The 71,657-nt window shown below is 46.3% G+C and overlaps 1 protein-coding gene across 1 annotated transcript; it reads left to right on the top strand.

Annotated features, from left to right (window-relative positions):
- The first annotated feature begins 19,233 nt into the window (after positions 1–19,233).
- Stn1 (STN1 subunit of CST complex) lies at positions 19,234–56,960 on the top strand. The gene is made up of 10 exons (XM_031390615.1): positions 19,234–19,514; positions 19,976–20,151; positions 28,952–29,047; positions 33,487–33,555; positions 40,341–40,508; positions 41,338–41,461; positions 43,937–44,108; positions 47,480–47,602; positions 50,480–50,552; positions 56,261–56,960. Exons 2-10 carry the CDS (start codon positions 19,998–20,000, stop codon positions 56,416–56,418), a joined length of 1,137 nt encoding a protein of 378 aa, XP_031246475.1. The 5' UTR covers positions 19,234–19,514; positions 19,976–19,997; the 3' UTR covers positions 56,419–56,960.
- The last annotated feature ends 14,697 nt before the right edge of the window (positions 56,961–71,657 follow it).

Here is a 71,657-nt window from a genome sequence, read left to right as displayed (position 1 = left end):
GTGTTAGCTCAGTTGTTGTTTTGTTTTGTTTTGTTTTGTTTTGTTTTTTGTGGAACATACCAAGCACAACATCAAGTTCTGTTGAAGTACAAAGAGTCAATGCTGATACATGAGAGCCATGACTATCAAGGTGAGAAATACATCCAGATATCAAGACTTGGAGCAAAGAAGACAGGGCAACTAACCCGATGCAACAGAGGAGAGAGAACGGAAAGCAGCGGTCCTCAACCCATTGGCCACAAGGGTCACAACCCCCTCGAGGGGTCAAACAACCCTTTCACAGGGGTCGCATAGCGGATTTTCTGCATTACAAATGTTTACATTAGAATTAATAACTAGCAAAATAACAGGTATGAAGTAGCAACAAAAAATAATTTTATTGTTGAGGGTCACTCCAACATTAGGAATTGTACTAAAGGGTCTCGGCTGTAGGAAGGTTGGGGACCACTGCTGTAAAGAAACCCCAACACCAATGAATCATTGGTATTGGCAAAGTTGTTTTATTATCAATAGAACAGATAAACTAGTAACAAGTTTATCTTGGGTAATTGGCTAGTTCGTGAGGTGGTCTTTTTACACATTCCCATGCTAGTACAGTTGAAGTAAAGAGAGAAAAAGATCTTTAGAACATTCAAAAGATAATACGAGAACCTTTATGGCCTGGAAATAAGAAAGAATTCTTACCCAGAAGCTAAGAACAAAACTGGTCAGTTTAAACTTCAGTTAAACAGAAACAATTAAACAAAGCAGAAACAATAGCCAGCATTTGAAGAAAGTATATACAGCAAATATATCTAATAAAAAAAATTGGTTTCCAAAGAATAAAAATTATTCCCTCAAAACACCAGGATGAGGCTGGGAATGTAGCTCAGTGTTTAGCAAGTATCGTTGCCTTTCTTCATCCTTTGGGGGTGAGGCTCTCATGTAGCCTAGGCTGGCCTTGAATTTACTTATTCATATAGCTGTAAATGGTCTTACACTCCCATCTCCCTGCCTCCACCTCTTAAGGCTGGATTTACAGATGTGTGCACTATGCCTGGCTCATCATTGTCTTTCTGCTGTTGATACTGTAATAAGAAATAAACATGAAAATAAAACCTAGAATGGGAAACTTTTCCCAAGGCCACAGTGAGCAATGAACACAAACCAGCTGTGTTGGCCAATTGTGTTTCCATAACTGTGACAAAAGACTTGAGTTAAATATTCTCTTTTAAAAAAAAAAAAAAAAGAACCATTTTATATTGGTTAAGTCACAAATCAAAACACCACACAGCTTGTTTAAGGAAACCACTCAAACACTTGCCCAATCCCAAACTCTATACATCTCAGTGGACATCTGAGCAGGGTGGCCATACTGAAGCAATGGAGTGTCATTTAGGGGTTCCCACTTCCAATACCAATTATATTTTTATTCACTTGACCCATCAGGAAAAAAGAAAACAGATGACAGAGTTGAAACTGGGAAAAAACAATAGCTTTCTAACCTCTGTGACCCATGTGTCCTTCTGCCTGCCTCCCTTGATCTTCTTTGTAAATCTTATACTCACAATTGTAGCTCTTTACATACATGCATGCATACATTATAGGCTAGTGTCCACATATGAAGGAGAATGTGGGAGTTCATTATGAGTTTAGTTAATATTGCACTTACTTAATATCATACTTTCTATCTCCATTTATTTTCCTGCAAATTTCAAGGTTTTATTTTTATTTATAGCTGAATAGTATTCCCTTTGGGACACGTACTGCATATTCAATCCTCCACTGGTTGAGGAATGCTCATGTTTCTCCTGTGTTGGTTCCTGCTTTAGAAAGTGTTCAGTGCCTTTAGTTATCAGGGAAATGAAAATTTAAGCTTCACTGAGACAACATCTCACCCTGCCAGACAGAGGCTAGCAGCAAGAAATCTGCCAACCTTCCTACCAATTCCCTGAAGATCTATGTTGGTACCATTTCCTTGCTATGATACATCGCACAATAGCAACAAAAATGGATGGCAAATAAAATCGCTCTGGGATTGCATATGGAGTTGGGGGGCGTGCCCAGGAGTGGAATAGCTGGATTATATGGTACTATTTTTAACTTTTTGATGAACTTCCAAACTGATATCCATAATAACATTATTAAATTACTCCCTCATCAACAATAAATAAGCATTCCTCTTTCCTCACATCTGTTGTCAGATTTCTTGGTGCTAGCCTCTGACAGGGTGAGATGTTGTCTCAAGGTAGCTTTAATTTTCATTTCCCTGATAACTAAGGACACTGGACACTTTCTAGAGCAGTTAATTGGCTATTTGTGTTCTTTTTGAACATTTTTCCCCCTGTCCACTTCAGCAAGATAAAATGGTTTAGAGGTTTTAATCCACAGTCTTAGATGCCATTGGTTTTGAACCTGATGAGACAAGCCACACGGTGGCCCGGAATGCCTGGTGGCCGGGAACACGTGGCAGGATGTAGCTACTTTCTTCATAGTTAAGGGGAAGAAGAGAGAAACTAGGCTCTTGCTTTTACAGTGAAGCTCCTCCAGGAAAAAACAAAACTATGACTCCCTGAATGGATCGGTCCGCTCACTGGGTCAGAACCCTGAAAGCCGTTCATCTTCCAAAGGGCCCACTTGTAAATATTGCTCTAAGCCTGCAACCCCGCAGCTGGGGGGCACATTTCAGATGAAACCAAGACTTGGACACTGGCAGATAAAACACACAAATCACAAACAAGCATTCGAAAAGCTGCTGCTTCGCAATGCTGGGGGTCAACCACACACAAGCTCAGTGGTTTATACAGACCATAACACTCACTGAGAAATGTTCAAAGAAGGCAAAACCCAATGCTTGTAAAGATAAACAGAAGGGAGATTCCCAAACACTAACCCATAAAACCATCAGTCACTCAAGGGTATAGGCTGCTAATGGGGGATCTTTGGGCTTTGCTATTTCAAAACACGGTTACCAGGATCTAGGCATCAGGGAAGGGTAATAAAAAATGGTCCAGCCATTCTTCTAGGCTTATCCTGCAAATAACACACATCACACTGTTTACGGCCCGTTGGTAGAGCTTGTGCCATGGGAGCAGCATCACCACAGCGGGCTGGGAAGCCCAGTCTTTTAGTGTTCCCAGGAAAGGAGACAGAAGTAGGATTTAATGAACACGGCACCTTTACTGCCATACTTGGTAAAATTTTAAAATAGCATAAATATGGGTGGGAGATGGGCACTCATTTTGTTAATTTTTATATTAGTTTGTATGTTCAAATTTCTCATACTTTTTTTTTTTTGAGACAGGATCTCATGCAGCTAAGGAAAGCCTTGAACTGATTATACGGCAGAGGGTGACCTTGGACTCCTGATCTTCCAGCCTCCACCTGCCAAGGACTGAAACCACAAACCTGCACCACCATACATGTCTGAATGCCTTACACTTTCCAAAAGGGAAGGAAATGAAAAGAGATTAAATGCCCTATCCTAGGTCATGATCTGAGAAATCAAACTGTTCCTTAAATCCACCACAAAGGAATTAGTTAGATGGTAAAATAACCCTTGTAAGGAAAACCCTTCACTTAAGCTTATCAATCCTGATAATATACAATTTTGATTTACATCATCAAAACATGATCATTCTTGAGATTCTCTCTCTTCCTTCCTCCCTTCCTCCCCCTCTGAGTTGGGAGGAATGGGATGAGGAACTGTGGGAGGGCAGACCAGGAACGGGGTAATGACTGGACTGTAAAAAATAAAAGTAATAAAAAAATTCTGAGTTGAGGATACAGTGATCATCAAAGCAGACTTGTTCTCTGACCTCAGGAGCTGATAGTCCTGTGTGGAACGCGAGCATTAATGAAGCGAGACTATCAATGCATATCTGACAAATGTGTAAACATCAGAGAATGAAATGTGCTGGGAAAGCAAATAGAAGCTTTTACAGATTCTAATTCAGAATTGAGTGGATTAGGGAATACCAATCTGGACTGGTGAGAGCAGACAAGGAGACCGGGAGAAAGGGAACTCTATTAGTGGCTAAAGCAAGAGGACTCGGGCTGGGAATGAAGCTCAGTGGTAGAGGGTTTGCCTAGCAAGATTCTGGGATTGGTCCCTAGCACTAGAATAAAAAGAAAGGGGAGAGGAGGGGAAGTGAGGAGAGGGAGGAGGAGAGGGGAAGGGAGGGAAGAACACAAAGAATCAGGAAAGTATGTGCATGTAAGTTAGTCATACATACATACATTACGCATGCACGCATATCATTCATGCATGCATGCATACATGCCTCATGCACTTCTTAGCCCTGTCCACTAAGAGCCCCAGAAGCTTCAGCACCCCAATAGCAGCAAATACACCTGTGCCCAAATCTCGATTCCCACGATCATTTTTCCAATGAAAGAAACCAAGGACTTCATGAAGAACTGGCTGACAAACTTGAAGATTTCTTGCAGTGTCAGAAGGTAAAGGCAAGGTATGAAAATCAAAACAAGGAGTTTAACAAAGGAACCCAGGGAAAATGCTTCCAGGGAAGAGTGGGGGAGCATAGCTCTGGTGGAGCATTTGCCTAGAGTGTGCAAGGTCCTAGGTCCAATAACCAGCAATACACATGCAAACAGCTCACGACACTCAGAGCTGGAAAAACTGAATATCCATGAGTCTGTGCTGATACAAATAACAATACAGCCAATAAATTAGTGGTGGAGGAGAGATGACCTCACATAGAGAAGAACGCGTAGGAGGGACAACTGCGTGGGATGATGCATGCTTGGAATCTCCGAGCACACTCCAAAGGTGAAGTCAGAGGATCAGGAGTTCAAGGCCAGCCTCGGCTACATGAAATTGTGCCTGCAGATAAGGCAAAACAGTAACAAAAAGGGTTATTTTTTTAATAACCCAAAGATGATGAAAGATAATACAAGATTTAGGTATCAGGCATCTGAATATTTACCATAATATTCTCCATTATTGCTGTGCTTGAAAATATACATAATTAAAGGGAAAAGTACATTGGTGTAATTAAAAGAATCCATCTCACTTTTTCCCTTTTGTGCTGTGGTTTTTCTTTTTTACTATTTACTTATGGGGTCTGACTATATAAGCAAAGTTAAAGAAAAAAAAGTAAACTCCCACTGAGACATTTCTCTTCTGGTCATTATTGCTATTTTTTTTTTCTTTTATCTCTTCACGATCACAACTGGAAAGTATTTTGCCAAGTGGGAAGGTGTCTTACTATATGGAAGGATGTTTAAAATTTATATTCTTTGGGCTAGAGGGATAGCTCAGAGGTTAAGAGCACACACTGAGCTGAGCTCCATTCCCAGCACCCACACAGCAACTCACAACCTCCTGTAACTTCGGTTCCAGGGGATCTGATGCCCTCTTCTGGCCGCCACAGGCACCTGCACTCACATGCGTATACACCCCTGAGTTAGACATAATTAAAAGTAAAATAAAAGGTATGTTTCCTGTGCTCCGATCACTAGATACACTTCCACTAACTCTAACTCTGAGTATGCATACCCCAGGTTATCTCCCATGTAATCCCTTTGCAAGGGACAGGTCGAGACCACCATTCATTCATTCCTCTGGGCTCTTTAGGGGTCCTGGGAGACCAAAGACCAGCAGTTATAATGGCTGCACAGGGACTAACAGGCTGGGCAGTGGCTTCACCCCTCTTAAGTCAGGAGGAGCATGCTCTCAGCATGGGCATAGGAATCTGTAGAAGAATCAGGCCCTTTGGGTCCAAGCCTTGGGAGGTATGGCTGCAGATAGACTCCCAGGATGCTGAAGCAGGGCAGAGGAGCCCAGGGTGATGGTGGGAGATTTCATGTGATTTCACAGGAGCTGCCCGGCTGTGTCCCCACTGAGCTAGAGGGAAACCATGCAGTCACTTGACTTTGTTCAAGTTTATTGAGGACAACCGCCTGGAGCTTAGCATTATGTTGCCTTTTAAATGATGCGATTTCCATTTTTAACGACTCATTTGTATAACGATCAGTTAGGCGTGCACACAGTTATCAGCTGAGGCCTCTGCTCTTTTCATCCTTGGCTCATTTTCCCTGATTTTCTTGAACATTTCCTGAGGTACTCAAATTTTCCATAGCTTCTCAGTTTATATCCCCACATTAAAGTCACAGCATGTGGATCTGGAGGGAAACTCTCAAATCTTTCCACAGGAGGACCTTGGGGAGCGGTAGACAAATTTATGTGGCAAGGCAGATGGCTTCCAGGGCTTGGACTGCTGGTTAGAAAAGCTGTTCTTTTTAAACCCTGGACTTTCTGTGAAGTACCAATCACGGCTGTAATATCTCTGTTACCAGGAAGAAAGCCAGGGGGTAAATGTGGCTTCCAGCACCTACCAAGCATCTCGCTTCTCACCAAGTAGTGGAAGAATTAAGAACTCCAATCATTTGTCCTTTACTTTGAAGGGAATGTCCCAGGAGAGCCAGGTCTTTATCCTGACATAGCATGTGTGACTGGAAGTTTACGCTGAGGGAGAGCAGAGACCCACAATGGTCTTACCAATGCCCACTAAACCTTTTGTATCTTATGTAGCTCAGGTGCTTATTGATCAGTGTTATTGCTGATATGATGGGCTGCTTCTGGTGATGTTTGGTCGAGGTTCTAAGAACTCTTCTGGCTGTGTGATGGCACCATGTCCTGGGATCCTTGCCAAGCTGAACATCTCATATTGGAAGAATGGTCTTTGTCACTAAATTATTACCTAGTCAATTTTATATTCTTCTTCCCTCAGTGTACTCATTTTTTAGTACTCATAGGTAGAAACGCTCCTCAATTTCCTGTAGGGTTATTCCAGATAAATCCATTTGTGGTGGTCTGAACAAAAATGGCCCTCAAAGGCTCATAGAAAGTGGTGCTATTAGGAGGTATGGCCTTGTTGGGGTAGACATGGCCTTGTTGGAGAAGTGTGTCACTGGGGGTGGGCTCAAGCCAGGCCTGGTGTCACACTCTATATCTGCTGCCTGCAGACCCAGATGTAGAACTCTCAGCTCCCTCTCCAGCTCCTTGTCTGCCTGCATGCCACCATGATGACGATAATGGACTCACCTCTTTAGTGTAAGCTGGCCCCAGTGAAATGTTTTCCTTTATAAGAGTTAGGATGGTCATGGTTTCTCTTCACAGCAATACAATCCTAAAACACCACTTGAACTAACCTAAGTTGAAAAGTATGCACTGCACTTAACTTACAGAGCACCACCGCTTAGCAGCACAGAACACTGACTGTATGGTTGCTCATCATAACGACCGCATGGCTACCTGGGGACTGCAGCTCCTTGCAGCTGCTGCCCACATGTGAGTCACTAACATGCCACCTACCATTAGCCTGGAAAAAAAAAAGATCAAAATTCAAAGTATAGACCAAGAGTAAACTTCTGTAATCCTAGCTTTGGGAGGTAAAATCAAGGCAACTGGAGATCAAGGCCAGCCCCTGCTACTTAGTGAGTTTGAGGCCAGCCTTGGTTACATAAGACCTTATCTCAAGAAGAGAAAATAGTTTCTGCTGAATCATATCATTTTTGCACCATCATAAAGGTTTTTTTTTTTAAATCATTAAATCATCCTAAGTGAAGGATCATATTTCCCCTTCTAGCTTCTGCGAGCACACATTGTCCAGGCCCTGCCCCTTCCTTTTCCGGTTAGCAAGCCCTCATCTTTCAGGGCAAAAGTCTCCATGTGTTGACTCTCAAAGTAAAGAACACTAACCTTGAATGCATTGGTAGAGTGGGCCCCTTTTCCAGGTCTAGAGGACTTGGAGGAAACCTGGGGAGTCAAGATTCATAAGGGGCTTTTCTTGTGTCCCAGGATCTCATTCCTTCTCTGAGACAGTAGATAAGGATCCTGTCTCCCCTGCCTTCTGGTACTTTGCCACTCCAGTTCAGGGTGTCTTCCTTGGAAATCTGGACTTTGCAGAAGAATCTCTTTGGTGAGCGAAGGGAACTTTGATTCTATGTTGAGCCACCACCCTGAACCTCTCGGTCTCTTGCCTACGAGCGTCCAATTCACTGTCCTAGAGTCGATGCTCACCTACACTTCAGCATGCCCAAGGGGCGGCCTTCATCCCCACCACACCCACTTCCTCCAGCATCCTGTCTGCCAGCTTTAGGCAGTTGCTTCAGATTCTCAGACGCTGAGGCTTGCCCAGAAGGAAGCACTGAGGTGCACTTTCAGGAGCTCCTCTGCAAGGGAGTAGAGGAAGCCCAGAGAGGCAGAAGAAGCTAAATTGAAGAGCCACCAAAATAAAGTCGAGTACAGGGTGCTCTGGTGATGTCATGAATTGGGGCTATGGCAACCGATTACTGCCATCAAACAACTCAGGACAAAGCTATGGGTGATGCGATTTCCTGAAGAAGGTCTCAGATATTATCTATGGCTCTGAATGGAGATATGGATAACATACCAGAGCGTCTGCCACAGCTAAGGCGGCTAGGGGCATCCCGAATTGAGAATGGGCTTTGGACACAGAAATACCAAATGAACACTGATGTCCTTAGTACAGAGGGCTGTTCAGTCACTCTAGGAGTCCAGCCTTCAAATACTGATATGTGCTACGAGTTTCCCAATCATTAAGTCCCTGGTGACAGTGAATATATATACTAGTAGATTCTATATTAGTAGCTATAATACTGGGGCATCGGGTGAAGTAAGGAATAATTTCACTACAAAAGGCCATTAGTTATCTGAGCATATCTGGCACATCACCTTCAGTGAGTCATCCAACAGAAATATTAACATCTCTTAAGTCAGGTCCACGGCATAAAAACAGTAGACACTGTTCAAATAAAACTAGGGTATGCACATAAAAGACCAAGTTAGAGAAACTTGGTGTGTGTGTGGGGGGGGAGGAGAAAGCCTTTAATCCCAGCACTTTGGGAAGAAACAAGTGGATCTCTATGAGTCCCAGGCCATCCCCAACTACATAGTGAGCTCCAGGTCAGCTAGGGCAACACAGCGAGACTCTGTCTCAAGAAAGAAAGGAAGGAAAAAGAAGAAAGGATGGGAAAAGGACAAAAGAGTTTATCACCCAATGACGTCCTAGCCATCTGCCAAACAAGGGAATTCTCAAAACCCTGAAAAGCAGCAAGGACAGTAGATTAGACTGCCGTGTAATTCCACTGCTCTTTGAACAATTATTAAAACACATATTTGTTATCTTATGTCTATTGTGTCCTTGCTCAGGTTTATGTGTACCTGCACGTGCAGACACTCGTGGAGGCCAGAGTGCATTGGATCCCCTAGAACTGGAATCACAGGAGGTTGTGAGCCACCTGATGTGGATTCTGGGATCCAAACCTGGGTCCTTTACAAGAGCAGGAAGCACACTTGGCCACTGAACCATCTCTCCAGCCCCTGAACAATTTTTTTTAATTAAAATTCATCTGTCATCCCTCATGCTGTCAGAATATAGAAAAAAATGTTATTAAATAGCTTGTGATGGAGTTAGGGGCCCAGCTCCACGTCCACAGTGTAACTAGCAAAGCACTGGAGTGTGTGAAGCTGGCAGCCATAGGGATGCTTGGGATGAGTGTCAGCCAGCATAGGTGAGTCTCACTGGGAGCCAGGCTTGGTTTGGACCTGGTAAAATCTGCATATAGAGAAATACAGACAAGAGAGTGTGGTCCCTAGGTAGGGGCCTGTGGGGAGCCGCAGCTGCCACCCTATACATATATATTGAACACCTGGTCTCCGGTCAGAGCAGAGAGCATTGATAATTAAGCCCTTAGTTGGAGAAGCTGAGTGCCTCCAGTTTGTGATGCAAGCTGGCATGATTTCCCGCAGCCTATTGTGCTTTGCCATGTAGCTGATGCTGATAGTGACCAGGGAAAAGTATTTAACCCACAAGGGCTGGGGGCTGGATATAAGATAGATATAGAATTAGAGGTAAGTATGTAGAATTAGGGCTGGTGATGGGTTAGAAGAGTATGTAGAGATAGTAAGTAAGTATGTAGAATTAGGGCTGGTGATGGGATAGATAGTAAGTATGTAGAGAATAAGAAGTAGTGAGTAAGTATGTAGAATTAGGGCTGGTGATGGGTTATATAAGATTTAGGAGTAAGTATTTAGAATTGGGGCTGGTAATGGGATAGGAGAGAAGATGTAGATATAGAAGTAAGATGTAAAGATAGATGTAAGATATAGAATTAGGAATAAGTATGTAACTAATAAGATGTAACTAATAAGATGTAAGTAGTAATAAGTAAGATGTAAGAAGAAGACATAGAAGAATATAAAAGAAGCTAGCTAGAGAAGAAGTAAAAATGAATGTTCCTGATTAAACTGCATGGAGAAGGGCTCGGTGTTTGCCTCCTTATTTCCGCTGGACGGGTAAGGTGGCCGACAGGGGCCAGCCTGACTAGGTCTGTTCCCTCAGTTCTGTAAAGTCTCCTGCTTTTATCAGTTCTGTCTCTGTCTCTGTCTCTATGTCTGTGTCTGTGTCTGTGTCTCTCTCTGTGTCTCTCTGTCTCTGTCTCTCTCTGTATCTCTGTGTCTCTGTCTCTCTCTGTGTGTCTCTCTCTCTGCCTCTCTGTCTCTCTCTCTCTCTCTCTTTCACACACACACACACACACACACACACACTTCCTAGTTTAATCATCAGAGGCAGAACAGCTGTTCCCCATCTGGCTAATAGAACACTACTGCAAACAGTATCACCCCAGTCAATCTGTTCTTAAAGGTGTCAGCTAACAGCAGTTCAATCTTCCCCGAGTGCTTTGTTAATTAAGCTCTGGAATGTGCTGTCTTTAGCACCATTGGGGAGTTAAATTTTCCTTTGATTGAAAGCGTCCTTGGACTGGGCAGCAGTGGCGCAGGCCTTTAATCTCAGCACTTAGGAGGCAGAGGCAGGCGGATTTCTGAGTCTGAGGCCAGCCTGGTCTACAGAGTGAGTTCCAGGACAGCCAGGGCTATACAGAGAAACCCTGTCTTGAAAAAAAATACAAAACAAAACAAAACCAAAACCAAAAAAAAAACAAAACAAAACAAAAAAAAGCATCCCTGGGAGGAGCAAAATTTTATTCTGTTACCCAACTTGATGTTAAGGATTGTGACATCACAGCTATTGGAGCCCATGGGCACCTGCGGATCAGGAAGGAGAGATACTGGGCAGGACTGCAAAGATACTGAATGGTGCTGCAGCTCTTCTCTTGAATAAGCTACTCGGGAAACTACTCCTCTAAGGGACAGTAACACAAAATTCGGGGCCTTACACATTGAACAAGTTCACTTTTCATTTTCTCTCAACTTAAAATGCAACGTCAGGGCCTGGAGAGATAGCTCAGCAGCTAAGAAGCAGAGTTACTCTTCCAGAGGACCAGAGTTCATGTCAACATCCAGTGGCTATCAACTGCCCAGCTCCAAGGGGATCCTGTACTTCTGACCTCTCCCTAAACTGCACCCCCTAAGCTGTGCATCCCTACACATGGGCAAACACATCTATACATCATTTAAAAAATGAAGATACATTAAGACTCAACTTCAGATACTGAGGATATAAATTGAAAACATACTTTATTGAAACACAACATCTTACTGGGGAATGGCTTAGCAGGGAAACCTTGCTGCTAAACCTGACTGCGGACGTTTGACTCCCTGGATTCATATGGTAAAAGGAGACAACTGAATCCTAAACGTCATTCTCTGATGTCCACATGTGCACTGTGGCATGAGTGTCAAACACACATGCACACTCACCACACTATGCACACACAAGAAACAAACTAAGAAATAAACGCAATTTTAGAAAATTAGGGAGACATAATACAGGTTGAGACAAGAAATAGTAAACAGCCATGGCCCCTTGCCATTTCCACTGCAGTTCACCTTGTGAAGAGTAGCCATTCGCTTGACTTCCAGCAGCATGGGATACTTCTGTGCGGCTTTGTACTTTGTATGAATAGAACCATGGGCTGTGTGTGCCTTCTGTTACTTACCACTGCTTTTGTGAGATCTGGGAAATGATCATTTTAAAAACGCTTAGTATTAAGCAATTTGTATTCAGTATCAAAAAGTCCCATCAGTTAGGATTACCTTAGAATAGCACATGTGTCCGTGAACAATTCATGTGCCCGACATTATGAGCTTTTTGTCAATGCCTTACCTAAAAAGAGAAATTCTGATTTCTTTTTTTGACATTTTTCCTGATCTCTTTATTCTGGCCTGCTGACGATTATTAATCTAAGTTCTGCAGTGCTTAGTGTTTATCCAGCCCCAAATTCTTTCCAATGTGTACAGCAACATTATCCTAAGATAAATAAGAGTCAGGTGTTTCTCACCTGGTGACTTCATCATAGCTGGTCACCTTTAGTGACATGGGGGTGTGGCCCGCTCTGGCCCCGTCTGACTTCATCAGAAAAGGGTGTGTACACATAACCCGTCTCGTAAGCTGCTGGAACAATGGGAACCTCCGACGCTGGTGAGATGCAGCCAGAGTCCGGCTTTAAATGCTCAGGCACAGTGTAACACTCAGGTGACTGTCATGTAAGCTTACCTGCTACCATAGCCAAGCCACGCTCAGCATTGCTGTGTGATAACTGATTAAGAATCTCTTTTTGTTAAAATTGTACAGGTTTTTAGTCCTCACCTTGGGAATTTGAATGGTCACCACCGGTCAGGTCGATGCAGAATCTTCACTCCCTCGGCCATAACAGGTCACTTCTGTCAGCTACACCCTGGGCCTTCACACACATCCCATCCCCCATTCACCTCCCACCACTCATCCCCCATCCCCCACCTCCACCTCCTACCTCTCACCCCCTCACCCCCGCAGCCCACCCCAACCCATCCCCATCTCCCACCCCTGCAGCCTAACTCCCACCCCTTTACCCCCTCCCCTCCCCTCTCCTCACCCTCCATCCCCACCCCTCACTGACCCCCGCCTTTCTTCATCCTGCTCCTGCCTCCTCTGCACAAGTTTCTAAACTCTCTCTTTTTATAGAGCTGTGTCTTGCAAGTCTGTGTTTCGGCTTCTTTTTCTTGGCATAATTCAAGGAATCCTAAACCCTGCCAAAGCCACCGATCCTGCCACCACCCAAGTGGGTTCTAAATCCACACACAGAGATGACAGACAGTGTGATCTGGACAGTATGGCTAGTTTTACTTTTCTAGGTTTCTGTCTCAGGGACTTTTGCTGCCCCGGGGTCAAAGGTCATCATTAACTACTTGTTTCTCTGACAGAGGCATCAGGCATATACCATTGCGGGCACATGCAGCGGTGCCCAGCTTTTATGTACGTGCCAGGGACTCGAACCCCAGTCCTCATGCTCATACATCTAACATTCTTATCCACTAAAGCCATAGCTCCATCCCCCCAAATGGACTCTAAGACAAGTCTCCTCATTTGAGGCTAAGCAGGGGACATTTTATAACATGAAGAGTTAATATATTAGGAAGATATAACACGTGACTATGCACTGAAGAACTAAGCTCAAGATATGAGAGGTGAAACTGAGGCCAGGTAAAGAAGCGAGAGCGAGTTACTGTCCTCTGGTCCAGTAACTCAAGTCCCCACGCTGTGCTGCCCGCTTCATTCTTCATATTGTGATCATGTGTTTCTGTGTTTGGCCCACCGCCCACCAGAGTCTTTATTCCTGCTATATGCCAAGCGTTTAACACTTTTTTTTCTGTATCTCCTGCACATACAGAACAGTTATTTTTGTAGCTCCTAAGTGATTGGCATCCCAGGCAGGAGGGGAGGAGGAAAGGGAAGCTTCTTACATTCCAGAAATCAGGTGCTCCAGATGTCTGCAGCGGGTTTCCCTACAGAATTCACTGAAGTGCTGCTTTGAGGGTCAGGCTCTACCCACGCAGCTCTTCGGTGGCCCTGAGTTTGAGCCTCCTTACTGGATTTAAATCCAAACTTATTTAGTCAAACTTCCCTCAATACTGTGAGCAAAGTCTCCTCAGATCAGCATTCGGAGAAGCCAGCTGCAGTGTGGCTCAGCCATGGACACTGTGGGAGATGAGCCTAGAGGAGTCATGGCCAGGCTGGGATGGACTGACATTATATGCAGATGAGAAAGCCAGACTTTATTCTGTCATCCATAAAGCCACTGGGAGATTTTAGACAACGGACTAAGCTGTCTAGTTTGCATTTTATGAAGAGCATCTGTGTTTGTCATGTAGAGGATGAGGAGGAAGAAGGCAGGATGGGCTGGAGGCACAGGAGCTGGTTAGAAGGTAATGTCAGCAATCCGGGCAATCATTATAAAAGCCTGGATGAAGGCCATGACAATAAGAACAGGGAGAGAGCTAAGTTAGAGAACATACCTTAAAAGCGGGAAGCAGGATTGATGGGTTCGTGACTGATTGCATCTCAAAGTGATAGAGGGTGAGGTGCCTTTGAAGTCTCCCAACCTTCTCACTTAGAAAATAGGCAGATGAGGTTGGCATTCACCTTGGTAGAGGGGAGAGAGACTGAATTAGGGTGATGAGCAGTCACCGGGAAAGATGGTGGTACCAGGAGAGTACATCAGGAGTTGGCATCTGAGGCTCAGGCAGAGCTCTTGGCTGGATGTAAGGCATTGAGAGTCACTGGAATATTGACTTGGTTGAGTCCTAGGCTTGAATGAGGTTTCCCAGTGTGCCTAGGGTGAGACAGGCTGGATCCTGTAAGAGATAAATGTAGACAAAAATAATGCAGAGACAAGGAGGTCTGAGGGAACCCAGAAAGGATGAATTCAGGAGTCACAGGTCGGGAGAGAACTCGATGTCCAATACTAGAAAAAAAGACAGTGGGGTCATGCTGACAGGGAGAGCAGCTTTCGTCCTTGAGAATTTGAATATAATTGTGGACATTAGGAGAGCAATTGCAGTGCAGTGGGAGGCTTGGGTGGGGCTGTTTGAAGCTTAAAGTAAGTCCCATTGTGGTGGGATGAACTGGACAGCCACCACCAAGAAGTGTGCACGGAGAGTGTCCAGGACTCGTTCAAGGAGCTCAGCTCTGAAAGAGGCTGTGAGCCACAGGGCAGAAATGAAAGGGCGGAGGTCTTCAGAGAAGCCATTTTTCCAAAAAGGATAAATGCTGGAAAGAGGGGTAAGGGAGGGAGGGAGAGGGAGAGAAAGGGAAGGAAGGAGAGAGAGAGGACAGAGAAAGAGTCATGGAGGAAGGGAGACAGAAAAGAAGAAGAGGAAGAAGGATGGAGAAGGAAGGAAGAAGAGAGAGAAGGAGGAGGAGGAGGGAGAGAAGGAGAACTCAGAGCTCACAGGACAGAATTATTTATAGGTAGAACAGGTGACATAGATGAGAACCACTGAAATAGGTTAAAATAAGTTAAAATATCTTATTTTAACTCCTTGACCATCAATTGGTTAATATCCCTAAAATACAGTTTTCAGAATTGATGCAGTTCGTTGCGTAGAGAACACCTTTTTACACATTTCTATAGTACGACAGATATGGCAGGTAGACCTACGATTCATCTATTATTGTTGTTTTACATTTATTTATTTATTTAGGGAAGGGTGGGGTAAATATCTACAAGTGAAAGGTCAACTTCCATTTGGATCCTGAAGCTTGAACTCAGGTTGTCAGGCTTGGTGGCCAGGACCCTCAACGGCTCAGTTCTCAATTGCCCCACTATTTTGATTTGTTAAGTCACTGCCCTGATCACAAGCAGCTCCTTCGCTTCGTCTCTGGGGAGAAAAGCTGGACATGTATACAAGCTTTCAGAACCTTGCTCAAATCCTGATCTCACTGCCTTCTGCAGCAAGGCTATAGGGTGGGCTTGCCCACAAACCCATCTTGTTCATGACCTACCAGCTTGTTTGGACTTGCTTTCTGCCTACCTCCTATTGCACAGTAGCCACACTCTCCCACTCTTTACTGTTCCTAGAACACTGAACTTCTTTGAGGCTGTGCCCCCAGAAGCCCATGCTTGTCTCAAGGACCACCCCAAGTGATCTTTTCTGTTTTCCTTTTCTTTTTCAAGAGAGGGCTTGGCTGTCCCGAAACTTGCTTTATAGACCAGGCTGGCCCCTGCCTCCTGAGTGTTAGGATGAAAGGCCTGCACCACCATACCTGGCTCATGATCTCTCCAGTACTTGGTGCCACTGACTCCTTAGCCACAGGTCTCGGCGCCAGATCTCTGTCATAATCTCATCTGTTGAGAGCAGATCCTGTACTTGAGACACACACATAGCGCTTCTTACGTCCTCCTAAGCAGTGACAGTTGTCTTTATTTCATTCACTTTCCTTTGTCCATTGTTCCTCTGTCCTCTCACGGAACAGAATCTCCATGAGGACCCATCTCATCCCCCACACATCTCATCTCCCCTTCCCTGTATCCAGCATACTGCCTGACGGGAACTTTGGAAATATGTTTCAGCAACAAAGGAATGGTCAACTCCTCCATTTTTTTTTTTCTATTTTTAAAACCCAGTTTGATTCCACACCCTCAGTGAATACAAATAATAGTTCATCTGTGCTGTGCTTACTTTGTTCTGGCTGTTACTATACCACATTAATTCATTTAATGGTAGCTGTTACTATACTGCATTATCTCATTTAGTGAGCCTCCTCCATTAGTCTCCCATGACTCATAGAGTAGCTATAACCCAGGCCACACACTGTCAGCTCCTTGTTTGTTTTTATTTTTGTGGGTTTTTTGGTTTTGGTTTTGTTTTTTTTTCAGTGCTGGGTATTGAACCCAGAACTGTGCACACGCTAGATGCAACAGCTAGAGAAATGTTCTACCATTGAGCACAGCCTAGCCCTTGCTTTATTATTTAATTGATCATGAGCATTCGGCCCAGTGACATCTTAGTTTTCCTACACACACACACACACACACACACACACACACACACAGAACTCAGAGGATACTAAGGAGATGAAGATGCCCTCTGGGCAAGTTGTCTTTGTTATATCAAAGCTAAACACAGCTTGACATTAGCTAAAACAGTGAAAACAGATTAGATTCAGTAACCACTGAGAAGAAGAAAAAGTGGGGTTCATTCAGTGGAGTTTTTTAAAAGAGAGAAAATGAGGGAGTAGGGACCGTGGAATGGAGCCAGGGCTTGGGCAGTCAGGAAGTGAGAAACTGAGGAAATGTGAAGGGAGTTTAGCCCTGTGAAACTAATTTAAGTGTGTTAAATGTTGCCTATGGTATTCAGGCTCCGCAGCCGCTCCTCCCCCTCCCCGGGCTGGGGGATGGCTCCCTGTGGTTGGGTATCAGCTAGAGCAAACAATTCTCCTGTAGCCTGGAGTTCTCTTGGGCATTTCAAGGGGAACTAGGTACAAGAATGCGCCTAGCTGCTGCTATAAACTTTGTCAGTGTTTGCTCAGATCTTTATAGACCAAGCTTGCTTAGTTGAGGATCAAGGAGCCTGATTAAGGTCTGATCAGGAAGAAAATCTTGAATAATTATAAACTTCAGGGCTGGTGAAATGGCTTAGCGGGTAAGAGCACTGACTGCTCTTCTGAAGGTCCTGAGTTCAAATCCCAGTAACCAGGAACTGAGCAAGCGGGGTCTACCAGAGTGAGCGTGGCCAACCTGAGCGAGCAGAAGTCCTAAAAAGTCAATTCCCAACAACCAGATAAAGGCTCACAACTATCTGTACAGTGTGTACTCATATACGTAAAATAATAAATAAATCTCTAAAAAAATTTATAAACTTCAAAAAGAAAATCATTGGCAGGTAGAGGAAACCCTGTTCTATTTGTAAAGATGGAAATCACAAAGCATACTCATTTGAGCTTTGAGGTATCTGAGACATACAGTTCAAATTTGCTGTTTTCCAAAGAAATTGCTAGACTCTTAGCTTTCAGGAAAGAATGATATGATCTGTCAAAAAAAAGAAAGTCTATAAAACTTGTTATTTTGCACCAAGTTGCCAAAAGAAAGGGTTCCTAGCATTGACTTTTAAAATATCGGCCTTGAATGCTGTAGGGTTTTGTGTTGGTCCTGCAGGGTTGAGAATCTCAGGATCATCCAGGAAGGCCTGGGAGTCTGGGAGTTCTACAGGAGGGAGGCTGAGATCTTTACAAAGCTCCCCCAAAACCCATGAATCTGGAATTCCACGGCTCACCCTCAGCTTCCTTACCACCTACTCCTCAGGTCTGGCGCTCAGATCCAGAGGCACACCCCCTCTAAAGAGTCCTCCATCACTGTAAAACATGACATCAGGGGAGTCTGCTCCTATTTATAACACAAGGTGTGGCCCTCCCCCAGGTTGGCAGTAAACCCAGAGTCCCAGCGCTCTTGCCTAGCATTCCATCCCTGAGAGCCCTGAGAGTCATTTCTGAAAATGCCTCAACTTCTGAGGACAGCGGAGACTAGTTTCCTTGGACTCCACCCTAGAGCAGACGTGGGCACTCCTGAGAATGTCACCCAACCTGTCTGTCTCTACCTGACAGGTGAACTGGAAACGTCAGTCCTACTATGCTTCCTTGGGGGGAACCTCTTCTTTTAGAGAGGGGTTGGGCTCCACAGATCTTAAACTCCACAGGCCCAGCGGCTTCATGCCCTAGAGTCTGGGAGACACTGTTTTTCAGCTCCTTCTGTGGCCAGGGAGGTAACTGGAAGCCATGGTTCTAATGACACCCAGTTTCCATTCCAGCCCTTCTCTGATAGTTTAGCAATGATCTCTTTGGCCTCCTGCCCCTTTTGCCGTTGGAGTGACTGACCTGCCCTCTCCTAGGCGTGTGAGTCTCTGAGAGTAGGGAAGAACTTCTTTGTTTATATGGGTGGAAACGCTGGAGAGAGGGCTCAACAAGGTGGCCATGGTTTACAAAATGTCAGTCTCTCAAGAGTTAAAGGTTCAACATCCCGGGCTATACCTTAAGGAAGGGGAAAGGAGACAAAGTGCATTCTGGTCTCGTATGGGTGGCTTCCGTTAGAGAAAGACCTATTATTCACTCGGGGCCTCAGGTTCAGGGAGACTACAGCATCCCTGTGCCAGTGGATCACTGCCAGCTGTGAAGAAACCGTAAAATACTCCGTTGCCTAATTTTGTTGGTTTAACAAGTCAAGGCAACCCCCTGCCCTAATGTTAAAAAAGAAAATTAAGTTTGATCTCGTCCCCATTTCCTGGAACCGTCTGAGGGCATCGGAGTGACAAATGTGACGTGGAAGGCGGGATTTGAGCAGCAGGAATTCCGGAGCTGGCTCGGGAATCTCCGGACACTCGTCGAGGCCCCGAAGAGCCTGCGCAGGGAGTAGACCCGGAAGACTGAGTGGGCGGAGCCGTTGCGTGTGATGGGCGTGACCTGCGAGGCGGGCGTCGGGGGCGTGGCCTCGGTGGGAGTGGCTGGCCGTAGCTCGGCGCGGGTGGCGGGAAGGAAATACGCCGGCGGGAGTGTGCTCGCTTCCTTCTCGCAACCGGAACTGTTTGGGCAATCTTGGCTAACTGTTCCTGCTCCGGGAGAGGCTGTAAACCTCTCTCATTCTGCCTCCTTTTCCTTTCCTCCGCTCTTCCCAGAAGGTGAAAGATCGAAGCGTGGATAGACACACCTCCAGGGCCCAAAATCCACGGCCACAGGGCGCCATTCCTCTCCGGATTTATTCGTTAAAACTCCTTTAGGGTACGCCTGTGTGGATGGTTATCCTCAAAGTGGGGAGTTCGTATTTAGGGGATGTAGCTCAGTTGTTGGAGAGCACTTGCCTAGCTTGCGTGAAGCGCCCTTGCAAGAAGCCCTGCGTTCGATCCCCAGCACTGTATAAACCAGGCCTGATGGAACATGCTCCTAATCCCAGTACTGGAGGAGGAGGCTGGAGAATCAGTAGTTCAAAGTCATCCTCAACTACATAGCTAGACTAAGATCAGCCTGGGCTATCTGAGACCATGTCTGAAAAGAAAATTTGGTGTTTAACTGATTCTCAGTTGGTTATTTCGCGGGAAGGAGCCTCACGCAAGGAGCATTTTGCCATCTGCTAGGCATGAAGCCTGACAGGGTCCTGAACCCCTGTTTTACCCTCCTAAGACTTCGGGATGACCCTTACCCACATTAAACACCTTGAAACCTTATTTTTGTGTCTTTTATAGAGCCTTGGCTCAGGGTTAGCAGATGCCACAACCTTGCCTTTCGATGGAGTGTGAATCCAGTCCAAGGGAAGAGGAGGTTCCGCCCCTCTTTTGGGGTCTGGATCCTGTGTTTCAAGCCTTTGCAAAACTCTACATCAAGGATATCCTGGAGATGAAGGAGTCCCAACAAATGCCAGGTATGTGGCCGGCTAGCCTAATGGATGCCCTGTGCTGCACCCTGACCACTCAGTTTTCCTCAAAGATACAAAAAGCCACAGGCTTAGCCCATCTGAAGAGCCCTGTCTGAAAGTTATCTAGCCTCAACTTGGGAAAGAGTTCATTTCCATGATTTTTGTGTAAATTAAAGACAGTCTAAAAATTTTAAGATAATAGAAGTTTGAGGGCATAACCTTTGCACTGAGCCCTTTCTCCCAACCTTTATATAACCAGATATAATTCCAACACTTGGAAGATGGAAGTAGGGATGATCAGGAGTTCAAAGCCAGCCTGGGCTACATAAGACCTTTTCTCAATAGAATACCTAACTAAAACCACATATGCTTGAGGTCTTCCATACTTTAGAATACCGCCATTCCTTTTGGGAACTGGCTGGCTTTTGAGTGGACGAGGCAGGCATAAGTCTTAATGTGGTACTTAACCTTCCTGGTTATGTGACTCACTTTCTGCAAAGTTTTGGTGTCCTCTTAGTAAACGCGTGGGGGTTGGTTTTGGTTTGAGTTAATCACAATCAAAGTAATAGAAACTCCTGGGAGGACAGATGACATCTGGCTTATCTGTGAGTTATGACAACATCTGCTTGGAGTAGGTGGACCCTTGAGAAACTCCAGTGGAAACTGTAAAGCATTGTATAGCACAATGTTCGTGGGAGTCATATGTATGCACCTTTCAGTATCTTCCTGGATTTTTCACTTTCTAAATTTTGTTTTTTTATACATTTTATTTTTATTTTGTGGGTGTGGATGTTTTATGTGTACCATGTACATGCAGGTATTCTCAGAGGAACTGGGGTTGCAGATGATTGTAAGCCACCAAATGGGTTCTGGGAATTGAACCCTAGTCCTCTGGAAGAGCAGCCAGTGCTCTTAACCACTGAGCCACCTCTCCAGCCCTTCACCTTATGGGGCAGGCAAGGAGGGGCGAACAAGTTGAGATAAAGTTTCACAGTGTAACCCTGGCCATTCTTTTTTTGTTTTTGTTTTTGTTTTTCCCAGACAGGGTTTCTCTGTGTAGCCCTGGCTGTCCTGGAACTCACTCTGTAGACCAGGCTGGCCTCGAACTCAGAAATCCACCTGCCTCTGCCTCCCAAGTGCTGGGATTAAAGGCGTGCACCACCACCGCCTGGCAACCCTGGCTATTCTAATACTCACTCTAGCCCAAACTGGCCTTGAACACAGAGATCCACTTGCCTCTGCTTCCCCAAGTGGTGGGATTAAAGGTGCACCTCACCACACTTGGCTCACCTTTATTTTTTTGTTTTTGGGGGTTTTATTTTTTTGTTGTTGTTTTTCGAGACAGGGTTTCTCTGTATAGCCCTGGCTGTCCTGGAACTCACTCTGTAGACTAGGCTGGCTTTGAACTCAGAAATCCACCTGCCTCTGCCTCCCAAGTGCTGGGATTAAAGGCGTGCACTACCACTGCCCGGCCTCACTTTTATTTTTCAAGGCAAGGTGTTTTGCTAACCTTGGAGGCTGTCCGTTCAGGTAGGCTGGCTGGCCAATGAACTTGAAAGACTTTTTTCATGTCTGCTTGATCCCATACAGGGTTACTGGTATATACAGACAAGCTGGGCTTTTCTGTGGGTGCCGGTGGTCACAATTTAGGCCACTCTGCTTGTGCCTTGGGTGTATTACTAACTGAACCATCTCCTCAGCCACAATTTTTAAAATTAAAGTATTGGTTACTAGAGATATGATTATCATACCTAAAAGTTTAACAAATATATAGATTGGAATAATTTAGGTGGCTGTGGGTAGTCCTCTGGGAGTTCAATACTGTGTTTTGTGAGAAGTTTGGTTAAATCCCTTGCAATTTTGTGAAGTTTCTATTCAGGGACCTTCTGAATAACAATCTTTGAGTCAAAAAAAAAAAGTCAGGATCTCAAATAGTCACAGTTTGAATGAAAAGAAAAGAGGTTTATGCAGTCCATTTTATGTGCTTGGATGACCTTTTCCTAAAGCTGTTTGTACAGAATTTTTTTGGGGGGAGGGGGTTGAGACAGGGTTTCTCTGTGTAGCCCTGGCTGTCCTGGAACTCGCTCTGTAGACCAGGCTGGCCTCGAACTCAGAAATCTGCCTGCCTCTGCCTCCCAAGTGCTGGGATTAAAGGCATGCGCCACCACTGCCCGGCTTGGACAGAATTCTTTTCCTGCACCTTTACTCCCTACCTACTGTTGAACTTAGTCTGGATTTTTTTTTTCCCTCCACTTAGAAGGCAGCCAGCCTGCTCCAGAGTTTCCCAGAATTATCTGGTGTTCTTTATAGCTCATCTCCTTGGGAAGAAATTAATTCACACCAAATGCCAGTCTTCCTTAAAAGATCTGTGAGTAAGGAAGCCAGCTAGTACCAGGGACATCCCTGTGAGCAAAAGGATGTGATGATGTGTTAAAACCAGTGAGAACCAGCCCTGGGACCCTTTGCCTCTTAGGCGAGACTGTCTCTTGCTCATCTGTAAGAGGAAATCTCATGGATGAAGCAAACGTCATCGTCTTACCATGTTGAATTCCAAGAGGGTAGGAAACCCCACTACCCCCGGATTTTGGCTTGGTCTTGTGTCTTAGGTCACCATCAGGAGAATTCTTGTGAGCCAGATGTGGATTATCCAGCTGTAATCCCAGCACTCTGGAGGTGGAAGCAGATGAGGAACACAGGGTCATCCATTCTCAGCTACATCCAGGGCCAGCCTGGTCTACATGACAGAATGGCTCTAAAAACAAGACAAGAGAGATGTGGTGATGCTTCCCTGTAGTCCCAGGGTTTGACAGCTCAAGGACAGAAAACAACACAACAAAAACCAACCAACCAAATGGGATGCTTGCAACTTCATAAAACTTAGAAATATTTAAACACCAGAGAGTATCTGAAGCAAACAAACCAACCAACAAAAAATAGAGGTTAACAACTACAGAAGACAGAACCGGGAACAAACGAGCTGTAATGAACTTGTTTGTCCTTTGTCCTTGGTCCTGGGCAATAATCTCTCAGTCTTTGGAATTTCCTGAGAAAGGAGTGTCTTTGGAAGCGGAGGTGGGGGCCCCACCTTAGTTTATGCCGATGGAGCATGTTATCAGAATGGACCTATCTATACCCAAGTAATTGAGGGTTGGGAATCTTAGCTTGAGTGATCAGCCTGACCTTGGGTGAGGTCATAGGACCAGTGAATCGATCAGGCCTACACTATGAAACCCACTAAAAGCCCGGGGGGGGGGGTGTGTGTGTGTGTGTGTTAAGGCTTACATGAGCTTACCTGGTTAGTTAAGTATGCTGTGTCCGAGGGCGATGTGTCCCAGAGTCTCACTTGGAGCCCTCCACACCTTCCTCTGCACTTTATTTAGGGGACACTGATTTGTGCCCTTTCTTTTAAATTGTAGTCATTAAATATGGCCCCTTCCTGAGTTTTGGCTAGGTATCAAAGCTGCAGGAGTCACATAAACAGCATTGTAACGGGCTAGACAGAGGATCCCTGCAACGCTGGACGCTGGTAGCTGGAGTGGGGCCATTGTATTGGAGAGTGTGCCTTAAGCTGGTGAGATTTTACCTGGCTGGGTACTGCTTGGCTTGCCCTGTAAAACACTGTCTCCATACACTTCAACTAAGGGTTTCACTGGTAGAAATGTGAAGTCTGTAGTATTTAGTTGTGCGGTTTATTTTTTTGCTTGTTCGTTGTCTTATGTGTTAAAAGCTTTGCTTCTATGTACAGGATATGTGCAGGACACCCTCTCTGACGACAGGATTCCTCATGTAACCCTGGCAGGACACCTTCCCTGGCGACAGAATTCCCCATGTAGCCCTAGCAGGACACCTTCCCTGATGACAGGATTCCTCATGTAGCCCTAGCAGGACACCCTCCCTGATGACAGGATTCCTCATGTAGCCCTGGCAGGACATCTTCCCTGACTATAGGATTCCTCATGTAGCCCTGGCAGGACACCTTCCCTGATGACAGGATTCCTCATGAAGCCCTGGCTGGCCAGATACTCACCATGTAGACCAGCCTGGATTTAAGTTTTTGAACTTGTTTCTTGAGGTGGATCTCTTTAAAAGTACTATTTTTAATGATTTTATTTTGTTTTTATGCATATAGGAGTTTTGCCTGCATGTATGCCTGCACATCCTAAGCATGCAATGCCCTCAGAGGCCAGAGGGGGCGCTGGAGTCCCCTGGAACTGGAGCTACCATGTTGGTGTTAGGAATTGAACTCTGGTCTTCTGGAAGAATAGCTAGTGCTCTTAACCCCTGAGCTATCTCTCCTGTACCATTTAAGGAAAGGAAACAGAAATATCTTCCTGGGGTTGTGGATATTCATCGACAGTGGCTTAAAATCTAAGTCAAATTTACCAATGACTTTGGCTCTATTTTTTTTTTTAATTCTTAATTTTACTTTATTTAATGTGTTTGGATTTTTTAAAATTAATTTTTTTGCAAAGATAAAACTTTATTTTAATTGGATATTTTCTTTATTGACATTTTAAATGTTATTCCCTTTCCTGGTCCACCCCACACACACACACACACACCAGAAATCCCCCTATCCCATCCCCCCTCCCCTGCTTCTATGAAATCACCCACCCACTCCTGCCTTACCTCCCTGGCATTCCCCTATTCTGGGGCATCAAGCCTTCATAGGACCAAGGGCCTCTCCTCCTGTTGATGTCTGTCAAGGCCATCCTCTGCTACATATGCGGCTGGAGCCATGGGCCCCTCCATATGTATTATATGTATTCTTTGGTTGGTGGTTTAGTCGCTGGGAGCTCTGGGGGATCTGGTTGGTTGATGATGTTGTTGTAAACCTCTTCAGCTCCTTCAGTCCTTTCTCTAGCTCCTCCACTGGGGACCCTGCGCTCAGTCTCATAGTTGGCTACGAGCATCCGCCTCAATATTTGTCGGGCCCTGGCAGAGCCTCTCAGGAGACAGCTATATCAGGCTCCTGTCAGCATGCACTTCTTGGCATCCACAATAGTGTCTGGGTTTGGTGACTGTATATGGGATGGATCCCCAGGTGGGGCAGTCTCTGGATGGCCTTTCCTTCATTCTCTGCTCCATACTTTGTATTTCCTCCTGTGAGTATTTTGTTCCCCTTCTAAGAAGGACTGAAGCACCCACAGTTTGTTCTTCCTTCTTCTTGAGCTTCATGTGGTCTGTGAATTGTGTGCTGGGTATTCTGAGCTTTTGGGCTAATATCCACTTATCAGTGAGTGGACCTCGGCTTGTTAAGTTCTCATAATGTGGCTTCCTTTTCTTAGGATCTGAGCATAGGGGAGCACAGATGCCCAGGATATCCCAGGCTGCTGTAGGCTCTGTGGGAAAGGCTGGGACATGAGCTTGCTGTTTGATCCTTACTCTCTCTGTGGACAGAGCTGCGCCCTTGGGCTCCAGAAGAGAGCTCCCTGTGGTGGAAGGAAGTGGTTCTCTTTTGCAGTGTTGTAAGCCATGGTCTCGAGGCCTGGCTTCTTACCCTGTGGTTTGTGTCTTAATGTGCCCTGAGAAGTTTCCTCTGGGTTTTTAAGCAGTGCGTTTCTTCCTCAGCCAGTTTCCTCAGAGGTACCCCCCACCAGCCCCCCAATTCAAACCATCTGCTGTTTGTCTGTCTCTGTTTCTCCATTGTTCTGAGAGTCTTTCAAGACTGACTTCTGCTGAGTCCTTTGGGACTAGGAGGATTTTCTTGCAGCCTCAAGTGACTGCTCTTGAAAGTAGGCCATTGTTAATTCCCAAGGCACACATTTGTGAGCTCCATGTTCAGTCCTTTCCAAGGAGGTATATAGTATGTTGTCAAGTGAGAACACATTCAGATACAGTTTGTTGAATGAAGATTGGTGACTTGGGGACACTGGCTGATGCATTCATTCAGTCTTCTTTCTGCCTTTGGAAACAGACTTGTTCAGCCCCTCACCTCATCTTAAGGGTCATAACATTTCGGCTGTTGACTACAGATCCATGTCATACCCAGTCAGCCTGTGTGTTTATGAATAGGAGCGGCTAGCATTCAGGAGTGACACTGGGCTCCCTCCTTCAGGGGACCTTGCCCTCATCAGCTTCTGGCCTCCTAGGTTGCCCTAAGGAGGCAACCTAGCCACCTGCTCATCCTTAGAAGTACACCTGTGCACAAGAGAGGGGCCAGCTCAGAGCAAAGTTCCCTGTGCTTTTCTCTGTAAGCCACACCTGTGCTCCTAGTATCCCTCTGAGAGAACCACCCATCAGCAATGGTCAGTGTAAAATTCAGGCCATAGTCGCCTAATGGATTGAAATCCAGAGGTCTGACCATCCGGGCTGGCCAAATGCTTGAAGTAATCATGCTTCTTTGTTTACTATCCAAATATATTTATTTACAAAGGAAAAGGCCATTTAAATATATATATCTAAGGGGCTAGAGAGGTGGCTTAGTATTTGAATGCTGCTCTTTCAGAGAACCCAAATTTAGTTCCCAGTAACCAGTTGGGCAACTGACAACCAACTGCCTCTAACTTCAGCTCCATGGGATGTGACACCATCTTCTTATCCATATCCATTCAAATAAGTAATAATAGTAATAAGTCTTTTAAAAATAATGTATTGCTGGAGGCTGGAGAGATGGCTCAGCGGTTAAGAGCACTGACTGCTCTTTCCAGAGGTCCTGAGTTCAATTCCCAGCAACCACATGGTGGCTCACAACCATCTGTAATGGGATCTGATACCCTCCTCTGGTGTGCCTGAAGACAGCTACAGTACTCACATAAAATAAATAAATAAATCTTTAAAAAAAATAATAATATGCTGGGCAGTGGTGGTGATGCCTTTAATTCCAGCACTTGGGAGGCAGAGGCAAGTAGATTTCTGAGTTGAAGGCCAGTCTGGTCTACAGAGTGAGTTCCAAGACAGCCATGGCTATACAGAGAAACCCTGTCTCGAAAAACAAAATAAAATAAAATAAAATAAAATAAAACAAAACAAAGAAGAACAAAAAAATGTATTGCCCTCAAAAATAGAATAAATAAAAAAATGAAAATATATATTCTTCGCAACTGAAGGTAAAGACTGCAGGTGTGGCGGGGCTGAAGGCTGCGAGACTACTACTTGGGAACCGGTGCGCGATCTGAGTTCATGGCAGAGGCTGACGCACGAGCTTGAGTAGGATATGGAGTCTGGGTGGGAGGCTCTGAAGCAGCCAGGAAGTCCTGGGAATAAAAGTGGAGTTAGGAGCTGGGGGCTTCTAGAAAACCTCAAGACAGTGTTTCCACATATGAAAAAAACAAAACCAAAAACCATCGCTGCTCCTCAGTGATGGCCCCCTCCCCTCCAGCATCTATGTAGGCTGAGCTTTACAGACAGGCTTTTAAGAAGTGCCTGAGTTACAGTTAGCTGGCCCCAGTGGGCAGTGTGTTTATCTTTTCCTCACTGGTTCATACAAATGATGACTGGTTTCTTAGGAAAGTTGTGGTTTTAAAAAGTCATGGAGCTGGAGAGAGGGATCAAGAAACCAGCTCTTGCAGAGAACCCTGCTTCAATTCCTATTCACAGAGCACACGGGCTCGGTGGTGTGCTCACATCGGGTGATGCGGACGGTGTTCACAGAGCACACGGGCTCGGTGGTGTGCTCACATCAGGTGATGCGGACTGTGTTCACAGAGCACACGGGCTCGGTGGTGTGCTCACATCGGGTGATAGCTGTGTTTAGCCCTGCGGATGGTGTTCACAGAGCACACAATCATTTTTTTTTTCTTTTAGTGGATATTTTCTTTATCTACCCATATGGTGGCTTACAGTATCCATACCCCAGTTCCGGGAGACCCAGCAGGCATGCATCTCGTGCACATATATGAATGCATACGGGCAAACCATTCATATGTATAAAAGTAAAATAAATCAATCTAAAAAAAGAAATAAAGCCATAGCTTCCCTTACAGTCACCTGGGCTCAGTGGTGTGCTCACATCAGGTGACAGCTGTGTTTAGCCCTGCGGATGGTGTTCACAGAGCACACAATCATTTTTTTTTCTTTTAGTGGATATTTTCTTTATCTACATTTCAAATGTTATCCCCTTTCCAGGTTTCCCCTCCAGAACCCCCTATCCCATCCCTCCTCCCCCTGCCTCTCCACCACCCACTCCCACCTTCCCACCCTGGCATGAGCACAATCCTATCCAATGTGGAAAGGAGCTAAGCAACCTGAGTGGGTGACCCTGCTTTTCCCTGCTGTGCTAGTTCGTTAGTTCAGGCTTCTCAAGAGCCCATTTTTCTGCTTTCTGCTCCTTAAAAGGACCACTTACCTTCTTGGAGCCTGCCACTTGCCAAGGACTGACTCTTTTTTTTTTTTTTTTTTTTTTTTTTTTTTTTTTTTTTTTTTTTGTTTTTTTGAGACAGGGTTTCTCTGTGTAGCCTTGGCTGTCCTGGAACTCACTCTGTAGACCAGGCTGGCCTCGAACTCAGAAATCCGCCTGCCTCTGCCTCCCAAGTGCTGGGATTAAAGGCGTGCGCCACCACCGCCCGGCCAAGGACTGACTCTTAAGACTGGAATTTGAGTTGGGCAGTAGTGGCACACGCCTTTAATCCCAGCACTTGGGAGGCAGAGGCAGGTGGATTTCTGAGTTCGAGGCCAGCCTGGTCTACAGAGTGAGTTCCAGGATAGCCAGAGCTATACAGAGAAACCCTGTCTCGAAAAACAAAAACAAAAAAAGACTGGAATTTGAACACACAGCTTGCCAGTGACTTGTGACACCTTATGCCCGAGAGACATTTAATGCAAGCAAATGTGGTTGTGTTATGAGCTGCTTCCTCTTGATTTTTAGGTATATATTTTTACAACGGGCATCCAATAAGACGAGTAGATATCATGGGAGCTGTCATCAGCGTAAGAGAACGAGAAACTTTCTACAGCTATGGAGGTAAGAGCGATCCTCTGAAACTGTCCCCACTCAGCTGGAACTTGAGTTTTCAGCAGCCCTCAAGCTTGTGAGCAGCAGGGCCTCACAAAAAAAAAACAAGCGCTCTCTTGAGAGTTTGTGGAGTCTCATGTCTGCCCGAAGCAAAGGAGGCCACAGGTAAGAACGACATGGATGTGTGTAGTGAGGCACCGCTGTGGGGGAGAGACCGTGAAAGAATTGCAGCCATGCACGGTCACTGATGGTCAGGGGAGACACCTGCCACCTGCCACACAGCGGTGCAGAGCCAAGGACCAGACTGAGTGGTTACTGCGATCCCTTTAAAAAGAGGCCCAGTAAATGTAAAAATAGACCTATTTAGATAACAATCGTTTTTAAAGATTTATATCCGGAGCAGTTAGGGGAGAGGAAAAAAAGACATTTTGTTACTCAGGGTGTAAATATCCATTATCTAACTTGCCTCATGTTGAAAACTAAGTACAGAGCCTCCATAGTTTAGACACTGGACAATTGCTAGAATGGGCTTTAGTATGGTGTGTCTTGTTTTTTTCGAGTGTGTGGTTATGTGCCTGTGAGTCCAGGTGCCTAAGGAGACAAGAAGAGGGTGTCAGCTCCCCTGGAGTTAGAGTTCTAAGCAGCTGTGAGCCACCCAGTGTGGGTGCTGGAACCAAACTTGGCTCCCCTGGAGAGCAGTGAAGGCTCCTGACACTGAGTAGTCTCTCTGACCCTAATGCAAGCAAGCATCTTGATTTGTTGGAGTCGAACAGCTCCAAGACTCCATGGGAGAAACGGGGATAGACATTTGGGTGTTGGGGGGGTGTACAACTGAATTGCAGACCTTTGCTCTGACTGACGCCATCACTTGTGTGGCCTGGCCTGCAGTGTGCTTTCTCACTGTACGTGGGGAAAAGTAGGAGGTGACCTTTATGTCCAGGAACATTTGATTGACACTCAGGGTCACTGTGTCTCCACCTCGACCTACTGTCCTGAAGGTGATCATCCCTGTGCTTATGAAGAACATGTTTGAGATGAGATCTCTCCCTCCACATGTTCTCTCTCCCTCTCCCCCATCTCTCTTTTCCCGCTTTCCCTCTCTCCCTCTCTCTTCCCCCTTCCCTCTCTTTCTCTCCCTCTCCCTCTCTTTCCCTTTCCCTGTCCCTCTCCTTCTCACTGTCCCTCTCTCTCTCCTTCTCGCTGTCCCTCTCCCCCTCCCCCTGTCTCTCCTTCCCCCTCTCCTTTTCCCTCCTTCTCCCTAACCCCTTCCTCTCTCCCTTTCCCCTTCCTCCCCCTCCTCCTCTCCTCTCTATATGTGTATGTTTTAAATCTTGCCAAGCACCTCTCTCCTGACTCTCTATTTTACCAAAGATGTCGGTCTTGTTTTTCTCCGACCACTCTGCAAGCATGCCCAACGCTCCTTCTGCATGCCCAGCTGTGGGCAAGCGCGTTGTGTGTAGTAAAACGCCATACTGCTCTCTGTGCCCCGGTGATGACATAACCATGGCTTTCAGTGACAAAGCACTTTTTACATTCATCGCTCCATATATTCTCCCCCATTTTGTTTAGAAATAGTTATGGAAACACTATTAATAGGAAATGGATAACTATTTCCAGTTTGCCGGTGAGGAAACTGACTCACTCAGCTTTCTCAGGGTGAGTCCATTTGTTTGCTAACTGGCCCCAGCATGCTCTGCTGTCGGCAGAGAACTCAAAATAGCTTTTGTCTTCTGCATCCCCTGCTTTCTCCGGGCCCCCGACCCCAGTCATCTGGAGTTGTTTTCAGATCAAATAAGAGGCTGTTGGGGATTTCAGTTTCCTTCGGCCCTAGAGTTGGATCTGATCCGCCGCGTGACAGAAACGGGCTCCGTGTAAGTCATTTTCCACTGTGGAAACGTTTAGGATGATGTTTGGCTCTTCCCTAAGGAGACTTTCCCTCCAAGTGGGTGTCGTGAGAGCATGACACATCCGTGGGCTACAGGAAGGCAGCCGTGTGGAAGTAATTAAGAGCAGAAAGGCGCTCTGTACCTCACTCAGCGCTTGTGTGGCCAGCTGAAGCAGAGAGCCACTACCTCCCGCTGTCTGCAGGCCCAGCGGGGCTCTCCTGCGCCTGCGCCTGCGCCTGCTCCCTGATGCTCTGCAGGTGTAGACTGTATCTCCGCCCACGCTGGCTCCTAGTGTCACACTCGGGAAGGATGTGGTGTGGCTTTGTCACTCAGCGGTAGGCCTCAGGAACTGCTGCATGGTCTGCAGGAGAAGCAGAGAAGTCAGGGTCTGGTAGGCACAGGCCTGTAGTACACAGAGCTGTTGACAGCTGCTTGAGCTCTCATGTGATTCTAAAGATGCTCAGGTTAGACCAGGATAACCTCAAGTCCCCTAGAACAAGTGTTTGCTCATTTGCTACTAGTCTTGCTTCCAGTATAAACACTTCCAGCCAGGTGCAATGGTTCCGGGGCCTGTAATCCCCACACTCGTACACTCAGTCCTGCAAGATTGAGGCCAGCCAGGGCTATGGAGTGGGTCCAAGCCAGCTATAGAGCTAGACCCTGTCTCTCTTTGTTTTTGAAATTTACCTGGCAGTTAGTGTTCACATTGAATGGAGGTTCTTCTTCCATATTTTAAAAGATTCTACTACTAGCATTTAGTGTCTTAAAATAATTTCTGTTGAAGTATATTGTTCAGTTTTTATACATTTAAGATTTAGAAGGTATATGGGATTTGTTTTACAGAGAGGCCCGTGTCTTTCAACAGTGAGGACCTAGGTCCTCATCATAACATGTCAATCTCATATACTACATTATTACAATTTATTTAAACAACTACATATCTATAAACGTCGTTCCCATTTTCAATGTTATAAGCACCTATTTCAGTGAGCAGCATTATCCTAGATATCTATTCACTTGTTCTGGTTTTCTCATGGAATAGTTGACTAGAAGTGATGGCCAAGTCAAAGGATATGTGTGCGTGCTGTTTAGAAGTGAGCCGCTGATCCATACTTCCTCTCGTACCCAATGAGGGTATTAATATTTGTTGTGTGTATCTCCAATACAAAAAAACCCAGGCACCCAGGATGCTAGATAAGTGCTATATAACTGAGCCCTATCCTCACCCTGGTTGTCAGTGTTTTAAACTGTCAGTTTAGCAGCTGAGAAATTATGTAACCGATTTTCTTCATGTCAGTTGGTGGATTTAGCATATGGACATTTCTTACGGACCACTTACACATTTCCCATGCATTGCATATCCCTTTTCTTTGATACAGTTTCTCTTGTGGGCTTGTTCTTTTTCTCACTAGTTCATATGAGCTCTTTATATATTAAAGCAGTAACCATATATTGAAAAAGTTGCTGTTATTGGTTTAGGCCAGCAAATGTATCAAGCTTTGTTTAATGAGTTACAATTTTCAGATTCTGCTTTAGAAAGTCTAAATCCAGAGCTTGAAGATGTCCTTCAGTGTCTTCTTCTCACTTTGTATCAACAAGTGAACTTACATTTACTATAAAGAATCATCCTCTTTCTACAGAGATTTAATCTGACGATAAAGCATTTTCCCTTTTGTTCTATATCACGTGGGCCTTAGGCCTTGGGCCTTCACAGCAGTCTACTGCTTTGTTTTGTTTCAATCATGAGGCCTACCACCCCGCTCAGCCACCTATGTCTGGAGTTTGTCAGAATTCAGACAGACGAGTCCTGTCTTCTCTCAGCAGAGGTCATCAAGGTCCCCTATAGTCACAAATCCAAGTCTCGCGGAAACTGTAATTTTTCTTTTTTCATTTTGGCGCTATAAATAAAGGCAGAGTAGTTCTATTTTTGTGGTCAGGGTATAAAATTATTTTCTGTTAGGAAAATAAGGCTGAGTCCTGTGATGAGCTTTATCTCTACTGTATCCCTACAGAGGGGCGGGCTGGCCTGAGACCTTTGCACAGAGAACCCCTGGGCCAAACGCTGGGGGCCGCTTTGCTGGGGGATGAGCAAGCTAGAGAAGAGATGACAGAGGCTGGGTTCGGAGTGCCAGGGGCACAACCACAGGCCACGTGGTGCTTCCTTGTTTGAGAGAGAGAAGAAAGGCCGGTTATGGATGTGGGCACTCCCTCGGGTTGCTTTGCACCTAGCGTTACCCACCCACTGTTACCAGAGTAGATTCATCACTGCCGTAGAGGTAGACAGAGGCTGTATCCCTTGGATCCGTGTGTGTGTGTGTGTGTGTGTGTGTGTGTGTGTGTGTGTGTGTGTACTCACAGGTAAGTAGTTCATGCTGGTGTGTAGTGGAAGGTTGCTTCTAAAGACAAGGAGCATTCTTTAAGGGAGTTGTTCCTCTAGGTTGTTGACACTGGCATCTTTCAGTCTGGCTGAATGCAGTGATGGAATGTAGATTCCAAGCTGGAATGACTCGAGGATTCCAGCCATAGCCAAGCCTCTCACCTCCCTTGCCGCTTCTCTTTCAGTGGACGATGCCACTGGGGTTATAAACTGCGTCTGCTGGAAGAAGATGAGCAACACGGAGTCTTCCTCAGGTAATTATGTTTGCCACAGTCCTTTGATTTCACTCAAGGTAGCTCATCAAACAGCTGTCAGTGTTTGCACATTAGGCTGCTGCTGGGCTGCATTGGTGGCCCTGACAGACACCCTGCCCTTGTAGTAAAGAAGGGCAATTGCTTCTCTCCTACCTCCTTGGCCCTCATCTTCTCTTAAACCTAGGCACTGAGAAAGGCTTTCTGGAAGTTTCTACAGTACAGTTTTTACCTCACCTATTGTCTTGCAAGCCAAGATATTGTGGCCTATGGCCCATCAGGTCAGAATTCCTGAGCAAGGATTTTGAAGAGTGTTCCTCCCACGTGTGTGCACCAGTGTATCTGCTATCACGATCCAGAGTTGAGAACTCTAACATATTCAAATACATAGCAAGGATTCAAAGCTTGTTAAGGCAGGAGTCCTTTGGAAGTTAGCCGCTAAGTAATATAAATTTTAAAATTATATTTTGAACGCATTGACTAACTGAAGTATTTGGAATTATGTAAATGTGCTCCAGTGATGCTTGGTGTGTGTGTGTGTGTGTGTGTGTGTGTGTGTATGTGTGTGTGTGTGTGTGTTGGGCTATAGATCTAACATCTAGGACCTTAAACATGCTGGGCAAGTATCCTACCATGGATTAACAGCCCCAGTCCTCTTGGGTAATTTTTTTAAAAGTCCATTTACTTTATTTTATGTGTATGGGTGTTTTACTTGGATGTATACCAGTGTGGCATATGCATGCAAGGCCTACAGAGGCCAGAAGAGGGCGTTGGATCCCCTAGAACTGCAGTTACAAAGGGTTTTAAACCCTCATGTTGGTACTTGGAACCCAACCTGGGCTCCTCTTCAAGGGCAGAAAGTGCTCTTAACCACTGAGCCTTGTCTCCAGTCCTTTAGGTAACTTTTAAAGTTTTCATGTTCAGTTCCCAGCACCCTCATGGTAGCTCTCAGCTATCCAGAACTCCAGCTCCAGGGAACCCAAAACCCTCTCCTGATTTCTTCAGGCACTGGGCATGCATGTGGTACATACAGATGCATTCAGGTAAAACATGAGTACATCTAACCAAGTTAATTTTTAAAAAATTAAATTAAGTTCATAATTACTTACAGGGTGTATGCAGCGCTAGTGATCTTTTTAGGCTCCAAGTAGTCACAGACACCAGCAATGTCTTTTGTTGTTTTGTCCCATATGAAGAATGATGGCATCCATGCGGGGCTATCAAGTCTCTCACTCCAGTGTGTAACCTCCGGTGTCTGTGGGTTCATGCTGCATGGTTGTGAGCTTTCCTCCTGATTTTTACCATCATGTGTCAGAATCCCACCTTCCCTTTGGCTGTACCAACCAACGACGTGCCCATTTGTTTAGTTTCCTAGTGTATGTCTACTTAGGGATTAGCTAGTCCTGTGGAATCTCAGCATGTGTCCATCATTTAAGAACATCTACATTGGTGGCTTCGCTTTGCTTAGAAGGCAAGAGATGAACCTGTAAGACAGCCAGACCCCTGGATTTGTTGGTTTGGGTACTTCCCTTAGTCTGTGCTTATGTTTTGGGTTTTGGTTTTTTTGTTTTGTTTTGTTTTGTTTTTAAGAGAAGAAAAGTTTATTTTGGCTCACAGTTTGAAGGTCCACTCCATCACAGCAACAAAAAAGGCAAGCGTTTGAGGAAGCCGCTTACGTCCCGTCAACAGTTAGGAAGTACAGAAGCTGGGGGTGCTCATCCAGCTTTCTCCTGCTTATGCAGTCTAGGAGTCTGTGCGTATGTTAACTACTTTACCAATTACCGTGACACAATACCTGGTAAAGAGGGGTAAGCGGAGGAGATCATACTGGCTGGCCTGAACTCACAATGCAAGCTAGCCTTAAACTCAGAGATCCACCTGCCTCTGCCTTCCAATTGCTAGGGTTAAATGCACATGCCACCATGTCCAGCTGTCAGAAGGAACTTAAGGACAATGACGTTTCTGCTCATCGTTTGTCAGGAAAGGGACGGAGGCAGGTAAGTGATGTACCTGGCCACACAACACACACAGGAAGCAGAGGAAGATGAATGCCACTGTCCACCACTTCCTCCTTCCTTGTTGTGGGAAATATTAAAAAAGTAAAACTGGCTTATTCCTGCACTTGTGCCTCTGGCGGGAATGGCTGACCTGTTTTTATCTAAGGAGATTCACTGGCCCAGAGCTCCCGAAATGTCTCTACCAGTTCATTATGTTCCCAGTGGTGGGTCACTACCACACCAACCCCGTGCTTCAAATCCACCACGGCCTTTGTGGTGCACATCTGGCGAACCCACGCTTTGCTACCATACCTTTCTCTCTTGAACCCAGACAAGCTGCCATGTGAAGGAAAATACAACACAAATTTAGTTCAGAAACAATGGAAACTCAATCTTTGGGTGCAACAACTAAAATCTAATCTTGTATGCCTTATTAAAATCTGATTCCTCCAGTGTCAAATCCTTGTGGATCCACCATGATACCGGGGAACTCCAGCAGCTACAGCTTAGCCCTCTGCTGTCCCTGCTCCAAAAAGACCTCACTCTCTCCTGCTTCCTCTCTTCCTCTATTCAACCCGGAAGTCCCGCCTACTTGCCCAGTGATTGGCTCCTTTATTCAATTAGGGGATTGGTTCAGAAGAACAGCACCAGGCCCATCCACAACACTTCCTGTCCTGTCGGGGATTTCAGCCTGTTGATTAATACAGCTCCAACTCAGGTGCATTGTTTCTTATTAGTCCTCTCTGGAGACATCCTCACAGACATACCCAGAGTGTGTTTCCATGGTGATTCTAAATCCAGTCTAGTTGACAATGAAGATTAACTGTCACAGTGCTGTTCCGTAGAATACTCTAGGCAGGTAATACATGACAAACAGTTTGTCGGGCCCGAAGGTTGGGAAACCAAAGAACCTGCAGGCTCTGATGCTTGATGAAGGCCAATCTCTACCTCCAAGATGGCTCCTTGAATGGTGCTCCCTCTGGTGTGTTCTTCTTGTGCCCAAGGAGCAAACAGAGAGAAGCCCTTCTGTACATTCTCATGGTAGCATTGACTCATCCCCTGCTCTGAATACCTCCTGTTCAATTCCACCTCCTAACACTGTTGCGTTGTGGCTGTGGTCTAGATGAAAGTCTCCCAGAGGTCTGTGTCAAGGCTTGGTCCCCAGGGTTGGCAGAAATGGAGGATCTTGTGGACATGTAAGAGACAGGAACTAATGTGAGGTCCTAGGTCATTGAGGACATAATATCAAATGGTACCCTGCCTTAGTCCCTTTGCTTCCTGGCTTAGACATACGATACTGCTATGATATGCTACTCTGCAAATCATAGAGACTGCCTAACCTTGGACTTGTGCATCCAGACCTATGAGCCAAAAATGCAGCTCTCTATTTCATAAGGAATCTGTTGTTATTTCATTCCCGGGATGGAACGCTGGTAGGTACAGTTTGGATAGTTTCCAACACTTGAGACTTGAAGGGTACAAAAGCGAGCCAACCACAGCAGCATTATGAGTCGTTTGCAGACTTATGGCTTTACTTACAACCCTTAATCAGAAGGCGCAGTTAGTCTAGCCACACCTGAGTTAGGTGAGCAAACTTCTTCTCTAAAGAGGCAGACTGTATGCATTTTCTGTTTTGTGGACGCGATGTGCCTTAGCTACTTGACACTGCCATTTGAGCACAAAGTGGGCCATGGTGATACAGGGGACAATCAGGCATGGCTCTGTCCCAGCAAAGTCTAAACAGGTTATAGACTGATTTGTTCTGTGGTTTAGGTATTGGTTTTGTTTTCTAAATTAGCTCCATTTTGGCAGGGACAGGGTCTCACTATGTGGCTCCAGCTGACCTCAAACTCACATTGATCCCCTTTGCCTCTGCCTCCCCAGTGCTGGGATCAGAAATGTGTGCCACCAAATCCAGATTAATTCACTGCTTTAAAAAGGGTGGCATGATCAGCAACACTGTGGAACTCCTAAACTTAGTAGTGTTTTAGATCAACACAGTAGTTGTTAATACTGAACATGCCAAGAGGAGGAGGTCTTAGATGTCCGAAAGCAGGTCAGCCGGTGAACACGTACAGAGCGATCTTCTCTTAAAGCTGCTTTGCAAATATAAAGAAAGGCTAGAAAGGGCCCTTGTCATGTTCCATGTGACGTGGTGTTTTTAAATTGCTCCCAACTCACTTGTTCTTTCCTTTTAATTTAATTGCCCAAAGTTTAAAGGCTTTCATTGGAAGGTGGCCCAAAACGATAATTTTTAAAATACAGAATTCAGTGTGAGTCAAAATCATGTTCCAATCAATTAAATGAAAACTATAATGTAAACTCTGTGGATGTTCCATTGACTATACCATTTGCACTTAGCTTATGAGCAATGTTAAGACAGGTTGGCCCTCACCATCAGAATGCTAAAGGGGGTTTATCTTCAGGATGGAGTAGACCACTAAAATGAAGTTCTGTCAGGCCCCAGCTGTCTCATTACATTCATTAAATTACACGCTAGAGCCTCCTTTCATCAATTGGGTTTACCCTTTAAGTGAAAGCCTCTTTCTCAGATCAGCCGTCAACCTGATAATGCCAGTGGGGCCACATGGAGCTTTTTAGTATCTCTTATGATGACTGCACTCCTGTGATCTGGCAGTCAGGTTGTAGGTACCCCTAAACAACGGAGTGAGTACAGGAGGACCAGGAGGTGGGGGAAAGAAGGTGGGGAGAGGGCCTGCAGTTAGGGAGGTGGGGAGAACAGCCTTTAGAAATTGAGAAACCCAGTGAGCTGAGCAGCCATTGCTCTGCATCTAGTTTCCTAGGTTTCAGTCACCGCATGCTCAGTTCTTTGTGCTCCCTATGTTGCTATGGACAGCACATGTATTAGCGTTGCTGCACATTACAAAACCATGGCTGTCAAAACTGTAGTTGGTCAGAAAGCAGAACATTTGAGCAAAAGACCAAAACAAAGATCCCTCCATTAGGAAGCCCTCCTGAGACGAACCAGAGCTGAGGGAATACATCCGCAGTTAACAAATGTCATTTCAAGCAGAGAACACTATCTGGAGAGAGTCGGCCACGTTTCCTCCTATCCTCCACCTTACATAATGGACCCCAAAGAAGGCATGTTCCACATCTGTCCCAATAAACATGCTATGCTCCAGAAACTCCCAGCTGCTGGATAACTAAAAACAGGAGTAATGAAAGGATTTAAAAAAAAAATCAAGATTATTTTTTATGCAAGAGAATGAAATCAAATAAATGTTAAAAATAAAGCAATAGGCTGTGTGATAAGCCTCATGGGCACGGTTTGCTTGAAGTTTAATGAAACCAACAGTGTGGGCTCATCAGCGAAGAAACACAGTCGGTCGTCTCATAAAAACAGCCAGCTCAGTACCTGGGACAAACCAGAAATCCCAGCATTAGGGAGGCAGAGGCAGTGAATGTCCCCAAAGAAAAGAGAATTGTCACTTAGAGAGCTTAGTCATTTGTTGTCATAATAGCAGAGTTGTCACTTCCTCTGTCCACAGTTGAATTATGCACGGCAGCCGTGTGTGTGTGTGTGTGTGTGTGTGTGTGTGTGTGTGTGTGTGTGTGTTCGTGTGTCTGTGTGTGTGTCTGTGTGTCTCTGTGTGTGTGTGCGTGTTTGTGTGTCTGTGTCTGTGTGTGTCCGTGTGTGCGTGTGTCTGTGTCCGTGAGTGTGTGTGTCCGTGTGTGTGTGTGTGCGTGCGCGCGCGCTGCAGCAGTAGTCCTTGTAGACTCCTATTACCCTCATTTCCTTGAGGAGAAAGCAGAAGCATCGCACATGAGGAGATGTCAACATAGCTGAGAAGCCAGCTGAGATACAAGTTCCGTTTCTCTGGCTCCAGGAGCCAATGCTGCCCTCCACCTGCCCTGTGCAGTGATAAAAATCAAAAGGGGATGGACATGCAGGCAGGCTACCAACTAACTGGCCATGTTGACATGACAGGATGTTATGTACTTGGAGCTGCTGAGTGGCTCTCAGCACAGCAAAAGCTGAGGGAAGGGTTCGAGGCCATCTGGGGTTGCATTGCAAACCACATCTCAGAAGTCAGAGTGATAACAAAACGCAAAGTCATGCAGCTTCTGTAGCCACATCTGTATTTGGAATTACAGCGGGCAGAAGAACAGAGCACTGAGCCTCTACTGAGCCACTCTGACTACAGAAGCTGGCCTCATCCTGTGGGGCGGGCAGTGCAGTGGGTTGTGCTGCCACAGTCTCTGCAGCCACATAGTGCAGGTCAGACTGATTCAGACTGTAGCTTTTCTTCTTTTAAAGAAGGCTCTGACCCGGAAAAAGTTGCTAGACCTCTCTGTGACACAAGTGTCTCACCTCTGTTTTTGTTTTTTGGGTTTTGTTTTGGTTTGGTTTGGTTTTGGTTTTTAGAGACAGGGTTTCTCTGTGTAGTCCTGGCTGTTCTGGAACTCATTCTGTAGACCAGGCTGGCCTCGAACTCAGAAATCCACCTGCCTCTGCCTCCCAAGTGCTGGGATTAAAGGTGTGCACCACCCGCCTGGTTTAGGATGAGGGTCTTAAAGCCCACACCTACAGTGACACTCCTATTCCAACAGAGAATACCTTCTAACAGTGCTATTCCCTGGGCCGAGCATATGCAAACCATCACACAAACTTTATGTGTCCGGGGAGAAGCTTTGAAAAGGTATGAGGAGCTCTGTGCTAGAGCGCCCCATCAGAACAGTCGTACTGGTTTCTCTGACCCTCAAACTGTGTCCCCAGCATGAGGAACCCTCACTTATTCCTCTTCTCTTTTCCCCTGGCCCTGACAGACCCAGCTATTCTGAGCACTGCGAGGGAGCTTAGCATGACCTCACAGCTTAAGAAGCTGCAGGAGACCATCGAGCAGAAAACCAAGATAGGGATTGGAGATGTCATCCGAGTCCGAGGCTGTGTGCGCATGTTCCGGGAAGAGCGGGAGATCAGTGCCTCCATTTATTGTACGTACGGCAAGTTTCTGCCAAATGAGCTGCTATTCCGGGTGTGTGCTCAGTAAATGCTTGTTTAGCTCAAAGTCAGACTCCCAAAAGGTTCACAGAAGATTTAATCCTGTTGGGGGAATTATGTTTAACATGCTGTTTTTAGGAAAACAGCATTTTTGAATTTTATTTTGAAGAATGTTAATTAGAAGTAAATTGGGAAACAATTACTGACTCTGGTTGGTGAGTTTATTTTGATAGCATCGCCATTTCTGAAGCACTTTGACATTCTAAATGTCAGTCTGTTAGGGTAGAGTACTCTACTAGTTCCAAAGGATGGGGACACCTTGAACACCATGAAACCCATCAACAGTAATGGAAATATCTAATCAGACACCTGTAATGAAAAGAACTAATGAGAAGTAGTTCCAAATCGCCCCCCTTTGCACTGAGCTGGCTGGCTTTCAGCTGAAAATCTCAAAAACGGCCGGGCATGGGTGGTATATGCCTTTAATTCCAGCACCCAGGAGACAGAGTCAGACAGATCCTCCTGCATCCGAGGCCAGCCTTGTCCACATAATGAGTTATAGGCTAGCCAGGGCTACACGGGGAGACCCTGCCTCAATAAATACATATATAAATTACAAGGGCTGTCCCAGTAGTCTATCTGCATAACATACAGATTGCAGGTGACAGACCTGTCCCCACCCTAGATGTGTCTGTCACACACATCCTCTCAGGATGGCTAGAGCTCTTCTGTGACTCTAGAGTAGCATCCTAGTGGTAATTTGGACATGGGAAGACATTCTCTCAGGGTTGCTCCTGTGGCCTCTCTTTCCTGGATTGTTAGATAAGGTGGCCGATCCAGTGTGGAATGTGCAAATTGCAAGGATGCTTGAGCTGCCCGAGGTCTACAAGAAGGTGTACGACCAGCCCTTCCGGAACCCAGCCCTGAAGGAAGAAGAGGCACTAAAGTAAGTCCCCTGTCTGTCCTCACTGAGAACGTGATGGCCGCAGGGAAGCCAGATGCTGGGGTCAGCCAGGGTACAAATCATCAACTATCCTCCACCTGAGTACTATGGGCTCCACCTCCCTGTTCCTCAATTTCCTCTCTTGTAAAGTGAGAGTGACTACAGAATAGAGGTACTAGGGTTGTTGTGAAGGAAACACAAGCATATTATAATTATTATATATTGTATAATATATTATACTTGGAGTTACTGGAGGAATGGAGGGAGCACAGAAGAATATTTTGGGTGGTGGCTGCAACTTGCTCAAACTTACTCAAGTTAGCTGAAAACTAGAAACTCAGATCCAAGAAGCTTAGCAAACCTCCAGGTATGAACCACGGAGAAGCCTGCACCGAGGCACATCACAGTCCCCACCACAAAGTGACCGGCACCCTGCACCATGACCCCGATCCTGCCTCTCCTCACCATGAAACAAGAACAAAAACCAACTGGGTTGTTCTCGACAAGGATGAATTTCACTCCAATACAGAGGGGACACAAAGCCCAGGAGGAATATGAGTATACACACATTTGCTAAAATATGAGATAAAGAAAATTACTTGCCTGGCGGTGGTGGCGCATGCCTTTAATCCCAGCACTTGGGAGGCAGAGGCAGGCGGATTTCTGAGTTCGAGGCCAGCCTGGTCTACAGAGTGAGTTCCAGGACAGCCAGGGCTACACAGAGAAACCCTGTCTCGAAAAACCAAAAAAAGAAAAAGGAAAAAAAAGAAAATTACTTCTCAGTGGCTCCCTAGAGGCTTCAAGCTGGGAGGGCAGAACGAGGCAGTGTTTTACTTAGGGTTACTACTGATGTTCTGAAACACAGTGGCCAAAGCAGAGTAGGGAGGAAAGGGTTTATTTTACTTACACTCCCAGTTCACTGTTCAGCATCGAAGGAAGTCAGGACTGAAACTCTAACAGGGCAGCAACCTGGAGGCAGGAGCTGATGCAGAGGCTATGGAGGAGTGCTACCTACCGCCTTGATCCCCAGGTCTTGTTCATTCTCCTTTATAGGAGAATGCAGGACTACCAGCCTGAGGGTGGCCCCACCCACGATAGCTTGGGCTCTCCCATGTCAATCACTAATTAAGAACATTTCCTACAGGCCTGCCTGCCACACAGTCTTCTGGAGGCATCTTCTCAGTTGAGGTTCTCTTTCCTTAGATGACTGTGGATTGTGTCAGGCTGACATAAAGCTAGCCAGCACAGGGGTACTTTTTATTCTGTCTTTTTTATTTTTATTTATTTTATTGGGTTGGCGGCAGAGGGGTTAGAGAGTCAGCTGAGTGGGTAAAGGTGCATGTCTCCCAAGTGTGTGCACCTAAGTTCAGATCCCACCCTATAGTCAAGTCTGGGTAGGATGCTGTGCACTGAAGGGGATGGGAGCAGGGTGGTCAGCGGGGCTGGCTGTCTACTCCCTCTCTAAATCAATGAGAGATCTGCTCTCAAGGGAGTGTCGGAGAGAAATAAAACAGGACACCAGCATCTTCAAGTTCTGGCATCTGCATGCACATACACATGCACACACATGCACATGCATGCACACAGAACACACAACATACACATAGAGCTCACACACAGAGAACATTCATGCACACACAGATATAGCATACACAGACCAAACACATATACAGCACACACACACATACACACACACACACACACACACAGCACATGCACACAGACCACCCACACATGCACACAGACCACACACACATGCACACACATACACATGCATGCACACAGAATACACAACACATACACATAGAGCACACACACACACACAGAGAACATTCATGTACACACAGATATAGCATACACAGACCAAACACATATACAGCACACACACACACACACACAGCACATGCACAGCCATCACACACAGTTTTTCTTCCCTGGTAGAGAATAAACCAGGGCCAAACTCACGCTAGGCGAGTGCTCTAGCATTGAGCTGTACCCCAGCCTTCTCTTTAATTTTTCAAACATGAAAATGTATTACTTACTCAGTAAGTCAAACAGTGGAAACTGTAGGTATATATAACACAGAGAGTGGAAGCCCAGAGGTTGCCAGTGTTCTTGAGTTGGCATGGTTCCCTTTAGGTGCCTGTCTTCTGTGCACACACAAGCACGAATGTCACTGAGATATGTGGTGAGATCTCTTCTCCCCTCAAAAACCTAGCCCCCTCCATGCTGTTCTCAACCCACTTTATAATCCATCATGAGTGTCCATCAAGTGGCACAGTTCCACCAAAGCTACACAATGGGCACCGTATGAATTTCCCTTTTTGTAAAAACAAAGCACCCTCAACAACACCATCAAATCAAAACAAGCACGGTGCAGGATGGCTCTCCTAGATAACTTTTGGTTTCCGTGTACTCCAAAAGGAGCAAAGTGGTGGTTTCTTTCTGCAGGGCGTTTTAAAACTTTGCTCCTTGCAGCAATAAAGACACTTTGGATCTCGCTGGCCTCACGTGTTTGTTGAGTGAAAAAGTTAAAGAATTCCTCCAGGAGAAGAAAGTGCAAAGCTTCTACCAGCAGGAGTTGGAGATGGTGGAGTCCTTGCAGTCTCTGGCCAGCCAGGCTGCAGCCCACAGCACGGACTCAGACCAAGTAAGTGCAACACATTGGGGATGCAGGGGTGGGGCTGGGAGTGGAGGGAGGCATGAGTGACTGGTGTCAGAGTCACACGGATGGACTCCAAAAGTGGAGGTCACCGTTCTAGCATGTGCCGTTTCTATTCTGGAAAGGTCACTGACCACTGAGAATTTGAAGTGCGCTGGACCTGCCCCTCTCTGCCCCATACACAATCATGTTGCGAGGTCACAGCGTGCAGTTGCCAGTACTCACTGATATGGTGTCAAGTAGGGCAGGGAGATGAGAGGAGACAATTATCCTCTACCCAAGAGGATGTATTGATCAGCAAGACGATACCTGAACCAGAGAGTACAACGACTGCTCCCTTTTCCTTGGGAAAGCTTAGTCTGTCTAGTTGTAGGAGTTCAAGGAAAGGCCAAGCTGCATCCAGTCAAGTCTGTAGCTAAGAGTGCGGAGTACTAAACAGTGCCCCCGTTCCTCCTGGCACAGACCAGCCTTGCACTCCGAGTGTTCCTGGCACACGGCCTTGGGTGTTTGCTGTTTCTATGTTAGTACAAAATTAGGACTTACTAGACATTTCAGGTTTTGGCTGCCGCTTAAATTACTGTCCTTGGGTTCGCTCCGTTGTGTGACTTGTGTATTTAGTTTTAAGTGAATAGTTTCTGCTTACAGCCATCTTCTGATGCCTCATCCCCTCTGACTGCTGCTTGCCCCTCAGTGTCTACACAGATCTGTATCTGTCGGCCCCCTCACTGTTATGGCCCCAGGGCATGCCTGTCTGGTGTCGCTGGTGCTCACCCTTCCTGCCCTCAGTTCCATCTGTGCCGGTGATGTCACTGCCACTTGTCCCTTGCAGTCCTCACCCCGAGTAACATCCCACTCTGTGACGTCACTGGCACCTAGTTTATTTTTTTGTTCTTTTTTTCCCCACCTGTTGTAGCAGAACTGAAGAGCTGTGCTAGCAGCGGCCCCGTGTGCGTGTTCTGTGCTCTCCACACAGGACCTCAGGGATGCACGATGCAGCCTCTAGCTCTTTGTTACTGAAAGGAATGAAGAATTGGTCTTGCTTTTTGCTTTTTTTTTTTTTTTTTTTTAAATCTAGATGGTCCTAGAGAGTGGCAGGCGTGTCTCCTTGCCATCCTCTCCCACCCTGCTCCTGATCCCACCACTGGGCCCTTAGCATGACCTTGGCCAAACACTATGCTTATATTGACAGAGGTGGGCGCCTCCCTTCTTGTTACCTCATGGGAGTGCACCGTGGGCTTTAGGGGACCTTGGTTTTCAGTGAGCAGCGACTCTTTCTGTTCTTTCTGCACATAGAGATTTGCTACCATCTAAAAGCTTTCGCTTTCTGTACCAAGCAAGGATGAGTTCACACACATAACCAGGCTCCTTCCAGCAACTGTCCTGATGTTTCTCCAGTCTTCTCCCGTCGGCAGCCAGGCTGCTCTGAGTGGCCTAACTCATTCTGTACACTGCTGGTGGGACAGGTACCATCTCACCATCACAGTCCCTCTCGACCTGGCTTCCTGGATTTGTTCACACACCTAATTACCTCTTCCTGGCAACAGGCTGTGTGTCCAGTGACCCAGGATTTCACTCAGGGAGATGAGGGATTGCGTTTCAGAAAACACTTGGGTGGAGAAGGTCGTGGCTAGGAACTTTGTTCTTTGCCAAGGTTGCCTCTAGACAGCCTCGGCCCCCAGCTGCCCCCTTCCCATTGACCTCTAGACAGCCTCGGCCCCTAGCTGCCCACTTCCCATTGGCCTCTAGCCAGCCTCAGGCCCCCAGCTGCCCACTTCCCATTGGGCGTCTTTCCATTTCATCATTTAGAAGAAGCTCAGAGCTAAACTGACCTTCCTGGGGCTTCTGATGCCTCTCAGTGTATTTTCAGTAAGATCTCTCCTAGTCTTCTCTCTCCTCCCTTTATTTTCCTTTTAAAACATTTTACATTGGTGTGTGCGTGCACACCTGAGTGTGCGCATGTATGTGTGCAAGGTTGAAAAGAACCTGCACGATTCAGTTCCACCCTTCTGCCGTTTGGGCGCAAGGATCAAACTCAGATCATCAGAGTTGGCAGCAGGTGCCTGTCCTGGGGCGAGACATGGTCTCACTCTGTAGTCCAGGCTGTCCCAAAACTTGCTACATAACCCAGGCTAGCCTCGAATTCACAGTCCTTCTGCTTGAACCTCTTCTGTTTAGGACTTTATGTGTGTTGCTACCATGCCCAGCTCTGAGGAAACATTAGTAAGCAGTGAGGCCCACCTTCATGTGACGCCATGATGGCTACAATTAACTAGAAAGACGTCAGTACTCCCCCAGGCAGAATGTTCTATGGTGAAGTTTTGACCTGGTATCTTTTTGAAGAAGCTTAGAGCAGAAAATTGTTCCTGTGCAGTGCTGCATATTTAAAAAGAAACTGATCCGGTGCTGTATTTGTTTCTATTTGAAAACGATTTCTTCCATCAATTATGAATCAGTTGGTCAAATTGCCCTGCTTGGGATGTCAGTGTCCCTCAATGAAATCCCACTTACTGGCGCCCTGGGAGACTGCAGATGCTCGGGCGATGCAGAAACCCGAGAGCCCCGGGCACCGTCATCACCCATGGACGCTCACTTCCCCATCTCTCCCTCTCTTTTTTAGATTCTTTTCTAATGTTGCCTTTCTTAGCAAACCCAGAAACATGATAAGCAGATCTTACAGAACCATTGTTTCTCTGACAGCTAGATGAATGCTGACTGTGTTTGGGAGTGCAGATTATATATATTTCAGGAAGCCACCCAGTTCCTGGCCTAAGCCCCAAGTCGCTGCTTCAGTCTGTGAGCAATTTTGGTTTCCTGAATCGTGCATGTCTGTCATTGTTCTTCTGAAAATGACGAGCAAAACACAGATCTCAGTCCCGGAAACTGCTAGCTTTTCAGAAGAGATTGACCCCCCCACCGCCCCGGAGTCCTTGCTCTCAGGACTGTGGCTATTAAACCAGGCTAGGAAGCCTGTCCTGAGCCACCAAAGGCAGTCCCATAGTGTTTGCAGTTCCTGGGAGCTGAGCTGCAGTTGCCTTTGCTTCCCCTGGCTGCAGGTACTTTCCCTGCTGACCCAGCCTTCCCGAGGAGGGAGCTGGTGCTCAGGTGAAAGATTGCCCAGCAGCATGGAGGCAGAGCTGTGAACAGACATGTGAGAACCGAAGCACAGCACAGCTGTCAAGTGTGACCCTCCAGAGCAGACTTTGGGCCCTACCTAAATTCCAGCCTGCCCAGCTGACACATGCCTAGATTGTGTTGACTCAGCACAGGAAAAGCCTGTTGGGTGAATTCATAAACCAGTCAGGCTCGGGAGTTAGCCTCAGAGGATGGAAGGTGAAACATTTCTTTTCTTCCCTGTGCAGGTGGAGTTAAAGGACAACACCACTTCTGATGTTGCACATAGTGTGTTTAAGAATGCTCTGCAGCTGCTTCAGGAAAAGGGACTCGTGTTCCAGAGAGACAGTGGCTCTGATAAGCTGTACTATGTAAGAGACCTGCAGCCTAGTTCCTCCTCCCGGCTTCCATTACAAGTCCATTTGGGCTTAGGAATGGTACTAGTTTCTAAGCTAATCAGTCGGAGTGAAGGCTACCTCTGACCCTTCCGCAGTGTAACCGTATCTCTGCTCTTGTGAAACAGCCTTAATCTGTAAACCCAGGCTGACCTTGCACTCCTAATCTCCTGGCTCCACCTCTCCAGGGCTGGGATTGTAGGTGTGTGCCACTGCTCCTGATCCATGTTGTCCCTTGAAACCCAGTGGCCATCTAAGTATTTATCTGCACATTGACAGATAGGTAATTTACAAGCACGTCCCCATGACATTTTGTTTTATTTAAGAAAGGAGGGAGGGAGGGAGGGGAACGGAAGGTGAGGGAGAAGAGCAAGTGAGTTATTTTCTAACTGAGAAGGCCTCATCTTCAGAACCCTGGTCCAGATGCTGATGCCCTGGAGCTGTCCTGTGCACTAACCACAGTGCTCACCAGCATCCCTGGGCTCTGTCACTAAATGCTACTGGGTATCTAGCATGTTGTGACAATGAGAAATGCCTTCGGGCATGACCAGAGGTCCCCGTCTGTGAGGAGTGCTCAGTGCTGCCTTCAGTTCCTCCGTCCACCCCTGTGCCCGTGTGTCCCAGCACCTGCGAGTCTGCCTCAGGCTTTCTGATCAGAAGTATTTACCAGAACTTTCTAGCCATTCCTTTTTTGTTGTTGTTGTTTTGTTTTGTCTTTCGAGACGGGGTTTCTCTGTGTAGCCCTGGCTGTCCTGGAACTCACTCTGTAGACCAGGCTGGCCTCGAACTCAGAAATCCACCTGCCTCTGCCTCCCAAGTGCTGGGATTAAAGGCGCGCGCCACTGCTGCCTGGCTCTAGCCATTCCTTTATGTCGGATACTACGTTGTTGTATGCCTTTTGCTGTCACAGACAGTGTTTCCTGGCCCTGTCTGTGTGGCTATCTGTGTGAATTTGTGCTGGTATTTCCAAGAATAGCAAAGAATACTTAGTTAAAACTTTCGGAAACACTCCTGTCAGCCTCCCTGAAGGCCTGGCTTGGCAGTGTCCCTTTGGAGACCAGCAAGGCTGCTTGTTTGCCTCCTCTGCAAGGTAGAAGCTTGTCTCTCGCTGCATGCCTTTGATGTTGGAGGGAGTAAGCTGAGAGAGGACCACCTGTGTCCACCATGTAAGATGAGAGCCCTGGTGACAGGCTGCTGGCCTGACTGCTCACAGACTCGCCTAAGGTCACTTAGCAGGTCATTTCCTCTTTGAAGAGGGCGTGTTTTTATTTATTTAAGTAGGAGGGGTTCCCTACAGTGTTGAGAGGTAAGCCAGTATAATCTGATGCTGTCCACTCATCCCGGGATGGGAGAGCCAAGGAGGACATGGTGGCCATTGCCACACTGGGCAGGGAAGCTCAGCTGGAGTCCTCTTAGAGATTTGTGCCTCCTTCTATTCTGGGTTGGCTTCTCTGAGGGTTTGTAAAGAGCAATCCTCCCTGGGAAGCAGCCAGGGCCGCTGCAGCTGCCCAGGGCGAGGTGTGGCAGGGTTGGGCACTTCCCCTTGTGAATCACCATGAGCTGGAAGGGGTAGTCAAATGGGAACAGATCCTACATCCCCTCCTGTGACTGACCCCTCCCTTCCACTCATCCCTGATTTGTGGTTTCCTCTCTCCTGGAGCTCTGCTGGGGACATAGTTACAGCAGTGCCATAGTTCGTCTGCACCCATGCTCTACCTTCACACTAATCTTGTGAGTCTGAGGTCATCAGGTCTCACGGGCGGCCAAGGCTACCTCTTCTGCCCAGGTCTTCGGTTGTGTTTCCATGCTTAGGCTCTGCTCTTCCTCCTTCCTTCTTCCTCTCTCCTTTTACATACTCCTTCCTTCCTTCCTTCCCTCTTCCCCTTTCTTCTCTTCCTCCCTTCCTCTCCTTTTCCTTCCTCTCCCTCCCTCCCCACTCTTCTCTGCCTCTCTCCCCTCTGCCCTTCCCTCTTCTCTGCCTCTCTTCCCTCTATCCTTCCCTCTTCTCCCCTTTCTCTCCTCTCTCGTTATTAAATTTACAGCTGGAGCTGAGAGGGTGAGGCCTGCTGCTAGTTGAGAAACAGGGTTGTGTGTGCCTCCAAGAGCAGAGAGCATTTCCGTAGATAAGCTGGTTCTCTAGCTTGCTAACTTCCCCATTCCTCCTCCTCCTTCTCCTCCTCTTCCTCCTCCTCCTCTTCCTCTCCCTCCTCCTCCCTCTCCTCTTCCTCCTCCCCCTTTTTTTGTTTTCTCAAGACAGGGTTTCTCTATATAGCCCTGGCTGTCCTGGAACTCACTCTGTAGACCAGGCTGGCCTCGAACTCAGAAATCCACCTGCCTCTGCCTCCCAAGTGCTGGGATTAAAGGCATGTGACACCACTGCCTGGCTGCCTCTTTCTTCTTTAATTCTTCCTTGTGCTTAGAAGAAAAGAAACTAAAGAAATATAAGACAGAGGAGGGGACCAAGAGGAAGGAGGGCTGGGACAGGGGTGGAGGCTCTGAGCACTTGAGCTCCTTCAAAAACACCAAGAAAGTAAGAGGAGTGTCTATGTGAGTGGGCCACAGTGTAGAAAAGGGCACTTCCCCCTCAAGGCCCGGGGTTCCAGTTGTACATGCCCTCTGGCCCCAACAAACCAACTCTTGAGAGAGTCGTATCCTTAGGGACAGGGCTGAGGTGCAGGAAGCCACCAAGGATCAGAATCCCATCGCTGGGGGCAGGCTGTGTAGGGGAAGGCTTGTAGTTGTTCTGGAATTGTGGAAGCTCCTAGAAGGAGAAAGCCCTGTTGTGGTCTTGAATTCTGAGTAGCACACTGCTGTGTTCTCAGACCACGTTTCCTCTCTGGGTTCTCCTTTCAGGTAACCACCAAGGACAAAGACCTGCACCAGAGGGTCTACCAGATCATCAAGGAAGACTGTCAGAAGCCAAATCGTGAGTGTCTTGTGATGGCGAGATGGTGCATCCAGGGTTCCCGCCCAGAACCAGACGGGATCGGGATGCTCTGTACTGACTCGGGAGGGAGACAGCCAGGGCTTCTGTCCTTCCCGAGACTCGGTTTCCCCTCCTCTAACACGTGTTTTGTAGACTTTGGCAGGGCAGAGCAGTCAGCATGTAGAGCTCCTTTAAACAGCCCTGGGGTTTCTGATCCTGTAGGGACAAGCTGGAGGCTGACAGGTGAGCTCTCCCTGAGATCTCTGGTTCACTTAAGTGAACCACCATGCTTGGCTCTGAGGCGCGCTGCTTCTGGTTCCTCCCAGTTTTTATCCATGCTTACCACTGCCTTTGAACATGAGCTTGACGTTCACCCACTTTGCAGCCACCAAGGCTTTTCAGTATAAGGCAGGACGGTTCTTAGACATTACAGCTCACGAATAACGAAATCCAGTTATCTTGGAAACCAATGAGTTATAAATGAAATGGCTTAGAAAGTAGTCCAGGTTTGTGGAGTTAGGTCGGCCCCTAGTGGCTGGACTCTCAAACTACAGCTAGTCTGACAACTCGCATATCAAATTCACCCTGATTACAAAGGAAACATCAGGTATGATCTTGAGTCTGTATGAACTCGTGAATCTTCAAGGTGACCTTTCAGTGCCTAGCTCTTGCAAACATATGCCAATGACAAATACTTATGTCAACACGGTCCTGGGAGCAGAAAGGCTCATTAGGCCTGGGTCCCATCCTCTTTTCTTTCTCTGTGGAGAAGCACTTCGCTCCTGTCAGACCCAGACGGACAGGCTGAGTTACCAGGTAGCGTGGGGCCAGGTCATCTACCCTGTGAGATCAGAACCCATGAACTTTAAAGCAAGAAAGAAAAGAAAAGGAACCCTGGAAGCAGTCTGTTACTTTAGTAACGAATGTTGTTGGCTCATTCATAGCAGTGATGGAGCACCACAGGCAGGCATGGTAGCAGGACCTGGAACCTCCGCCCTGGGAAGGCTGAGGCAGGAGGTCAGCCAGGGTTAACACAGTGCGGTATGCTTTCTTTCTCCCCCTCCTCCTGCCCTTCCCCACCCCCTTCCTTTTCCTTTTCCTTCTTCCCCCTCCCGTGTGTGTGTGTGTGTGTGTGTGTGTGTGTGTGTGTGTGTGTGTGTGTGTGTTATATGTACCTGGCGTATGTGCATGGAAGCCAAAGGGTTTTTTCGAGACAGGGTTTCTCTGTGTAGTCCTGGCTGTCCTGGAACTCACTCTGTAGACCAGGCTGGCCTCGAACTCAGAAATCCGCCTGCCTCTGCCTCCCAAGTGCTGTCTCGCTCTCTTTTTAAAAACTATTTTATTTGTTTATATTCCAAATGTTGCCCTCCTTCCTGGTCCCCCCTCCAAGAGTTCTTTACCCCATCCCTTCTCCCCTTTGCCTCTGAGAGGGTGCTCCCCATCCCACCCTCTCACACCCCCTACTGTACCTCGACCCTTCCCCCAATTCCTCTTCCCCAGGGCATCCAGTCTCTACAGGATTAGGCACATCCTCTCCCACTGATACTAGACAAGGCAGTCCTCTGTTATATGAGCCAGGGGCCATGACCAGGCTATATATGCTCAGGAGGAATGAGGGGCCTGGGATTCAGTGTGGAGGAATGGCATTTTAGGACCATCCGTTCTGGCTGAAGATCTCACAAAGCAGCAGTCAGGCCGTATATGACTAGGCCATATATGCTCATTGGTTGGTGGTTTAGTCTCTGGGAGCACCCAGGGGTCCAATTAGTTGATACTGTTGTTCTTCCTCTGGCGTTGCCATCCCCTTCAGCTCCTTCAGTCCTCCCTCAGTCCCGTTCTTTTAAGACAGACTTGTCACTGAGCATGGAGGAAGGCTGGCAGCCAAGGTGTTCCAGCTGTTCTCCTGTGCCTCCGCCCCGCCCCCCATATACACACAGTGCAGGGGTTACATGCCTGGCTGAGATTTAAAGTCTCAGGTCCTTATGCTTCCAAAACAAGGTGCCTCCCCAGCCCACAAGACTGTCTCAAAAAGCAAAGCCAATAGGCAGCATCTCTGTTTGCTGCTTGTGAGATCTTCAGCCAGAACGGATGGTCCCAGAATGCCATTCTCCACACTGACTCCCAGGGCCCTCAGCCGTGTTCTTAGGTTGATATGCATTGGGAATGAAAAGCGTACAGCCTGGCGCCTGTAAAACAGATGAGAGGGATTCACACGTTCTTTGAAGGATCAGGAAGAATGACAAGTTTTCCTGGAAAGATGGCTCAGTGGGTCGAAGTGCTTGCTCTGAAAGCCTGATTGCCTCACTGGAACCCGCAGAAAAGTTGGGTTCAGTGGCACGCACACACCTGTGTTCCTAGCACCCCTAGAGTAAAATGGGAGGCAGTTGGAAGGTCATCCAGGATGCTTAAGGGCCAGGCCAGCTAGCCTGGAGACATACAGCGCAACAGCAGAAAGCAACAAGGTGGACAGCAAGAACCCACTCCCAAATTCATATCTGTGCTGTGGCATGTGCATTCACATGCGCACACCCCAATAAAATATTTAAAAGAAATAACAAAGCGACAGGTTTTATATGCACTGGTTGGTCAGCCCCTGCCTGGGTTAGTGAGTCTGTCAGGCTGGGTGGCTCTGCCACTCTTTGTACGTGAGTGAGGGGGACCCTGCAGGCAGGCACTGCAGGCAGGGAAGCAAACCAGGAAGAAGTGAGAACTAAAACTCGCTTCAGATTGGTATCGTCAACCTTGACCAAACCTTGAGGAGACTGATGCCAGGGGCTTTACGGCCAGCATATTTAAACCAAGTACGGTTTGGAAAAGAAGTTTCCAGGTAAAATACAATCCCCAGTGCACAAGGTATAATGTATTGAACCTCAACGGAGGGCACATGCCATTTCTTTCAAGAAGATGGGCTCTGGAGATGGGCTACGTTAGCTATTAGCTGAAGGGTCTAAGGAAGGATGTGGCCTCGCTCGCTCATACAGGTAGGGTAGGGGTCATTTAGGCTATTAGCCACCTCTGGTGCTGGTTACGAGAGCTTGGGGGAACCCTTGGCTAAAAAAATATCATAATGGTCATTTGACTGGTAGGGGTCTTTGGTCCTGGTTGGAGGAGCCCCTGGCTGTCCAGGTCATTTAGATTACTAGGCATTACTGGTCTTGCTTGTAAGAGTTTGATGTGTCCTGGCCCAACAGATACTGCAGATCATCAGGCTGTTAATCACCTCCTCCAATTCCCAGATTTCTGAATGGAAAAACAACTTTTACATATTTCCCATAGGAAAGTCATCCTGGTTTTCCTAGCAAGCTGGGGGTACAAGGACCTCTGAGCTCTGCTCCCGACACATGCAGGCCTCTCAGAGCCATTGGCCAGTCACCCAGTTCAAATAACTCTCTCCATGTGCGGGTATACAACCTCTCAGGAACTCTCTTAACATCGGCTGTAGCCACCTGTCTTTCTCTTGTCATAACCTATGGCACTGAGTAATAATGTATGCAGGTCCTAAAAAGTCAGACAGTGCAGGACTGCTCCTTGGAACTCAGTCACCCTCACCACACCAGACCAGCATCCACCTGGGGATGCACACGCACATGCAAATACACGGTCCTACTTTTCTAGAAACTCAAGGTTGGCCTATAATCTGCATTGTCTGCACCCAGCATTGACCTCTAGAGGTCATTGGCAATTGTACTGTGCAGGGAAAAATGCCTTAAACTTTTAAGTGGCTACATGTTATTCCACAGTTGTCCAGAGAGGTCAGTCTATTCATTTCATCATTCCTACTCAGCCTTTAGTTCCTTCCTCTCCTACCTTTCATATAAAATAAGTGATGGGCTTACATTTAGAAAGACTGGGGCTGAGACCACAGCCAGAAAAGTGTCTGCAGTAAGCCCGCATCGGCTCCCTGAGAGACTAAGGAAGGGGTTTGTCCGAAAAGTAGGCAGCATGTGGTGTCAGAGAACCTGGTTGCAGAGCAGGTGACAGTAGTGTCTACCTGAAGGATGTGAATCAGTGTTCACAAAGCTGTTGAAAGAATTCTAACTTAGGCTAGAAAGGGGTGAGAAAAGTGAAGTTCCCTTTCCCCATAGGACAGTCTGGGGTCCTGAAGGCTCGTTCTAGCTCTCTGCCCCTCCGCTGAATATTGAAGCAGAAACTAGCAATTTCAGATGGGATCGTTGAGTGGATTTTTCTCTATTATAGGCAGCTTATAGATTAAAAAGCCTGGATTTCAACTTTACGTATGGTATAACAACAGTAAATTATCCTAAAAATAATGCGCCAGGTAGTGGTGGTGCACGCCTTTAATCCCAGCACTTGGGAGGCAGAGGCAGGCAGATTTCTGAGTTTGAGGCCAGCCTGGTCTACAGAGTGAGTTCCAGGACAGCCAGGGCTGTACAGAGAAACCCTGTCTCGAAAAAAAAAAAAAAAAGAGTTGAATGTTACAAATGTCTTTTGACTCTGAAAATGTTTTCAAGAGTAGAAAAATGAAGCACAAAACATGCAAATAGAGTCTCACCTAGACACCCTGGGACTCCAGCTCTTGATCACAGTGACACCCTTGTGTATTCGCTATGTCCTTTTCACATCTAACAGGTACCATGTAACAGGTACCGTGTAAAGTACATGGAGAGTGCTTCTAAAATGACAACATTTTGAAAGTAATGAGTAGGTTCAACCACTAGGGGTCACAATCTAACCTTTGTTGCCCAGGACCTTAGGCCGTGAGAGGATCACACAAGCTCCCTGTCTCACAGTGAACAGAACTGATTCTTGTGGGTGCTGTGCCTTGCTCAAGGCTACAAAGCTGCTTTTCTGAGTGCCTTCTCCACTCAAGCCCCTTGGTTACCATGTGAATGCAGATCAGCTTCAGCTGGCGTGTGCCAGGGCTGGGGCTCGGAGGAGGGCCTGGCTTTTAGTGATGCGGTTCCCCTGTGACTCGGGATATTGTTTATGTCAGAAGATGTCCAGATGAAGTAAAGGGACAGAGCACAGTGCAGGGCATTCGTTCTTCTGTTCTAGTCTACTTTAGTCGGCTCAGTAGGGAAAAGAGGCTGCTAACTCACGAACGTAGAGGTAATGATCCCCTGGCGCCATGACCCTCAGGAGGAAGCCCAGGATGGGGAGGGGATGCCACCCTTCAGCTTTCGTCCCCGAGTGCCCAGTGCTCTTAGTTTGGGGTCAAAAGGTAAAAGATTACTAAAGTACAACGGCCAAAGATAAGACCCAGTGAAAGCCAATGAGGGCCAGTGAGAGCCGGGGAGGGCCAGTGAGAGCCAGTGAAAGCCAGAAGAGGAAACATGGGACAGGCTAACGGTAGGAATTCCTTAGCCATGCGACCCCATTAAGTCAGGACCTCCAAGAAAGAGCAGCTCTGCTGCGAGTCTCCAGAGGCCTCCTGGGAAGGCAGGGTTCAGTACTGTGTACCAGAGAAAAGGGTTTGTCAGGGCTACATAGCCATTAGGTCAGGGGATCAGACTGACTGGAAGTCTTGACTGCTGAAGAGCAGAGCTTTGAGAAGTGGGCTTGTCACAGAGGCATGCATGTGGAGCCGCAGGCTGTGTCACATTGGAGGCATGCATGTGTGATCCTGTAACCAGGACACTTAGACCTTAGTGTGAAAAGAATGCGTGCTGCCTCAGGAGCATGGAGAGGGACTGAGGACGGCCTGCCTGGGCATCGTGATCACACTTAGTGTCTGCCCTTGCCTGTAGACGTGGAGAAGGGCTGCCACTTGCTGTACATCCTGAACTGCATGCACCTCAGCCTCCACTGGGACCTGAGCAAGGCTGTGCTGCAGCAGGTGCTAGAGCTCCTGGAAGACCAGAGTGACATCGTGAGCACCGCCGATCACTACTACGCGGCCTTCTGAGGACCAGAGTGACTTCGTGAACACTGCAGAACATAACCATGTGGCCTTCTGAGCAGCCATGAAGCAGAGGCAGGCGGCTCTACCCCAGGTTCTGCTCACAGGCATAGTACAGACTTACATGTGTATAACCCCATAGTAAATCCTGAGAGTCACAGGAAAATAGGACTGAGACAGATGGCTTTGATGTCACCCATGACACACACAAACCCTCCTTGTCAGCTCCTGACTGAACTAAGTGTCACTTGGAATAGAGTGGGAAGAAACAGTGTTGCTGGTTTAATCCCTATGTCTGAAGTCAGGGGCCCTGTCTTGATAGAGGGACATCCCAGGATAAAGGCTGCTACACATCTGAACTGGAGCAGCAATAGCCAGGCTACCACATACATCCCCAGCAGGCCCCCTGATGTATTGAAAGCTCATATGGGCACATCGTCTCCTACAGTAATTGACATTTGCCTTGGGTTCCTGAGGCTTCAGCAGTAGCCGTGAGGACGGCTGAGGCTTGCAGATCTGCATTGGAGAATAAAAGAATCCGACGCATGGCTTGGTGTTTTAATTCATTTCCTTATGACTTGAAAGATGTCTCAGAACATTTCCCTGCACTCAAAGTGATGCCCAGCTCAATGTGTGGTCCCTCCGTGCCCCTGAAGATGGCAGAGGCTGTCAGCCAGCTGTCTGGCTGGCAGTGTTATTTTCAAGGTTACCGCTGAGTGTGCGGGGTGCGCCGACACCATCCAGACGACGCCTGGTATGTGCCCAGGCAGGTGATGGAGTCGTGCTTCTGCTCAGAATGACAAGGTAAAGAAAACATCTGAGTTATGTAGCAGGCCTGTTCCAACAGCAAATGGCAGATCCAGCCAGCAGAAATAAAGCATGGAGAAAGACTTGGAGTTAATTACAGTCATTTTGCAGAGGGCACATCTGCCTCAGTCTGCTGGGCTAGCTTTTGACGTAACTTGAGTCTGGATGACTCTGCTGGAAATCCCATGGGCCCAGGAGCTATTCCAGACCTCTAGTGACTCCTTATTAATAGGGATGACACAGCCACCTACTCTCCCCTATGCTTGGAAGGGTCTCAGCTGAATAGAATCTGCATGGAATTCTTCCAGATCAGCAGCTGGTCCATGTTGAATGAATCTATCTTGATTAGTGGAGCTTTTCAGGAGGGAGCCTAGAAAGGGCATAAAATGCTCATGTGCTAGAGAGAGCAATTTCATGAGGATTCCTCTCCTGGGGGGAAAAAGCACACAGGTGTGAAAATCATGAATGTGCTAGATGTCCATCACTGTCTAATCCACAATAATTTATATTTGGAGAAGTTAAATATAAACCATACACACTGAAATACTACACAGCCACTAAGATGATGGTACAGATGGCTGACCACTGTATCCATGGCTAGTACTCCAGGAGATGTGAGGAGAATGGAGTCACAGGGTTGCTTGTGTGCTACAATGCCCCTGGGATAACATGCCCTGTGTGTTTTACATAATCAGTAAATGTGGATAGCGCAGGTCTAAACAGGCAGCTCGTTTCCAACCTTCTAGAAGCACCTGCTGTGTTTACCTTCCAGGACACCAAAATTCCCTGGCTACAGCTTTCCTTAGTCTTCCGTCTGCTCCAGTGTTCAAGAGTCAGTCTCAGCCGAGACCTCATTTCTCGAGGTCTTATTCTCCAGGGATCTTAACCTCATGGGGTCATGTCATTTGCGCACTGCTGGACTTCCCAGGTGGCTGAGATTGGGCCTGTCTACCGTCCTCACACCTCTGTGTCCTCATACTGGCATCTACTTAGGTGTCTTCCAGACATCACCAGTTTAATCTGTTCAGAGCCAGTCTCTGGATCACGCCAGCCACTGCCTTGCTCCTAAGCCCCGCCCCCTGTCACCCCCCCACTCACCAATGCAGGAGATTCTCCATTCCCCAGACTCTCAGGACAAGTCCGCCAACAGCTTTCTCACAGTCTACACCCAAGCCACACTCTGTACCTACAAGTTGTCGTGACTCCTTCAAAGTGTTTCTAGAATATTCTTACTCCCCTGCTTCCGCCTCCCTGGTGCTGCTGGCTCTTCCTCTCTTGCTTGATGTCAGTCCTCACTCCTTTGTCACATTCTCTCAGCCCAGCAGTCACAGGGCCTGTATTGGTCCTCCTCTCCCCAGCTTTGAGCCTTCTTCAGGTAGAAGCCTGAGGCATCCCTGTGGGCCAGGACTCTGCTGGGCCTCACTGCACTGTGCTCAGCCTTTACCGCACTGGCTGTGCTTGGCACACGAGGTACACTCTTGCCTGGTGACAGGCCTCTGCTCTTGTCCCTCAGGTCTGTGCCCCTCACCTTCTCGGTAAGGCCTACCCCAGCCCTCTGTTGGTCATAACCAATTTCTGCTCCTTAAGCTCTGTTCTGCCCACAGTGTTAGTGACTACCTAACGCACTCCAGATGTCTGCCTGCTTGCCCTGTTTATCATCTGTCTCCCCAGTAGAATGCTCCAGAAGGCTAGAATTCCTTCTTGTTTCCTGTGTCCCTGCTACCTGGGCAGTGCCTGACACATCTTTCACAAGTCCTGGGGTTTTTTTTTGTGGCCAGCTATTTCTAGCTCCTCATGCCTGCATCACCTGAGGGTTCCCCCAGGATTTGGAAGTGTCATCAGTCCAGGAACACTCAAACGAATATCCCCTCAAACTAAACTCAGCCAGGGTACCTGGGTTACAGTGACTGATTCCCTCATCCTCAGAGATGTGGCTGTGATGTGTGCCATCCGGAGTTTCCCTGCACAGTCAAGTGCTGTCCACCCCTACTAACGATATTTACCAGCATTTCTTGCCTGTCTTCTCCCCTCCTCACCCCTGCTCTCTGCTTCTCCCAAGTGGAAGTTCTTGCTGTCTTGAAGTCTTTGCCCCTGGGTCAGTTTCTGGGCAAAACTACATTCATATCGCGCTCCCTGATTCATTTGAAGAGTGTTATGCGGCTAACTGTACACATCAGACATTATTAGAAATGCTCACCAGTGGCTGACATCTGTTTCCTCTGAAAGGTGAGATGCCAAATGCTTTCAAATTCATGTCTTCACAAATCCTAGCTCTAAATAATAATGGAGTGGGCTAGGAAGTGAGATGACCCAGCCGGTGAAGGGACATGCTGGTGACCTGAGCTCATCCCTGGAACCCGAGTCAAAGCAGGACAGACCCACTGTCAAGATTGTCAAGATACCTCTACATGTACTCTGTGGCATTCACACACACAATAATACATTTAACATAAGCTAGAGAGGGAGCCGGGCGGTGGTGGCGCATGCCTTTAATCCCAGCACTTGGGAGGCAGAGGCAGGTGAATTTCTGAGTTCGAGGCCAACCTGGTCTACAGAGTGAGTTCCAGGACAGCCAGGGCTATACAGAGAAACCCTGTCTCAGAAAAAAAAAAAGAAGAAGAAGAAGAAGCTGGAGAGGCCAGGTAGTGGTGGCACACACACACTATTAATCTCAACACTCAGGAGGCAGAGGCAGGCAGATCTCTGAGTTCCAGGACAGCCAGGAGCTTAGAAAGAGAAAAACCCTGTCTTGAAATAAAAAACAAGCTGGTGAGAAATAAAAACAACTTAGCTGGTGGCTAAGAACATAAGGGCATGCATACACTGCTCTCCCAGAGTTCCATTTCCAGCCACTACGTCTCTCCTGTTCCAGGGGATCCAGCAGCCCTATCCTCTTCTGCACCAGCCCTCACGCATGCCCTCCCCTTCTCACATAATTAAAAATAAAGTATTTCCCATCCCCCAGAAACAAGACTGGGAGGCCTTTGCCCCACAGCCATGTCAGGACACCCACCCGCAGAGCTGAGGGAAGCTCTTAGAAAACCCCCAGGGGCTAAATGCAGTTGAGCTATTGCTTATGTATATGCAAAGACCAACTGGAGGGTCCCTGAATGGGGGGTGTGGAATGAAGCCCTCCAGCTCTGGGTGTACGCTTGTTTAGAGAAGTGTGGGCCCACACGTAGCTTGTGGAGGCAAAAGGACAAACGGTGCTACTGTCTAGCCATGGGTTTGTTTGAAGAGCCATGATTATCCCCATCTGGTAAACTACCAGTGCTCTTCGTTCCTCTAAGACACTCCTTTGTAATTATTTTCCCCTGTGATGGTGTGCCAGGGTACTGGCCAAAAAAGCCAAATGGATAAAGTCCATTCAACTGTGAGGGACTCAAGACCCAGTGCCAATGACTGAAACCAAGCAAACTTCTAATTTCCCATTGGCAAAAGCAGCTACACTTTCTTATTAATGTGGTTTCTCTTCCACAAGTGGCTTCTACAAGGCTACCAAAAACATCTCTTTGTTCCCTTTCTGAGTTTATATGAAGCCTATGGGAAACTCAGATTATGAGGTGTCTCACTAGGGACAGCAGCGGCAGGCACTGGGAAAGGGTGTGCAGGGCCATCCTGAAGGGGTGGGGTCCCAGGGCAAAGCTTTGTAACAGGCTTTGATGCCTGCTGTTTGGGCAGAGGGCTAAATGTGAGCCTCTCTTCAGACCACTGGGGTTTGTGTCATACTGAATTTTACTTCAGCCTGTTTCCAACTGAAATTTGACAACCTGTCTTCTGCCTGCTGATTTCTGCTTTACTTATTAAGACAAACAAGGAAATTCCAGAATAGCACCAGGTTGTATATTCACAAGAATTCCAAATCTGTTTCCAAAGCTCTGTTATGGCGAAGTCAAATGCTACATTTTCATTTGAGATCAAAAGAGGAAGCTTGCAGACCAGTTGATGGCTTCTGTTTGGGATTGTATTTTTTACATCTGTTTAGTATTTGTGTGTGTGTGTGTGTGTGTGTGTGTGTGTGTGTGTGTGTGTATCTTTCGCAGCAGAACTCAGAAACATAGGTAAGTCATTTCTGTCCTTCTACCATGTGGGTCCCGTTGGTTGAAGTCAGGACATTGGGCTTGACAGTGAGTGTCTTTACCCATTGAGCCATCTCACTGCCCAGATCTTAGACTTTTGCTTGTTAAGTCAGGAAAGGCAGTAGTTCATTAATTCAGATTTAGTGAATGGTCCGCATGGATGAGTGAGAGACCTGAGGTTGAAGTGGTGCTGTTTTCCTACTGTAAGCCTACAGAGCAATCCTTATTAAATCTGACGGTGAGAGGACGGGTTTCTACTCTTAACCGATCTGTGGTAATGAATGAATGTCTTACTTCAGGTTGTCCACTATTTGGTATCATTTAATGAAATGTTACTTACTATCTATGATTTAGGTGATTTAAGTTACTTGAACCCAGGCCTGGAGAGATGGCTCATCAATCAGTTAGGAATGGTTGCTCTGTTACCATGACGACCAGAAACAACTTGGGAAGAAAAGGGTTGGTTTGGCTTACATTTCTGTGTCACAATTCATGAAGTCAGGCCAGGAACTCAAGCAGGGCAGCAGCCGATGCAGAAGCCCTGGAGGGTGCTGCCTACTGACTTATTCCTCGTGGCTTGCTCAGCCTGCTTTCCTTTAGTACCTAGGACTACCAGGCCAGAGATGGCAGCACCCAGTAGCCTGGGCCTTCCCACAGCCATCACTAGTTAAGCAAATGTCCTACAGGCCTGCTTAGGACTGATCTTAGGGAGGCATTTTCTTAATTAAGGTTCCTATCAAATGACTGACTTGTGTCAAGTTGCTGTAAAAACCAGCAGCATAGTGTATTAGTAATAACCCAAAACAGAGACAACTCAACGTCCATCCGCGAATTGGACGGAGCAGTCCTCCCCTTCTTGAGCACCATTTAATTGGGTTTCTGGTTTGTAACTGTTGCAACCAAGTATGCAGGGAACATCTTCATAGATGTTTCCAGGGCAAAGTGCACGAGCATATGAAATTGGAACTGATCCAGGTCTGGTGGCCTGTGCTGGTCATCCCAGAACTCAGGAGGCTGAGACTGATTGTAAGTTCAAGGCCAGCCTAGGCCCTATAGAGAGACCAAAAGCATTCTAAAAATAAATGAACAGGCATTACCCCCTTGAAAAGGCTGGGCCACTGTTATCTGTCATCAGTGACGGATGAGCCTGCTCACAGCTTACCTACAATGCAATGCTGCACCTGTAGTTTTCGTCACTGTCCTTGTGACAGATGTAAATAACTGCTGGGGTTTTTTGTTTGCATTTTTTTTTCTTGAATATGAGTCAAATTGAGCATCTAGATGCTCAACATGGATATTGTAGACGAGGTTCTGTCCTGGACAGTGGCCATCTCTTCTACAAAGAGCTGAGAATGGCCAGTCACCCACTAGCAACAGCATTAGCCTCAGGACTACCCCAGAGCCCACTCAGCATGGGTGATACACGGCTGAAATAGACGGCTTTCAAAGTCTCAGCATGCTACTTCACGTACTCGGCCATGTGCCCACGCCAGCATTAATATATTAAAGTGTAAGGCAGTGGTGTGTGTGTAAGCATGCATGTGCATGCTTGTGTGTGCACAGCATGCCATGGCATGCACGTGGAGGTCATAGGACGACCTTGAATACAAGTCTCACCTCTCACCTTATATGAGACGTGATGTCTTTCACTGTTGAATAGCTGGCCTTCAAGCTTCCACGGATTCTCCTGCCTCCTCTCATCTCACCACAGGTGCACTGCGATTGAAGACATGCACTACCACATCCATCTTTATGTGAATTAAATGCAGGTTCTCACGCCTATGTGACAAGTGCTTTACCCACTGAGCCACCTCCCTAGCCTGATTGATATTCTTTAAAGACAGGCTCTCACTATGTAGTCCAAGATAGCATTGACTTCCTGGTCCCCCTGCATCAAGTGAGGGATTACAGATGTGCACAGTCATGCCTGGTCTTGGTGATCTCTCTAAAACCAGTGATGATATTATTCAGCCAGACCTCTCACGGATGAGACACCCTGCAGACACTGCACTGAGACAAGTGCAGAAAACCATAAATGCCTGTGGGGAAAGGGCTAGTAAAGCCAGGATGGCAGCTTTGGCAGGAGTAGAAGCAGGCTTAGCCGAGCTGCTGTCTCCATCTCAGACCTAATCAATCACCCTTACAGTCTGGGGTTTCATTTTCATTAGTTGACTGGGTTGGTGCAGCTAATTGGGGCACTGAGCAACACCCATTCTGATCGTCTCTCCCAGGAGTTGTACCCTTGAGGCTGAGGGTCTTCGCTTTTCATTCTGAGGACAAAGCAAGGAGCGCACTTCTATTGTGTCCTTGGCTCTGCTTCCCAGAATAATGGCGGCTCTGCATGAAGCCTGTGGCAACCGCTGGCTTCCTGTGCAGCACCGAAATTTGTGGACAATGAATTCACTCTCCAGTGAGTGGCATGCTCCTGCACTGAATTGTTAGCGTGGCCATTGTTTTCCCATAACCCTTTGTAAGCAGCAAGCAAGCTTTATCTCAGGGAAATTCAGTGTGGAGCTGAGCCGGGAAGTTACTTGTGCAGACAGCCCGGGGGGATGTTTCCTGGAAGCCTGGAGAGAGTCTCCAGATGAGTAGACCCCAGGCAGTGCAGACTGGAAAGTCTTCTCTGACAGTCCTGGCACAGGTCAGGGCGGCGGGGCTTCTGTGCCAAGGCCAGGGCAACAGGGACTGGGATGGCTGGGGTGGGAATGGCAGGGCTTCTGATCAGAGGCTCTGTGAGTCTCTGAGAAGGGCGGGGTCTCAGCCTGTGTCCTAGCGTCAATTAACATTCCAGGCCTAAGTTTTCCAAGGAGGCCACCACAAATGCCCTGTTTAGAAGGGACATGAGGTTTGGAACCCTGGTGGTCTATCAGCGTAGGCTTTGGTCTCAGAAGGAGGGTAGCTCTGTCCTGTCCTCCAGCTATGTAATTCTGGATTCCCATGGATCCTCGGGGAAGGATGAACCTGCCTCCTTCACCCTCCCACTACCTCCTGCCAGCCTAGAGGATAAAGGCTGACCAGAGATAACTTGAAATTAAAGAAAAGGAAAATGACAGGTTTCAAGCACTTGAGTTTTGAAAGTAAAACTCATAATGCACAGTTAGAAGAAATTCCAGGTGACTCTCAGAATGAGGTCATTCTGCTTGTGTTTCAGAATGCTATTGTGAGTGGGAAGTGAGGGGAGGAAAATCAGAATGTCACACTTTGGTTCTGGAAACATTGCTAGTTATTATCCCAAGGACAAAAAATCCCATCCTGCATCACTGTAGAAATACAATTGGAGACCACTCCTCAGAGAAGGTGGGAGAGGAGTTGACAAGATGGCTCAGCAGGGATAGGCAGTTGCCTCCAAGCTTGATGATTTCAGTTCAATCCCCAGAACATATATGGTGGAAGGAAAGAGCTAATTCCTATAAGCTGTCCCATACTCTACATAAGTGTTGTAGAACACAGAAACACTGCGTGAGTGTGTGTGTGTGTGTGTGTGTGTGTGTGTGTGTGTGTGTGTACAGTGTCTTGGTAGGGTCCACCCTTTTACAATCTACCCTCTCCCACAGTCCTTGGACATCCTAACCAGAAGGAAAATGACCTGTGGATATGACCCTGCTTGCACCTGGCAATGCAGATCTGGCAATGCGGACCTGGCAATGCGGATGCTGGTAAGTGAGCAATACATTCCAACTCAGAAGATTCCAAAAGCCTCTGAGCCATGCCTGAGTCTTCTCTCAACATGAAGGAGCATGATGGCTTACACACTGCAATGGCAGCTGCCAGCCCAGCCCAGCCCAGCCCAGCCCAGCCCAGAAGCTTCAGTGGTGTCAGCAAGCTTTGCCTGTACCTGTAGTGTCTGCTTGCGTCTGGGCTTGCCTGCCCTTGGTGAAGGGCGAGGAATAGGAACTGCTTTCCTGGAGAAGACAGCTGGCTTGGGAATGCTGGTCTCAGCACTCCAGTAGGGCTTGGGCCACCAACACAGGCAGACTTGGAATTTTCCATCAAATGGGTCATAAGGCACATGATTTATAACTTTGAGGTGCAAAAGGGTTTTAACCTCAAGCTTTAAAATTTTTTATAGCAACATTTAAACATTGGTTACTATCTGTATATAAAGAAGAAGTGTGGTGTGTGTGTGTGTGTGTGTGTGTGTGTGTGTGTGTCTTTGGCAGCAGAACTCAGAAACATTGCATGAGAGCAAGCCTGAGGCAGGTAGACCAGATAACCTATGCCTACTGCAATGGTCCCGGGGAATTAGCATCATGACAGAGGAACAGAGATCAGACAATACAACAGAACCAGAGACATATAGAAGAGGATAAGTTAACTCCTAGGTCCTGCCAGGCAGACCACAGCAAATGCCTCAGGGTTGTCAGACTAGTGGGGTGTGGGATGGGGCTTAGGATGGCTTTGGAGGTCTGAACTGGTGACAGAAGAAATGCCTGAAGAGGACATGTGAAAAACAAGGAGTTCTATGTAGAAATGGACTCCGGAAGGCTGGAGAGATGGCTCCACCTTTAAGAGCACTTCCTGCTGTCAACACAAGAAACACAACTATTACCTCAAAGGATACCAGAAATAGTTAATTTTGGAGCCAAGTCTGAGAGACCATGACCCGGGAACACAGATTCGGGTTACCTCAAAATCTGTGTTCCAATGTGGAAGGAGTCTCATGAAGCTTTTATGATAGCAGAACAAAGAAAGTCCTAATTGAGATGCTTTCAAATACATAAGTGGATACATTAGGTGGTTAGGTCACAGCACTATGGGGAGCACTCTCTGCCTGAGGCACTAGCCGAGAGCATTCTCAGATTCTCAGTCCTTTGATTGGTGGAACTAGGGTTTGCTAATACATCCCAAAAGGTTTTTATCTGTTAGTCACAGGATCTTGGGCTTGACTTTATCAGTTAGTCATAGGCTCTTAGGTCCAACACAGGTGGACAAGAATGGCTATTGAATGGGCTAAAGATAGCCCAAACAGATTATAACTAGGCATTGGGCCGGCAACATCCCAATCCCTTCTCATCTCACGTTCTAACCAATCAGTCTTTGTAGATGCAGCTTCTTTTCAAGAATTCTCATCCGCACTGATCTTCCACAGGACCTGAGTTTGATTTTCAGGACCCAGGTTGGGTGGCTCCAAACCAACAGAACCTAGAAGAGGTGTGTAGCTTCTTTAATCCCAGCACCCAAGGCAAGCAGATTTCTGTGAGTTCAAGGCCAACCTGGTCTATCTAAAAAGAGTTCCAGGACAGCCAGGTTTATGAGACTTGCCTCATAACCAAAAAGGACAAAAACTACATAAAATGGCTTCTTAAACTGTGGTTTACAGTTTGCTTGAAAGTGCATGTGGAGGGACGGACACACACACACACACACACACACACACACACACACACACACAGGGCAATAGTAAACAGTTTCTGAACAAAGAGTAATTCAAAATGAAATTTTTAAAAATCGAATGTGATGAGTTTGAGGTGTTCTTGGCAGTGGCCAATTGGTTGTGTTGCACCATGGGGCCTCACTACAGCCTTGACTCTGCATACAGTGTGTTCACATTGCTTGTTGGCACAGACACCAATAAGCACAGAAGCCCCTCAGCTCACATATCACACTTCTTGTGAATTTCAGTGCTTTTTCTGTACAAAGAAAGGCCTCTGCTCTTATAAAAGCATAATGGCTTAGTTATAGAAAAACAAAAACTCTGTGTTTTCCTTCCATCACTCCTCCGTGGGTAAGTACCTGATAGGTGAATTTTTGATTATAATTTGTGTCTGAATGCTTGATTTTTTTTACATTTGTTTCTCTCTCTCCGTGTGTAGGTATGTGTGTGTGTGTGTGTGTGTGCATGTGTGTAATTGTATATGTGGAGGTCAGTGTAGGAACTGACTCTCTCCTTCCAGTTCTGGGGTTCAATCTTGGGTCGTCAGGCTTGGTGACACTGATCTTTATTCACTGGGCCATCTCAACAGCCCAGAAATGTTTGATTATAATAATTGCTGTTTGACTGGCTGAGTTGGGTTTTATTTTAAAAGTCATTAAATATTTTGGTTTGGGAAATTCTATGACAATTTTCAACAATTTCTGAAATGGCTGTAAATATATTTCTGCCGTTTTGTGTTGTGTATTTACATAAAACAGACTTTTGGGCACCGGTTCCTTTATGAGTGTGTGTAGGTGTCTGAGTTTCTGTATGTACACCTGTGCATGCAGGATTCTGAGGCAGCCAGAAGAGGGCACCAGAGCTCCTGGAACTGGAGTTATAATTGTGAGTGACTGTGGAGGTGCTGGGAACTGAATCAAGCATTGATAATCATAAAATCAAAACATATTTGTGAACTCTGATAAACGCTGGAGATGCTCTAGGTCCGCTGCATCAGACCTTCAACCAAGACTTGTCTTAATATGTAAAAATATGATTAGATTTGTGTAGACTTTTTTTGTCTTTAATAAATGGTAAAATTGGGCTTAGAGGTTAAGAGCACTGACTGCTTTTCCAGAGGTCCTGAGTTTAAATCCCAGCAACCACATGGTGGCTCACAACCATCTGTAATGAGATCTGATGCCCTCTTCTGGTGTGTCTGAAGATAGCTATAGTGTACTTACATATAACAAATAAATAAATAAATAAATCTTAAAATAAACAAATAAATGGCAAAATTGTATGAATATCAAAACTTGCTTTAAAATAAATCTTTTTTCCCTTTTTTGAAATAGTACTTTTTTAAAGTTTTATTGCATTATAATGAGAAAAATTACATGATTTCAATTTATCTGAATTTGTTAACATTTAAAAACATATTTTAAGTAAATAGAATTAAATCACATTCTTGTTTTCCTTTTGTACCCCAACTCCTCCCAGAGACCCCCCTTCAATACCTACAATATCTTTTTTTGTCATATTCTTTAAAATTTATAAAATACTACAACAATAAAAATGAGTATTATAAAAATTGTTTGATATAAAACAACAATCAATTTAACAGTGTTATGTAGATGCTTGTCTATGGCAATACTGAAAATACATATGTTTTTCTCAATATAAATTTTAAATAACTCCAAATGTATTAACTGTATATTTCAAAATAATACATCACTACTAATATTTTCTTAAATGAACATAAATATATAAAGTGTTTTTGTTTGTTTGTTTGTTTTATATTTAGTAGAGCTTAAAATCTTGGCTCTTACTGTGCTAACTTGATACAAGAGTTACAAACGTCAAGCAAAGCATTCAGTCTTACTCTTTATTGTTCTCTTACCAACCCCCTCCCAATATAATTTGTCTATATTACTTTTGGGTATATAAATACTTTTAAAATATGTAAGCTGTTCTGAAAACCATAGTATACTGTAAAAACATGAAATAAACAATACTACTACAATAGAGAGGCTGAGATAGGAGAAGCAAGATCTCAAGACCATTTGGTGGTACACAGCAAGACATTGTCATGAACAAACAAGCTGAAAGTGTATATGGATTGTATAATATTGTACCTATTTCTCCAACTACCAAATTAAAGAGACCACTGGATGACAGTCAATACATTTCTAATTCCTCATATTTTTGGATTTCAATCGATTAGGAAGGATATGTTGGTAATATTAATTTTCATATTAAGATATTAAGAAAAAGTAATTGTTACTTCCTTTTGTTTTTGTTGTAAAAGGTGGAATTAGGTTTGTGTGGATTTGTTGAAAGATTACTTTCTTGCTTCTTCTAGGATGTAGTTTTGATCCTTATGTTGATGTTTTCCACCTATTATCCTTTGTAGGGCTGGATTTGTGGAAAGATATTGTATACATTTTGTTTTGTCATAGAGTATCTTGTTTTCTCCATCTAAGGTAATTGAGAGTTTTGCTGGGTATAATAGCCTGAGCTGGCATCTGTGTTCTTATAGGGTCTGTATGACATCTGCCCAGGATCTTCTAGCTTTCATAGTCTCTGGTGAGAAATCTGGTGTAATTCTGATAGGCCTGCCTTTATATGTTACTTGACCTTTTTCCTTTACTGCTTTTAAAATTCTTTCTTTGTTTAGTGCATTTAGTGTTTTTATTATTATGTGATGGGAGGAATTTCTTTTCTGGTCCAGTCTATTTGGAGTTCTATAGGCTTCTTGTATGTTCATGGGCATCTCTTTCTTTAGGTTAGGGAAGTTTTCTTCTATAATTTTGTTGAAGATATTTACTGGCCCATTACCTTGGGAGTCTTCACGCTCTTCTATAACTATTATCCTTAGGTTTGGTCTTCTCATTGCATCTTGGATTTCCTGGATGTTTTAGGTTAGGAACTTTTTGCTTTTTGCATTTTCTTTGACTGTTGTGTCAATCTCTTCTATCTCTTGTATTCTGTTGGTGATGCATCTACAACTCCTGATTTCTTCCCTAGGTTTTCTATCTCCGGGTTGTCTCTCTTTCTGATTTATTTATTGTTTCTATTTCCATTTTTAGATTCTGGATGGTTTTGCTCATTTTCTTCACCTGTTTGATTGTGTTTTCCTGTAGTTCTTTAAGGGATTTTTGTGTTTCCTCTTGAAGGGCTTCTAGCTGTTTACCTGTGTTCTCCTGTATTTCTTTGAGGGTGCTATTTATGTCTTTCTTAAAGTCCTGTATCCTCAGCATGAGAAGTAATTTTATATCTGAATCTTGTTTTTCCAGTGTGATGGTGTGTCCAGGACTTGCAATGGTGGGAGTATTAGGTTCTGATGATGCCAAGTAACCTTGGTTTGTGTTGCTTATATTCTTACGCTTGCCCCACATCATCTGGTTATCTTTACTGCTACCTGCCCTTGCTAAATCTGACTGGAGCCTGTCCTTCCTGTGATCCTGATTGTGTCAGAACTCCTCAGAGTCAATATGTCTCTGTGATCCTGTGATTCTGGGATCCTGTGACCCTGGGCTTGTTTGAGCACCTGGGAGTGGAGCTTCCTCTGGGTGTTTTGAGAATGACTGCAGAGTTTGTGCCCAAGGTCTGCTCAGGGTACCAGCAGGCCAAGACAGATCAGAAGTAACCCGAGCCACTGGGCTGGCGAAGTTCCTGTGTGCCTGGTCCCTCTGGTCCCAGTTATTCCCCGTGTTGGGACAGATCTTATGTCCTCCTCACCTCTGATCCTGGGCATGGTAGAGCGCCTGGGAGTGGAGCTTCCTCTGGGTGTTGTGGGCGAAATAGTACTTTATGAAGCCTAAGTTAGTTCAAACTCACCATGTAGCTGAGGCTAGCCTTGAACTCCTGATCCTCCTGTCTCTACTTCCCAAGTACTAGGTTTACAGATGCATGCCACCACATCTGGTTTAAAATAAATTTCTTTTTTAATTTGTTATCAGTGAATGTTCTTTTGTATAGGACTTTCTCAGTTAAAAGGGGTTGTGAGTAGAAAGAATTTAAGACATGATAGTTTGAAAAACAAAGCATGGTTGAGGTTGTAGCTCGGTCGCTAGAGTGCTTGTCTAGACGGCTCAAAGCCCGATCTGGTCCTGACATATGAAGGTGGCAGAGTGGATCAGACCTGTAATCATGACCGGCAGGAGGTGGAAACAGTAGCATCATCTTTGATTGCATAATGAGTTCAAGACTAGCCACATATATTTATATCTCTATATGTTTATATATTTTTGTATGCTAAATATGTTTATAGATTTACACAACAAAAAGAAAGATCAACTGAAAAATAATTGAAGTCATGTGCCCTTAGGGAGTGTATTTTCTGGGATCTCTGTTCAACCTTTACAGCTTTATTAGCCAGGGTTAAAACCCTTTGGATTTTGAAACCGCCAGCCACCAGTGGGCGCTGCTCCCAGTTGGATACCCGGAGCATCTCATCCGGCCTTGCAACTCTTGTCAACAAGCAGGCTGCCAGGTAATGTGGAGCCAAATGGCAGGCAGGGGCTCAGGCCCTGGGGCTGGAGGGAGACAGGATAGGACAGGAACCTGCTGCTGCAACTGCTGTCTGTCTCCTTCTTCCTAGGTTTGATCCAGCATTGGCAAGGCATTGCGAAGCCAGAGGTGGGCGATTCGGTGCAGGTTGGAAGCTAATTTCGAATGTCTCAGCACTTTCTTCTTAAGGTTTGTAGGTATCAGTGTAGTCACCCTGTTGCCTCGGATGTAATCCATGATATTTAAAAAAAGAGATATCCTAAGTAGAATCAACTGAGTAGGAACCAGTCACACAGCAAACTTAAATGGCCACATAAATCCAAACAGGCCAATGTTATCTGTCTATGATTGCTCCTTTTGCCAGTCCGGAAAACTGAGTCTTAGAGACCAGTTTGCCTAACGGCCTGCAACCCAGGTGTCTACTGAGTTTAACTACAAGAATGGATTGCTTTCAGGGTCAGAGAGTGACCCAGTCTCTCCAGGCATCCAAACCA

The sequence above is a fragment of the Mastomys coucha genome, unplaced genomic scaffold (genome assembly GCF_008632895.1).
Source record: "Mastomys coucha isolate ucsf_1 unplaced genomic scaffold, UCSF_Mcou_1 pScaffold21, whole genome shotgun sequence".
NCBI lineage: Eukaryota > Metazoa > Chordata > Mammalia > Rodentia > Muridae > Mastomys > Mastomys coucha.
Note: the sequence above shows the minus strand (reverse complement) of the source record. Positions and strands in the feature narration are given on the sequence as shown.

Coding starts and splice junctions, on each gene's coding strand:
- Stn1 (XM_031390615.1), top strand. CDS start 19,998: ATGCCACAACCTTGCCTTTCGATGGAGTGTGAATCCAGTCCAAGGGAA. Junction 40,509..41,337: donor GATCAGTGCCTCCATTTATT/GTACGTACGGCA, acceptor CTGGATTGTTAG/ATAAGGTGGCCGATCCAGTG. Junction 41,462..43,936: donor AAGGAAGAAGAGGCACTAAA/GTAAGTCCCCTG, acceptor TGCTCCTTGCAG/CAATAAAGACACTTTGGATC.